Genomic DNA, 62,958 nt, shown 5'->3' on the forward strand with positions numbered 1-62,958 from the left:
TAGGCCAGCAGAAAAGGTCTTGAAGGCCCTGACGGCCCGCCACTGGTTTTGGGGCATATGCAGGTTACTTCCTGTCCGTTTTGGGGAATTTGCGGGTTACTTCCTGTAAATATTGGGTCATTTCCTACTGGTTTCTGGGATACGTCGTGTTCATTGGTCGCTTTCTGTTGACTTTTGGGCATTTGCAGGTCACTTCCTGTACGTTTTGTGCTATTTTGACTTGTTAACCTCTTTTTTGGCACTACACGGTCCTCCATTGGGTTTGACTTAGGGGTCTGAGAAGGGAATTGCGAGGTGGCAGACGAATGACTGGACGAGTTTTTTGGAGCTTTTCTCTGGGCGGGGGGGACGTGACCCCATCTTGTCCTCGGCGGGGCCTTTCGGGGACGTTTGTTGTTTTAGCAATTAGCCCGAAGCTGCGGGCTAATCCAGACGGCCAGTCGCTCCTCGGGGAGCGACTGGCCGTCAACGCGTGCACGTGAAGCGTGTTTTTCTCCCCATTTTTTCCCAGCCGCCATCCGTCGGCTGGAACGGCGACAACCGTGGAAAGTTTTTTTACGCCTTTCGTCTTGTTTTTTTGTTGTTGTTGGTTTTTTTCCCCCCTTCAGTCCCTCCTGCTATTTTGTAGACCATTTTTACTCGTTTCAAGTCTTAAAGTCTTAATAGATTCCCAATTCGGACACAAGGGGGCAGCCATTTTATTCTATTTGGGGGGGTTATGGACCCTATTTTCTATGAAAGAAGGTTTGGGACACTGAAGAAAAAAAACTTGAATTTTTTCACAAATTTTTCGTATTTAATTTTATTTATTAACGTATTTTAGTGATTTATTATGACTTATTTATTGATTAATTATTTGTATTATTTATTGACTAATTATCTGTTTGTTGTTCTTTGTGCACTTATTTATGTTGTGGACTACTTATTTATTTATTATTTTTTATGTTGACTAGTTATTAATTTATTACTTATTCACTAGGTATTGTTATTGTAGATTATTTATCAGCTCATTTAATTGATGTTATTTGTGCACTTTCCAACTTATTTATGTTGTTGACCACTTATGTTGACAACTAATTTATTTATTACGTATTTACAAGTTGTTATGATTTATTGATTATGTATTAGTTTGTTGTTGTTATTTGTACACTTTCCTGTTTATTTATGTTGATGACTACTTATTACTTATTTACAAGTTGTTATGATTTATTGATATTTGTCTGTTTGTTGTTTGTGCACTTTTCTACTTATGTTGTAGACTACTTATTTATTATTATTACTTATGTTGAATACTTATTTATGTATTACTTATTTACTAGTTATTGCTATTGATTATTTATATGTTTGTTTGTTTGTTGTTATTTGTGCACTTTCCAACTTATTTATGTTGTTGACTACTTATCATCTTGATTACTTATTTACTACTTATTATTGATTTACTAGTTAATGTTATTAATCATTGATTATTTATTTGTCTGTTTGTTCTTGTTTTTACACTGTTCTACTTATTTATGTTGTTGAGGACTTATTTATTACTTATGATTCATTTACTAGTTATTGTTATTAATTATTTATTTGTCAGTTTGTACACTTTCCTACTGATTTGTCGTCAACTACTTATTTATTATGAAGTTACTAGTTATTGTCATGATTGCTTGTTTATGTATCCGTTTGTTTGTTGTTATTTTTACACTGTTCTTATTTATTACGTATTATTAATTTACCAATTATTGTTATTCATTAAAGATGATTTATTTGTCTGTTTGTTTTAATTTTTTTATCTTTACACTTTTACTTATTTATGACGTATTATTAATTTACCAATTATTGTTATTCATTATTGATGATTTATTTGTCTGTTTGTTTGTTTTTGTTATTGTTACACTGTTCTACTTATTTATTACATATTATTAATTTACTAATTATTGTTATTCATTATTGATGATTTATGTCTTTGTTTGTTGTTGTTATTTTTAGTTTTACTTATTTATTATGTATTATTAATTTACTAGTTGCCGTTATTCATTATTGATGATTTATTTGTCTGTTTGTTTGTTGTTGTTATTTTTAGTTTTACTTATTTATTATGTATTATTAATTTACTAGTTGCCGTTATTCATTATTGATGATTTATTTGTCTGTTTGTTTGTTGTTGTTATTTTTAGTTTTACTTATTTATTATGTATTATTAATTTACTAGTTGCCATTATTCATTATTGATGATTTATTTGTCTGTTTGTTTGTTGTTGTTATTTTTTACACTGTTCTACTTATTTATTACGTATTATTAATTTACTAATTATTGTTATTCATTATTGATGATTTATTTGTCTGTTTATTTGTTGTTGTTATTTTTACACTGTTCTACTTATTTATTACATATTAATTTACTAGTTGTTGTTATTCATTATTGATGATTTATTTGTGTTTGTTGTTGTTATTTTTACACTGTTCTACATATTTATTACGTATTATTAATTTACTAATTATTGTTCATTATTGATGATTTATTTGTTGTTGTTATTTTACTGTTCTACTTATTTATGTTCTTGACTACTTATTTATTATGAATTTACTCTTTATTGTTATGATTATTTATTTATCTGTTTGTTTGTTGTTGTTATTTTTACACTGTTCTACATATTTATTACGTATTATTAATTTACTAATTATTGTTTTTCATTATTGATGATTTATTTGTTGTTGTTATTTTACACTGTTCTACTTATTTATGTTCTTGACTACTTATTTATTATGACTTTATTATTTATTGTTATGATTGATTATTTATTTATCTGTTTGTTGTTGTTATTTGAGCACTTTGTGGTTAAAACTGCGTGTAACATTAGAGGGAAGTCATACTGTAAATTAAAAAAAAAAAGTTTTCATTCACCTCGTTACGTATTTAGAAAAAGGTATTCTTTATCTTTAAAAGGTCCATCAGAGGTCACCACTCCATCAAAACGTCCAATTGGCTCCAAACTGGTTAGAACTGCTCTAATCAGCATAGATATTGCTTTCACCTGTTGTCGCCTCAGCCCAATCGCTACCTGCCGCGTCACCCACCTGTTCCCGACGTCTCGTTAACCCAAGTAAGTGCTCTTTACTTGGTTATTTTAACTTTTAGCTCTAACTTTTGTCATTTATTTTGATAAAAAGTCTCTTTACTTTAGTCATGTTGCGGAAATTCACCCTCATTTTAGCCGCCACGAGTCGGGTAAAGAAACGTCTGGGCCCCCGAAGCGTGAGGTCAGACGCTGACGCTTTGATCGCTTTATTAAAACCTTGGCTTGGTGAATTTACGGCTCGCGTCGGCATTAAAGCGGAGCCCGGCTTTTTTTGTTGTTTTTGCTCGGGTGATTAACGAGCAACCCGGCAAACGGCGAGCGAGCGGGACGACAGAAATACGACTGGCGGGCCCTTCCCCCCCCCACCCCTTTCGCGCTCTCCCGCCCCTTCGGCTGGCGTGAGAATTTTTTAGCTCGCCCCGGATTTTTCTCACGGAAATTTCCTGGATAAAAAGTTCGGGGGTTTTGCAGACCCGCTTAAATTTGATCAAAAATATGGAAAAATAAGTTTATAAAGCAACGGGCTAAGATTTCCTAAATCATTTTCGGAACTGGTTATCCTCACAAGAGTCACGGGGGGTGCTGGAGTCTATCTCAGGACAGCCGGCCAATCACAAGGCGGAAGGAGGAAAAAAACTATAAATTTGATAGTGTTGAAAATATGAGCAGAAAAATGGATATTTCTGCGTGAATATGTATTTCTTAGAAAATGTTTACCTGGATGGGGGCGGGGCTCCCGTCCCCTCCCCCCGGCCAATCGGTTTAAGGGATCAAGCAAACATGTTATTCACATTGATAATAAAACTTGTTTTGGTGAGCAAATATCTCCAAAATCCAAAATGATGACTCAAATTTCATTCGTTCACGACGCCAGTAGCCACGCCCACCTGCGTCCCGTGTGGGCTAATTGACAGTGTACTAAAATGCAATCCATATTTAATTGATTTTATTTTTTATTAACACATCAGGGAAGTCTCGAATGAGGAAAACATGCAATATACACTTGTATAATCGTCACAAATGAAAGATTAATATTCATGAGTGGACCTAAAAAAATGGAGTTTTTATTTTAGTTTATTTTATTTTTCTCGAATCATGCAAAATTGAGCAGAACAAAAAATAAAAATAAAAAAATCTGTACGCAAATTTTCCTGGTTAATATCGATGGATTTTGGTGAAATAAAATAAAAATAAAGCTTACACAAAATTGGATGACGTCATCTTTGGCCACGCGTGAAGAAAAAGTTAAATAACAAAAGTTAAAAGTGCTGCTATGAGATAAATAATTTTGGGCTTTTCTTGGGGTGCTCATTTTCTTCTCGACTTTGTTCGTTAAATATCCCCCAAAAAGTCGAATAATCTTTGGTTTGCGGTGAGGTGTCCTACCTTTTGTCGTGCGGTTTGGAACAAACCATAGCTGCAGTTAACCTCCACGCCACAGGAGGGCGCTGTTACAAAAGTCATCTCTGCCTTCAAGCTGCTCGTTTACAGATCGATGGGAAATTTTGTGGAATGTTAGTAGTACATTGGTGGAACAACAAGAACAGTTTTTTTTATTAAAAAAAAGATTACGTAGCTTTAGCCGAGAAATTTTGGAGATTTTTGGAGTTGTCAAATTCCAGCATGTAGAACCTGAGGTGAATTTAGGGTGAAATAATGTGGGGAAAAAGTACATGACGTGTTAACATAATGGCAATTTAAGTGTATAGCATGTAACATAGCTTTATAATAAGTACTTGGATAGAAACATTGATATTTCAGGAGCGCTTTGGTGAACTTTGGCATAACATTTCAAACTTTGGTTTTAAGTGAACTTTGGTTTTAAGTTGGTGGAACCATTCAAGAAGGCTGTCTGAAGAACTCGGGGAGTTGGTGGGTTTTTGCAAGGGTTTGTAGTCTGGAAGAGCTTTGGTACAACATTGGCAAGATAAGGTAGAACTTCAATTTTGGTTTAGTAGAACCCTGAAAAAAATGTTTTTTGGTACCGCTTTGAGTTCCTCCAATGAGCAGTGAATGAGTTTCTCCGAGAAAACTGGGTAGTACATCCGGCATGATGGGAGGGGCTTCTAGTCCACTTCGATGGACTCTCCCGCCACCGATGCTTCGCTGTTGGGTTTACATTCGTTGGGTAGTCTCTGGTGACGGCTCAGCTGTGTGGCCTGGGTGAAACTACGATCGCAACGCTCGCATCTAGTCGCCAAAGACACAAAACACAAACACGAGCGTCAGTCGCCAAAATGGCGGAAAACCAAAAACCTAATCAGGATAGCTTCAAAAAATACGACCTGGTTAGAAACTACTTAGAAAGGCATTTGTAAATTAGGATTTTTTTTCCTGAAATGTTTTTAATCGCATTTGTAAGAGGGCAAGGGTGTCAAAGTGGCGGCCCGGGGGCCAAGTCTGGCCCGCCGGATCATTTTGTGCGGTCCGAGAAAGTTCAATGAAGATTATAGATGTAAAATAAATATACAAAAATATTTTCTGTTTTCCACTTTATTATAGAACGCTAAAAAAAGTTCTTTACTTTTAAAATGGAAAAAAAAAAATTAAAAGATGAACGGAATATTTAAGGCGTTTGATCCAGTTTTTTAATCTTTTTTTTTTAAATATCAAAATATTATTTCTAAAATGTTTCCGCTTTCTTTTTTTATTTTTCACTGTAGATAGACAGATTTTTAAAAATGCATTATTTACTCTTTTTCCTTTTTAAATATAATAAACAAAAGGATAGATTTGATTTTTGCGCTCTTTTCTGATAAAAAAAATGTAAATACATTTTAAAAATCCACTACAAGAGAATATTTACTATTAAAAGGTTCAAAGTGAACATTTGTACTAATTTTAATGTCCAAAAATGATCAATTCATTAATCGATTAATTTCGGCAGCCTAGTTGGAAGACATAATTTCCCTTCTGGATTAAATTGAAATTACGATGATGTCCGCCACAAACAAAAATGATTTTGACACCCCTGGTTTTAACGATGTTGGAATTATTTTATATAAGTTATCCTGATTCTGGTATGACTGTCGAAATGTTAGTTAATAGAATAAGAGTGTCTTGGGCCCCTGGGGAGTTTTCACCTTATTCACCAAAGAGGAACTACCCAGGGGGGCGGACGCCTGTCTGTTTGTCTGTTTTGTGAGGGTTGCAAGATATCAGGAATAAGACTATAAAGATGTTATCTTGAAGGGGCATATGGTCATGATCAAAGAACCTTTTGTTACTGGGAGAGAACTATCTCTCCTGTGATCAGCTTGAAACTTCCTGTAACTTGGACACTCCCAAAACACAATAAGAGAATAGGCAGGAGAAGATTTTCTTCAGAGTGTTTTGGAGAGCTGTGAGAGTGACAGTCCCTGAACCTCTCATTTTTTAAATAAAGTTAACTCAAATTCTCTGTGCTTTCCTTCTTCACAGGTTGGTGAAACAAATGTCTGGTGTTTAAACCTAACAAACGATCAAATAAAAAAATAAATGAAAAAAAATTAAATTGAATTAGAAAAGGAACAAATGTGCTCCATTTTGTTTTGTTACAAAATAAAAATGTCAGGTTTAGTCGTATTTTTTTTGCTCGAACAAGACGACGCGATGCTAGCAACAATTTAGCCAGGAAGGCTACGTCCATGAGCCTATAATTTCCTTCTTAAATGTAGGTGCACTTTATAGGCCGGAAATGACGGTACTCTTCAAAATTAGAATTATTAAAACAACAGTAACATCTTGACATACGAGTGTCTCGACATACGAGAAATTTGAGGTAAATTCCGAGCAAATTTTTGCCCTGGTTGGATAATTTTAACAAACTAACTGGGATACGTAGGCATGGAGAAGCGGGAAGTTCCGACTCGAAAGCTGCGGTGGAATATATTAACGTATTTGCCTCAGTTATCGCATAGGAAGGTTTAAATTGAGTGTACCTTGAGATTAAAACTCATTTTTAAGTGTGTGTATATTAATCTAAGTTCATTTAAGTTAAATTTAGCATTTATGTTATGTTACAAAAGCATTGTCGTCCGTAATTTAAACCAATTTTGGGTGTTTTTTCACAGCGTGGGAACGAATTAATTTGTATTTAGTTCAATTCTATGGGAAAAATTGATTTGCGCTACGAGTAAATTGACATACGAGCTCGGTCACGGAACACATTAAGCTCGTATCTCAAGGTATTACTGTATACAGACATACGAGCAATTTGAGATACGAGTAAAATTTCGAGCAAATATTTGTCTTTGAGCGTTGCATTTTTTTCAGTGTTTATTTCTGTTAGTCAGTGCAGAATGGCGGAGCTTGATCGTTAATACGAGAGGAGTATACTACTTCTTGTTGGTAAGTGGTCGTGCGTTATCCTATTGTGAGGACATTTGTGTGCATCATTTTGGGACTATTTTGAAGGGAAGACAAAAGCAAACAGTACTATTAAACACATTTTAGTACTATTAAACCACTAGATATTGGTTACTTTGTTAATAGATGGCGAATTAGAACAAATAAAAATGTTTTTCCAATCCATTATCCTGTTTTTGCTGTTTTTTCAGAGGGTTGGAACAAATTCATTTGTTTTTAGTTCATTTCTATGGGAAACGTTCATTTGAGTTACGAGTAAATCGACATACGAGCTCAGTCCCGGAACGCATTAAGTTCGTATCTCAAGGTATATTACTGCATATAAAAAAATGTCAACTAAATTGCTCCAATACACGCACACACACACATGGGTGAAGAGTGTGTTGTCAGGTTTAATGCACCTAGACAGTGCAAAGTGTGTGTGAGGTCAACTGAGCCGTCAGCTGGAATTGCTGCTGTGATCTTCGCTCACACTCACGCGCTGGCGCTCGTCAATAATCTATCAAGCCAGCTGCTGAGGGGAATTCCCATCATGTCACGGCCAATCGAGGAAGCCTTTTAAGTGCGACACGTGTGTGTGTGTGTGTGTGTGTGTGTGTGTGGATATTATTGATTGCTGAAACAAAAGTCATACGTTAGATACATGAAATTGTTTTTTTTTACTTTATCCTGACCAAGGCGGATCAAAGAAAAAATAACAGGTGTCATAAAAAGGTGATCAAAAGCGATACATTTTCATTTATTTTTTAAATAAACAAACAAGCTTGGGGAAGAAAATAAAGCTGCTTTTATGTTCTTATTGACTGATTAAATTGATCGATATCATTCGATGAATTGAGTTTTAACTTTATTGTAATTGCAATTCACATTGGTCGCAATTTCTGGACTATAAAGTGCACCTGACTAGAAAAAAATATATATTTAAGACGCACCTGACTATATGCCACGCCCTATTATGAGTGATTGCTATCGAAAAGATGTTACAATGATGAAAAATATCATTATTAACCTAAAGAAACAGTCTTTAACACACAGCCTCTCTGTTCGTATGCAGCAACCTGCCACAAGGGGGAGCCAGATACCACCATTCCCACTTATGTTCTCTGAGGCAGTCAGAAACCTTTAAAGAAAACACCTAAATTTAAACAAAAAACGTCACTACACGTAGCTAATACTCAGAGCTAACAACTAATAGCACTAGCATTAGCCTAGCAGCTTTGATGGGGCAGAGTGTAGCAATCGATCATCTTTAAATCACTCTTCTTTAATACAGATATACCTCGTTTAATATTATTTGGAATTTTAAAACCATTTTTGTGCCCGTTATTTAACTCCGAAGGTAGGCAGTGCCCTCTAGTGGCCGGTAGAATGCTCTAAAATAGTTTTGTGCCTTTTGTACCCCCCATTGTATTTATTTTAAATAATATAAGTTTTTATTTTCGTCAATACCCTTTATCACAACCCGATCCCACCCAAAAATACCATACTGTCTCGCATACAAGCTCCCCCTGCTCTATAAGCCCCCCCTGCGTATAAGGCGCACCCTTAAAATTGTTGAAATTTACAAATTCTCACGTATGAGCCGAATCAAAAGCTCATGATTAGGATCAATATCATAACCAGTAATGGTTGTTTTCTTACCGCAAAACAGAAAATAACCAACAAATAGTAAATGTTACTTTGCCGACATCTACTGGTGAAAAAGAGTATAGCAAAGCTGTAAGTCTTGTGCGCATATAAGCACAAATTTAAACATATAATTTAACCATTTGATTCTAATTCATGCTATTTCTTGTCTATAATAATCATTATAAAGTGTGATTTATGGGTGTGTGAGTGTGTATGTTAAAATTCTCTCGCTACATTTGTCCAAACCGTGCAACGTAGAGAGTTGATTTTTTTTATGCTTGCCAGAAACAGCTGTCGGATCCTAATAGACGAGTGATTGAATTTCTTCACCTGTGTAAACTCAATCTTTTATTTGTCAAACACCCATTTTTCAAAAGATATTTTTTTAATGGCGCAACAATGGTCTTTTGGCTTGTATTACATAATTAAATTGGATTAATTTCATCCCTCATCTCTTTTATTTGACATTCCCTTTTTTATTCAGGACAGCTGCTGTCGCTCGTAATTCATGTCACAGACGCCGATTGACTGACGGCGTCTAACGTGGCGCAACAGCTCGTTAACGCGGGACCGTTGCCCTCGCCGTGACCTGGAAGGGCGCCGTTTATAATTGCGTCTGAGACGCCGCGCCACAGAACCCCGTCCGTAAGCGGGCACGCTAACGGCGCCATTAGCGCGGTGCTAACTTGAATTTGACGCGAGAAGCGTGCGGCGGATGCTAACGAGCCGGCTGGCCCAACAAAGGCAACAGGACGTTGCGTTAAATTAATTTACAAGGATGCGACTTATCGCCGTGGGCGTAATCTCACCACACATGCGCGTTTACAGTGTGGCGTGTTAGCATTGCTATGTTGAATTAACCACTTTAGCTTGCTAAGCAATAACGGTCGTCTTCTCCAAAACGCAGTGACACTTCAAAGATAAAATCTGTAAACAATGCAAAACTTAAAAAGTTTACTACTTTATTATGTACAGCGTGTAAAGTTTATAGTTAGCTGCACACCCGCAAATCCATTGAACATTTCAAAATAAGAGCACGTCAAGATGACAACTTATTTCAAATCAAATCAATGCCTTTGATAAGCGGAAAAAAATGACAGTATAGCTTTCACATATGTCATATTTAAAGCTAAACTAGCTTTCAAATGACATGTTATGCATTGCTTAAAAATATGTTAATATAGTTTGTGTTTTATTGAAGAAAGACCATTTGTTGCATTTGAATGGGTGGTTTATTAGAGTATGCGGTTACTTTAGCGGGTAATAAAAATTGACAATATTATCGCATGTCGGCTATGTATGTATGTATATATATATTTCAGCAACACGCTTATTTATTTATATATTTATATATATTTATTAATGTATTTATATATATATATATATTTATTTTTTAATACATATTATTTTTTTGTCAAATTTATATATATATATATATTAATTTGTATATTTATTTATTTATTGTTAATTTTTTTATATACATTTTTTTTTTAATGTATTTATATATTTATGTTTATTTATTAGTGTATTTATATATTTATATATTAACTATTTATATTTAAAATGTCTTTTTCTGTGTCTGTATTCTCACCCTCTTGCTACTTTAACAGTGTAATTTCCCGAATACAGGATGAATAAAGTTATCTAATCTACAGTTGATGAGACGAAATGTCGCACGCTAAAATTAGATATCTCGACAGGCCTAATAAAAGTAGGGTTTCAAGCCACGGGCTCTGGTTTTAGACTGAAATTTTTGTTTAAATATGTTGGGAAAAATGAGTTTTTTACAGGCAAGCCACAGCAACTGGCAACAAAATGATGCGTGCGTACTCACGGTTACTTACTTGAAGGGCTTCTCCCCGGTGTGCGTACGTATGTGGTTGTTGAGCGTGGTGGCGCCGGCGAAGGCGCGACCGCAGTAGCCGCACTTGAAGGGCCTGTCGCTGGAATGCGTGACCACGTGGTTGCGTAGCTCGGACGGCTGCGAGAAAGACAGCGAGCAGTGGCCACACTGGTACGGCCTTAGGAAACAAAATTTGTGGAAGAGCAAGTCAAAAAGATGGAGTCTTTGTGATCTGGCAACCCGGAAGAGCAGCGCGCCATCATTGGCTGGTGATATCTCCGTAGCATTGAAGGCACCTCGCGTGGAAAATGTTAATACAGCGTTCCCTTGCCATTTTGTGTCGCAAATTTTCTCAATGAATAGGTCATTACAGTACCGTAATACCTTGAGATATGAGCTTAACGCGTTCCGGGACCGGGCTTGTATGTCAATTTACTCGCATCTCAAATCAATTTTTCCCCATTTGAAATAACTAAATAACTTAAACACATTTGAACCGACATTTAAAAAGACAGACGTACAAAAACACCAGGTCGAAAAGTGAACATCTTCACTTGCAGTTTTTAACACAGAAGTCTGTATTGGTGCTCATTTATCAGGTGGTGTTGAATAAGTGCTGGCGTGTGTATTATTTATTAATTTACGCTTTTCTACGAGGCCACGATCGATCCAGAATACTTCCAGTGATCAATGGAAGGAACTTTTTGATTTATTTATTCAAGCACGGCGCCGAGATTAACGGCCGTTTATTGTTTATTACACACTAGTGTGTGGGTGTTTGTGTTTTTTCTTTCAGTGGGTGTTGAGTGGGAATATTAGCCTCATAAACGCACACAGATGCCGTGAAACTTTTGACTAACAAAATGTACGCTAATGTTAGCGACGATTGTGAACAGAGTTGGAACATATTTTTGTTTGTTTTTGTTTGGTCAATGGTAGACAACATGGTTAATTCTGACTCTTGTTACGGGGATCTGGCAACCTGGACCAAGACAAAAAATCTGGTGTAATTGGCTTTTGTGGAGGGTGAGACATTTGTTGTAAATATAGAATCAAAACAATAACAATTAAAACGGGCTGAGTACCGACTTAAAATTGGAAAATCTCAGTTCAAACATGTGAAGTGTATCTAGTGTATTTATGTATGCAAAGTGTGTTTTGCTACGATGACACGCTAATAAATCAGCTCTCACACTTCATCAATACCCAATCAATCATTTCAACACACACACACATACACAACTGTTTTATCTTCCCGCCATCATCTTACATTGATGAAAACACAACGTAGTCACAGGACAAGCTTAGTAGTCCTACTTTGGGTAAATCCTGGAACCAATCACCATCAGCGTTTTAGCCCGCAACTCAATTTAAGGTCCCGAAACGTAAAGTCGTTACTACGTGAACGACTTTCCAAGTAAATGTGTCCAATATTTGTTTTTCTGCGGTTCTGCTGTTGGAGCCAAAATGTTCCTATTGACATTTTGCACATCAGCAGACACTTTTTCATTTGGCCCCGCCCACCCGTCACCGTGACAACCACAATTTCTCCACCACCGACACTGATTTATGCACACCCGATTCACGAAGAGAAGTAAAAAAAAAATCTCCGACAGTTCATCACACGGTTATAAAAATGCGTACCATATTTTCTCGCATATAAGCCGTGTTTTTAAATCAATAAAATGATGACCGAATCAACGGTACGGCTTATATGCGCACAAGACTTACGGCGTTGCTATACTCTTTCACCAGTAGATGTCGGCAAATTAAAATGTACTATTTGTTGGTTGTATTCTGTTTTGCAGTAAGAAAACAACCATTACTGGATGAATTAATTCCTTATAATATTGAGCCTAATAATGTGTTTTTGATTCATAAAGTATCTCAGAAATATCACGTGCGATGATTTCAAAGTGACACATTTGTACTCCCTATTATAACCCTGAACATGGAGGTGAAAATTGTGAATCAGAGGGAGGCTTATACGCGAGAAATGGTCAAAATTTATGATTTTAAGGCAATTTTACGGGTATGGCTTATATGCAGGGGGCGGCTTATACGCGAGATATGATCAAATTCAACGATTTTAAGGCAATTTTACGGGTATGGCTTATATGCGGGGGCGTCTTATATGCGAGAAAATACGGCGTGTGTGTATTCGTGACTACTAAAGCGCAATCATCAGTAGTTGTGGTCTGTTATCTAGTAACAGGGTTGGTTAACTGACCTGTCAGGGTTCTGTGGGCAGACGTGCATCTGAAGCAAAATCCTTTGCGTGAAGGTCTTGAAGCATTGTCCGCACTTCCACAAATGCCAGTCGCTGAACTCGCTGTTAAGCTGGCTGGTGGACGTGGGACTAGCCAGAACTCTTTGATTCTTAGAGGACAGCTGTCCGAAGGACGACTCGGACGAGGAGAACGGCGACACGCTCTTGTCAAGCGTGGAGAAACCTCTGCCGCACACTGCCTGAGGAAACACCATGGAGCGCACGGACGCCGACAGGGACGCCGCCATGGAACACGCTTTGCCGCTCTTGCCGAAGGATTGTTGTTGTTGTTGTTGTTGTAAGGAATCCTGACGAGACATCACCTCCGACACGGATGTGGGGACGTTCACTGTGCAAGGACAGAAACGGTATCTTCGTTTGAACCAAATTCTAGCGGATCTTCATAGGAGCTTTACGTTCTGTATCTAGTCCCGGCGAGGACTTCGACGCCAGCCGAAACCTTCAACGTGAGTCGTGGCTGGTTCGCTAACTTTAAAAAACGAACTGGGGATACACTCGTTTGTGAGGCACGGAGAAGCTGCTAGTTCCGACTCGAAAGCGACGGCGGAATTCTTTAACACCTTTGCCTTGGTTATAGCACAACAAGGTTACATCCATTTTTAAGTGTGTATGGTAAGCAAAGTTCAGTGTAGTTAAATTTATGTTGAAATTTTCAACACTGGCCTGGAGCGCCCTCTTGCAGTTTAGTGTGAAATAATGTTAATAATTTCACACCCGGGCTCTGAAAAACCATGATAAATTAATTCGTTCCGGGACTGAGCTCGTATGTCGATTTACTCTTAACTCAAATGAATGTTTCCCATAGGAATGAACTAAAAACAAATTAATTTGTTCCAACCATCTGAAAAAAACAACAAAAACAGGATATTGGAATGGAAAAACGTTTTTATTTGTTCTAATTCGCCATTTATTAACAAAGTAACAAATAACTAGTGGTTTAATAGTACTAAAATGTGTTTAATAGTACTAAAATTAGACAGATACATTGCACGGCAACGCGCTCGTAACATAAGCAAATTTAAACGAACTTGGATTACGATGCAGACACACACAAAAATAAATTTAATCTGACTTTACACTAATCTTAATTCTAATTTTGTTTTAAATTTTGATACCTTTCTTCTCCCGGGTTGGCTCTATTTGCCCCGCCTCCACCCTGACTTTCAGATGCAACCTATTGAGGGTTGTTTGCTTTTGTCTTCCCTTACAAAATATTCCCAAAATGTCCTCACAATAGGATTACGCACGACTACTTGCCAACGAGAAGTAGTATACTCCTCTCGTATTAGCGAACAAGCTCCGCCATTCGCACTGATTTACGGGAAAAAACAGAAAAAAATGCAACGCTCCGCCCAGTGCTCGTAGAGATTATTACACGAGGGAGTTGCGAGCAGAGAGACAGTGGCCATGACGTTTTTTTGAGTAGCCTCTCGCGTCGGCTGTATGCTTGTATATAAAAATATGTCTCCTATGTCAAGATAAATATTTGCTCAAAATTTTACTCGTATCTCAAATTCCTCGTATGTCGAGGTATTACTGTAAACCCTTTCCAAATGATACATAAACACAGCAAAATAACTCACAGTTTTCATCCTGAGCGACACACTGCAGCGGAATTCCGAAGAAGGATGTGTACGAGTCGTTGTACCACACCAGAAGCTCGCTTCCGCGTGGGATGTCCAGGCACGCCCGGTAGAAGATGCTCGACCTAAAACACACATGAAAACATTGAAGACCATTACTTGTTAATTTGTGTCTGGTGACGATTATTGCAGAGTTCATTTAAATCGATTTTGCATTAGTTCAGTCATGCTTCCACCTAGCCTAGCCAAGTTTAGCTCGCAAGTGACAAACAATTGCATTTTTTTGGGGGTCACTTAAGTGGAAAAGGGTCTTATGAGTAAACGTCCCCAAATTATTGAGTCATGTAAGTACAGTAATCCCTCGATTATCGCGGTTTATGTAGATTTATGTCTAAAATGTCTTTTCCTGTGTCTGTATTCTCACCCTCTTGCTACTGTGACAATGAAATTTCCCGAATACGGGACGAATAAGGTTATCTAATCTATTCTAATTTTTATGAACTTTTATAAAAAAAAAAAAAAAAATCTGCGATGTAGTTGATAGTTCAAACCGCGATTTTCGAGGGATTACTGTAATGCATACAATCCAAGACTGTGGGAGACCCCGCCCCTTCTACAAGGCAAGGGGTGTCTCTTTTTTCATACCTGACCGCCAGATGAAAGGCTTTGATATGCGCGACACCACTGGCCTGTCTCGATTAAGCCCTCCCCCGCCAATTTCCCTCTGGTTTTCTTTTGGTGTTATCTGGAGTGAGGTCATGGCTGTGTCTGATTTAAGGGTCGGCGTCTCCTGACCGAATTCTCCTGTTGGCTCCGCCCCCTCCCCGCAAATCAAAGACCTTGACACGGTTTGAGGGTGCTTGTACCTGTACTGAACGACCATCATGTTCTGCTCTCCGCAGTGTCGAGCGCATCGGATGTATCTCATCCAGCTGGACTTAACCGGATCGTTGCCATCAAGAAAGTGACACAACGTTCCCTCCGAGTCGTAGATCTGAAACACATCGATAGCGTTCAAAATGGTTGCCTTCAAAGCTCGTGTGTTCATATCATTTTAAAAAAAATCATTTTTACACTTCTGACTACACATCAAGTTGCTAGTGTAGCCATTACCTGCTTGACACTTGTTTGAACCCGGTTCACACTAAACTAGAAAAGCACATCGGATTAAGACATAGTAGTAGTAGTGGGTTGTGTTATAGAGTCACTAGATGAAGCTGTAGTAGTAGTAATAGTAGAAGTGATTAGGGGCTGTGTTATGTACATTAACTAGATAGAGCTGTAGTAGGAGTAGTAGTAGTGATAGTAGTAGTGGTTATGGGGGTGTTGTACATCCACGAGATGAAGTGTGTGATATATCAACTAGATGGACCTGTAGTAGGAGTAGTAATAGTAGTAGTGGTTAGGGGTTGGGTTAAACATCAACTATATGGAGCTGTAGTAGTAGTAATAGTAGTTGGTTTTGGTGGAGGGGGTGTTATACAGCCACTAAATGAAGCTGTAGTAGTAACAGTAGTAGTGGTTAGGGGTTGTGTGATATATCAACTAGATGAACCTGTAGTAGGAGTAGTAATAGTAGGAGTGGTTAGGGGTTGGGTTATACATCAACTATATGGAGCTGTAGTAGTAGTAATAGTAGTTGGATTTGGTGGAGGGGGTGTTATACAGCCACTAAATAAAGCCATAGTAGTAACAGTAGCAGTGGTTAGGGGTTGTGTTATACATCAACTATATGGAGCTGTAGTACTACTAGTAATAATAGTAGTTGGTTTTGGTGGAGGGGGTGTTATACAGCCACTAAATGAAGCCGTGGTAGTAACAGTAGTAGTGGTTAGGGGTTGTGTGATATAGCAACTAGATGGAGCTGTAGTAGGAGTAGTAACAGTAGCAGTTAGGGGTTAGGGGTTGTGTTATACATCAACTATATGGAGCTGTAGTAGTAGTAGTAGTAGTAATAGTGTAGTTGATGTTGGGGGGTGTCATATAGTGACTAAATTAAGCCGTAATAGTAACAGTAGTAGTGGTTAGGGGTTGGCTGATATATCAACTAGATGGAGCTGTAGGAGTAGTAGTAGTAGGTGTTAGGGGGTGTTATACAGCCACTAGATGAAGCCATAGTAGTAGCAGTGGTTAGGGGGGTTTGTTATACAGAGACTATATGGAGCTGTTGATTCTGGTTCTGGTTCTCATTCTAATGGTGGTTCCTGGTGTGAAACAATGTGTCCAAGACTGTTTTTTCAAAACAAGAAAGCCTTGAATTTCATTACACACGTGAGGTGTTTCAAAGGGCGGCCACACACCAAGCAATGGCGGTAGGTTTTTATGACTACTGATAAAAATGATTTGTTTTCACCAGTCTGGTGTCTTGAAAATGTTATCAGTTGATGAGAGCCAGGTTTTGCTTGTTTCAGGAAAACATTTAATGTTTAAAATGCCATTGCTGGATCAGTTGGAGCAAAAAATTTCCACACTTTGTGGGACCGTTTACAGTAGTAGTAGATGCGGGGTGGTATACAGCGACTAAACGAAGCCGCAGTAGTAACAGTAGTAGTGGTTAGGGGTTGTGTGATATATCAACTAGATGGAGCTGTAGTAGTAGTAATAGTAGCAGTGGTCAGGGAGGAGTTATACATCAAGTAGATGAAGTTGTACTAGTAATAGTAGTAATGGCTAGGGGGGTGTTATACATTCGTAGATGCTGTAATAGTAGTAGCGGTTAGGGGTTGTTTGATAGATCAATAAGATGGAGCTTTAGTAGGAGTAGTAATAATGATAGTAGTTGTTGTTGTTTTTTATACATCCAGTAGATGAAGCTGTAGTAGTAAGAGTAGTAGTGGTTAGGGCTGGGGTGGGTAAACTGGTCCTTGATGTAGTTCTCAACTGCACCCTGTTTTGGAAGTGTTCTTCCACACGTGCACACACAAAACTTTAGAATGACTTCCCCGAGTCAGTTAGGATGCAAACAAGTGCATTCCATGTTTTCAACACTCTCTTGGACTCACTACATTATCCTTGTTTGACTTCAAAGACCTCACACACGCGCCATTAACAAGCTCTTAAGGTGACAGTATCGGTCCACGCACGAGTGGACGTTAAGTGCGTTTATCGTTAGGCGTCAGTCTGACAAAAGCTACTAACGCAGTCATGGCTATTCAAATACCACGTGCACACTTACTGTATCCACTTTGCGATAAACACACGTCACACAATCGTTGATAAAACCACTTGGCGCTTACATGCCAGGGCCTCAAAGATATCTAACACTTTTTTATCTCTCGAAGGCTAGCACCACCTAACGTCGCATAGCACCGGGGTGACGGTGCAGTGCTGCTGCTGTTGTTGTTCTTGTCGAGTCCAAATGGTGTAAAAGTGTTTGTGAGAGAAGATCAATGATCCCACGCTTGGGTTGTACACAAAATCAATCAAAGGCACTAATTCTGCCGTTATCTGCTCTCTTCATCACAACTCCTCTACATCACACCACTCATCCGCCCTTCGTGGCTTTCCAGATCACTTCTGGTGACACTTCGTCATCTCCCACTCCAGGAAATCTGCATTTCAATCTGATTCACACCATCTGGCGGGCCAGCATATTTGTATCCAAAGTCACATTGTGTTTACCGTATTTTCTCGCATATAGACCGCCTCCACGTGTAAGCCGTACCCTTAAATTACATAAAAATGGTGGATTTTTACAATTTCTCGCGTATAAGCCGCCCTCTGATTTAAAATGTTCACCTCCATAATCATGGTTTTAAAAGGGAGTACAAATGTGTTACTTTGAAGGGAAAATCTTGAGAAAAATCATCGCACGTAGTATTTCTGAGATAATGTATGAATTGAAAGGATCGTCTGCGGGATAGCACCTGATTTTAATCAACCGCTAACACAAATGTCCATATCTGGTTGACATATTCAAACTGGTTTCACACCACATATGACAAGACTGTGTAAACGGTCCCACAAAGTGTTGAAAATTTTTGCTCCAACTGATCCAGCATGGACAGTTTAACAATTTTTTCTGACACAAATAGCACCTGATCTTAATCAACCGTGAACACAAATGTCCATATTTGTTTGACAATGTGTTCAAACTGATTTCACACCTGGACCACAATTGACAAGACTGTGTAAACGGTCCCACAAAGTGTTGAAAATATTTGCTCCAACTGATCCAGCATGGACAGTTTAACCATTTTTTCTGACACAAATAGCACCTGATCTTAATCAACCGTGAACACAAATGTCCATATTTGTTTGACAATGTGCTCAAACTGATTTCACACCTGGACCACAATTGACAACACTGTGTAAACGGTCCTACAAAGTGTTACGAACTTTTGTTCCAACTGATCCAGCATGGACAGTTTAACCATTTTTTCTGACACAAATAGCACCTGATCTTAATCAACCGCGAACAAAAATGTCCATATTTATTTGACAATGTGTTCGAACTGATTTCACACCTGGACCACAATTGACAAGACTGTGTAAACGGTCCTACAAAGTGTTAAGAGCTTTTGTTCCAACTGATCCAGCATGGACAGTTTAACCATTTTTTTCTGACACAAAAAGCACCTGATCTTAATCAACCGCAAACAAAAATGTCCATATTTGGTTGACAATGTGTTCAAACTGATTTCACACCTGGACCACAATTGACAAGACTGTGTAAACGGTCCTACAAAGTGTTAAGAGCTTTTGTTCCAACTGATCCAGCATGGACAGTTTAACCATTTTTTTCTGACACAAATAGCACCTGATCTTAATCAACCGCTAACACAAATGTCCATATTTGTTTGACAATGTGTTCAAACTGATTTCACATCTGGACAACAATTGACAAGACTGTGTAAACGGTCCTACAAAGTGTTAAGAACTTTTGTTCCAACTGATCCAGCATGGACAGTTTAACCATTTTTTTCTGACACAAATAGCACCTGATCTTAATCAACCGCTAACACAAATGTCCATATCTGGTTGACAACATGTCCAAACTGGTTTCACACCACATCTGACAAGACTGTGTAAACGGTCCCACAAAGTGTGGAAATTTTTTGCTCCAACTGATCCAGCAATGACATTTTAAACATTAAATGTTTTCCTGAAACAAGCAACACCTGACTCTCATCAACTGATAACATTTTCAAGACACCAGACTGGTGAAAAAAAAATAATTTCATCGGTAGTCATAAAAACCTGCCGCCATTGCTTGGTGTGTGGCCGGCCTTTGAAACACCTCACATGTGTAATGAAATTCAAAAGGCTTTCTTGTTTTGAAAAAACACTCTTGGACACATTGTTTCACACCAGGAACCACCGTTAGAATGAGAACCAGAACCAGAATCAACATCTAGACCGGGAAGCCACTGCTGCTGTAACGCTCTCAGCCAGCCGCCTCATCCATCAGCTCATTGGACGTCCAAAAATATTTGCACAAGCGCTCGCCATACCTTCACACACTACGAGTGCAAGGGTCCAGCATCAGGGAACCAATCAGCTACCACCACGTATGCACACACACACGCATCTACAGACAACCACACAATACACACACACACACACACACACACGCACACACATTTTAACAAACAGAATTTCAGAACGCAAAAAAACTAGTCACACACCTACCCAAACACACTTTAAGGCTACACAATATAGAACTTATTTCAGGGGTGTCAAGAGGAAAATCAAGAGGTTTTTAAAGTACAGTACTTTTCTGACTATAAGTCGCACTCGAGCAGAAGTCACACTAACAAAAGGGAAAAACTGAAAGGGGAAAAAATATATAAGTAATATTTTATCTGAAACTAAGAACAAATATGTGAAAGTAATAGTAAAATAGGGAACATAAGACAAAATAGGCACGTTTTTGCAACATTATTAACCGTATAGGCAAAAGATGACATACGCTGTTGGGAGTCTTAGTAACAAAAAATATTAAATGAAATATGAAAAAAAATGATATCTATAGTCCGCAAAATACGGTACATATTGCATTTTTACATATGTATTTTTGGGTAAAATTTCATCGGCTGACATTGGTTATAAATAACACAGATTTGATGTTTATGGCACTTTATGAATTAAAGGCTAGTAGCAATAAAATAATCCTGAGGTGTAAGAATATTGTAATATAAATATAAACATTTTGGCATTTAAAAAATTATATATATATATAGTACTTATATTCTACAATGATCGGAAATCACGACGAGGCACTGTTGCCATCTAGTGTTAAATCAAAGAACTGCAACAGAATGTAGACTAAATTTCAGTTTTTTTCTGGGGCCCTTTTTAATCATATTTTCATTATTTGCTGCTTGTACCAGACAGTAGGTGGCGCACGGGCCATAGTTTGGAAAGCCTTTAATTATGGCTAATAATACTTGAGCCTCAATCGTAATTAAATAGATGAGAATTCAAATAACCTGCCTATTTTCACCCATTCTATAACAATTAAACGATCTAAACACACACAAAACAGGACGACAGTGAAGGAACATTTGGCACAATGCTAGCTTAGCATCAGCATTGTTTTATGAACAAGAGTCCCTAAAAAACAAGTTTTAATCTTACATTACCCAAAATTTAAAGCTTCTTGTGCGATAACCGAGGCAAAGATGTTAATATATTCCACCGCGGCTTTCGAGTCGGAACTTCCTGCTTCTCCATGCCTCAGAACCGAACGTATCCCAGTTCGTTTTTTAAAATGCGTACCATATTGGCCCGAATACAAGACGACCTTGATTATAAGACGACGCCCTCTTTTTTCCAAGACTGACGTTTGAAAAAATGCGATTTTTATATAGAAAATAATGACGTATGGTTCTAACAATATATTCGACAGAAAAAGTATGTTATTCAAATCATGCCAAAACTGTCTATCACATTAATATCTGAACAATTAAATCTGTAAACTAAAGTGCAATCACATTTGTACCGTATTTATCCGAGTACAACGCGCACCCATAATTTGTGACTATGAATATAATTCTCAAAATGGAATTTACATTTTTAAATCCTTAAAGTCTAATTCATCATCATTATATTTAAAATTTTTCAAAGCCTGATTCATTATCCCCAGACAATTGATTCCACGTGCGCACCGGCCAATAGAAACGGACTCTGGCGCTCCATCTGGTGGACAAAGGCAGGTTGTACATCTATTTTTTGCTTCAGTTTTTTGGTCCTAAATTCTGCGCGTTTTACTCGAATAAATACGGTAAATGAATGGCTTCTGGTTTTTAAAATGTCAATTAACCAATCTATTGCAATACCGCATTAACCCTCAATATTGTTCAGCATTGGCTTCCAAGATATTTGGCGCCATCTAGCATTGTTACTGGGTATAATGTCGAGACCCCGACACTTTTTCAGTCCTACCGGAGTTACTCGTATATAAGCCGCCCGTGCATATAAACCGCACCCTGAAAGTTGCCTTGAAATTTTAGAATTTTACAATTTCTCGCGTATAAGCCGCCCCTCTGATTCCCAATTTTCATCTCCATATTAATGGTTTTAATAGGGAGTACAAATGTGTTACTTTGAAGGGAAAATCTTAAGAAAAATCATCGCACGTGGTATTTCTTAGATACTGTAGTAAGTTAATATGCAAAATATCAAATTATTCGATTTGAAAGAAGAATAAATCTATCTTGATGAGAACCTGATGCTTTCTAATTACAGAAATTACAATTTTCTTACCAGAAGTTAAAGATATTGTGGCAGCCATATTGCTTCTAATGTCAAAATATCTCAAGGCTATCGATTTTTCACATTAATCCAATAGTTGTGACTTTTGAACAAGAAATAAAACGAAAATAAATCAAGGTGGAATTTGTTTGACTTCAAAATCAAGGCTACTCGTGTCTGGCGAAAAAAATGTAGACGTAGCGCCCTGACCTCACTAAGATGGCCACGCCCTGACCTTGCTAAGATGGACGTGCCCCGAGCGAGCAGTGACGGGAACGTTTCGTGTTTTATGCAAGATACGTTTTTTTTTCATGAATTTCATTCATAGACGTCAAAATTAATTAAGTTTATCGTTTTATCTGTTTATCTTTTCTCTATTTTGAAATAAATGACCGCATTCGCTTGCAATGACGTCGTGACGTCACGGCGCCATTTTGTCGTGACGTCATCGTGCCGTGGCGGCGTCAACATGCAGTTTCGTGCATGTTGTATTTTTACGCGCATATTAGCCGTTCCCTTATTATGTGCTTTTGATTCATAGAGTATCTTAGTAATACCACCTGCGATAATTTTTCTTAAGATTTCAAAGTAACATATTTGTACTCCCTATTAAATCATGAATACGGAGGTGAAAATTGGGAATCGGGGCGGCTTATACGCGAGAAATTGTCAAATTCAACGATTTTAAGGCAATTTTAAGGGGCCGGTTTATACACGGGGTGGCTTATATGCGAGAAAATACGGTAGGCTGTACCCTTAAAATTGCCTTAAATGGTTAAATGTTACAATTTCTCTCGTATAAGCCGCCCCAGATTGACAATTCTTTTTTTTTGTCCGACAAAAGCGTCTTATATACGAGTACATACGGTATTTCAATGCGAAAAACTATAATGGGCCAATACGGTACTTGTTGGGTACCCCTACGACTACTAAAAAGATCTTTACCTCCCACAAGTGCCGTGTGTTCCTGGCAGCTCCGCAGCGGACCTTGTCCAGCATGAGGGGGGTGCCTTGGAAGGGTCCGATCCAGGTGCCTTGGGGGATTCTCTGGGCGGCACAGATTCCGTAGCCGAGGCCGGGAAGCGTGCTGGTGCACAGACACACCTAAACAAGCGAGCGGTTAACGAGTTTCCAGTGGGTCAAGTCATAAAACTCGGGGGTGCTCACCTCTCGGGGAAGATCTCTAAGCCAATCGGGAACATCGGGGAGGGTGACGGGTGCCGGGGTGGCGCTGCTGGTGCCCACCAACCTGCGCAGGGAGTGAAGCGGTCCGTGCATCGGACACTCGCCATTGCGGTTGTCCGCACACATGTCGCAGCCTGGAAGGGAACGTTTCAAATTAGCGAAAATAGCTTCTGGGTTAGCGTCGTCCTTTCGAATAAAGCGTGTTTGTTTCCCTTGGCTGAATTGAAATCATTCCCGCGCCACGGGGTGAGAAGTGTCGGTCGCCGCGCCGTAGTGTGATGAAGTGTGACACTAATTGAGGTCAATCATTGACGCGCCGATGATTATCTTGACTCCGAAATTCCCAGCAGGAAGTCTCGCTTGTTTTGGCTGGCGTTTTTTTACTTCCAAAATTGAAATAATCGGCAGCGCGGGAAGAGTGACGCCCGCTGACGGATGAAGTCGTGAAGTGCGTGGCGGCCGACTTCTTAATGCTCCGCTAAACGGGAAGAATGTCAAACAAACATTCCCACTTTGGGAAAGTTGACGCATTCCGAATGGGATCTCACGATCATGAGAAGCTTGTTCCGCCTAGCAACAACATCGGTTTCTACGACATGATGACAAATAAAAATATTGAACACATTGATGACGCACTGTGGTCATTTTAGTTCTTAAGAAAATTATGGAAGAAATATTATTTGAATGCTAATCAAGATATTTGTTTTACAATGATTAAAAAGTCATTTTATTGAAGATTTTTTTTCTTAATGAGTAAGTGACATTTATACATTGAAAGTGATTTATATGTATTTCATAAATTACATTTGACCTTTCCTGATGCGTTTTTATTAAACTATTTTAATTGGTGATAGTTAAATTACATTGATGTGTTAAAAAGAAAGTACGTTTGATCTTTAATGAATCTTAATTTTTGCTTCATAAAAACAATTTAATGACAATAAAATACATGATTATTTTTTAAAGATCAGTACATTTGTTGTTAAAAACAACATTTCCTAGTGTAGTGTTATCATTTTAATAACAAAAGAACAAAAATGTTTCATTATTTGAGATGCTATGTTCAATTTAATAACATGAACGTGTTCATTTTTTACTATAAAAACTATTTGGATTAATTTCAAAACAGAATTTGTAGTTCCAATCAAGAATTAGATTTGCTCTTTAATTACTGTAAATTTTAAACTATAAGCCACACCCACTTTAATTGTTCATGTATATATAAGCCGCACTGGACTACAAGATGTGAGTATTCACATTGCATTCTGGGATATTTACATCAAAAGAAAAAGGAGCTGTAAATATCCATAAATAATATGCACTTAATTATGAATCTACCTCTATTTTTTTTCCAAGAATGGGTTACATTTGTTGATAATATAAAACAACGAGTAAACAATTTAATTTGAAAATAAAACTTTGGTTGATGAATAAACAATAATCATGAAAACAATTGATATAAAAACACTGATGCCAAACTTGTGTTTTTAACTGTAAATTCAATATTATTTTGAAAATCAAATATATTTTTTAAAAAATCTGTTAATGAGGACAAGCTAATGTTATGAACAATTGAGAAAAATGCAAAAACTAAAAAGTTAAACTGGTATCGGGTAAAAATATTCATATCTATAAAACACACAAACAAATAACAAAAAAATTGTATAGAATAAAACTATAAAAATACAAAATGTCAGCCCATGTGCTCAATTACTAATTGGCCAATGCAGCAAAGAAAAAAAAATACGGTATAAATAAAAATAGTCAACAAAACACAGCAAATTTGATTGACTTAAAAAAAACAGTTGTTCTCAATTGAATGAAATAATTTAAATATTTTACAGCATTACATTTCCCCCAGCATAACTATTTGTAATCAATATCGATAATATATAAACCTACCATTTAAAAAGACGTTCCATTTATTCTCTACCTCCTTTTATGCTATTTATTTCCGTAAAAGTATCAATTCCGAACATACAGCCTTAAGTCATGTGACCTCACCGTTCTACTTCAAACCCGTGTGTATGCGAGCGACTGCTTTATTTACACACTAAACACTTGATTCTCCCTTACACACAAACGCACACACTTCCGCGTGCCCCCCCGGGGACCTCCATATGGTTGTGTTGGGATGATAAATAGCGTTCCGCTGGATCGATCGGCGGCCCCCCTTTTCCACATACACACACTTTCCGTCCCCCTTCCTCAACCTACAAGCCCCCCCCCCGCCAACCCCAAACGCAAAACTATATGCAGCAATTAATTCCCGCTTGTCCCGCCATCCCTCATCGGGCCTGCCGGCGCATATCGACGCAGATTACTGCTGATGAACCGTTTTATCACATACGCACACACACACTAACACACGTCTTCATCACGTCACTTTCGCGACAGCTTGTGAAGACAAGATAAACATGACGAAGAATATATGTTCCCGTGAAATAATGAATTTACGTGGAAAATGTCGCCGGAAAAATGCGGGTGTGTGCTGTACTTTTTTGTATTTTTTTTCATATCGCAATATAATATGAAGTGTATTCAAATGTTATTATTTTTTTTTTATGAATAACGAAGCAGTGGTCACGTTCAACGACGCATTAAATGCAGATTATTCATTTTGCCGATCGATAATTTGAAAGTGAAATCTGAGTGATAATCAATCACAGCTTGAGGGTTGCTGACCTCCGATGTCACACGTTGGGAAATAGATCAACATTATTTAAGAAATATGTATTTTTTTTTCCTGTCGGTGAAGATCATTTTGGCTGCTAATTGTAGATGTAGTAATTACATACCTTGTTTATGATTAATATTATGAAATAAATCAAACTCACTATTTTTCCTGTATTTTTAATGCTAAACTATTTTGACAATAATGGATACTCATAAAAACTCAGCTCAGAAATACTAGGAATTGTGGGTATTTTAAATTTGGACCGTGAAAAAAAAAAATGGGATTATTCTAAATTAAAATTGAAAAGCCTAGGATTTAATGAATAAAATCATTAGCAAGCAAAACACAACTAAAATGAAGAATGTGTGTGTGTGTGTGTGTGTGTGTGTTCATACGGTTGTTGACGTCGGCGTTGTGGCTGTTGATGGGTATGATCTCCATCCTCTGTTGTCCGTACAGGAAGTAGTCCAACTCCTCGGCGGTCAGCTTCATCCTGCCCCCCGCCTGGGCTGCCCTGGCGCCCTTCCCGCCGTCCTCGCCGCCGCCGCTCTTAACGCTGGACGACGACACCACCCCGACGCCCCCGCAGCTCTGCTCCTTCACCTGCGGGAGGCGTCCCGCCGCGGGGTTGTCGACGGGGGCGACCGTCGCCCCCGCCGCGTCCCCCGCGGGGCCCGCCAGGGCCTGCCCGTAGAGCGCCGCGTGTTGGCCGAGCTGGGCCGCCACGGCGGGCGCCAGGACGGCGACCCCCGTGGAGGAGGTGCAAAGCGGGGGGCCCGAAGGCGACGGGAGGGGGGGTTTGAGCGGCGTGTGGGGGAAAAGCTGCGTCCAATGATGCAGGTAGGACGACGCGTCCACTTTGAGGAAGGCCGACGCGGCCGCCGCCGCCGCCGCCGATGCCTCGCCCGGCTTCAGCATGGCGCCGCGTCGTCTGCACGGGGGACGTGGCAGCTGTCAATCATCTGCGTCACACAGACATATTCACTTAATCCAGGATTTCAAATATATTTGACGAAACTGAAATTTACGACAGTCCATTGAATGTGGCGTTTTGAATTTGACGTCATATTTTGCGTAAAAATATTTACGATTTAAAATAACGGTGAGATAAGAGTTCATACGCATGTACGGATATACACTGGAAAATAGATATGTTTTACACGAAAGAAATGGGAGTATAAAAAGGAAAGAAAAATGAAATATTTACATTAGAATGGTATAAATGTGGCATTGTGATTCTATTAAGCATAACAAACGACGTGACGTGTATTCAATGTGATTAAATAGAATTATTAATGTCAACATTGTGGAAATATACATTACATTATATATCAATTTAACAGCAAACAATGTGGAGTGAGCCCATCAAAAAACCTTTCAAAAACCCAAACAATACCATGGCAATTTACCCAAATGTATAAAATAAAATAAAAAGTAGAGAACTTGAAATTGTTGCATTCAAAGACCAACTTTTTTTCCGTCAACGCGCGAACGCACTTAACACACTTAAAGTGTATCGAGATATTTTGAAAAACGACATCGCTCACACACTTGCAAAGTTCACACAAAAAAAAAGGAAACGCATGATTGGGCGCCACTTTTAAATAAAAATAAAAATCTAAGTGTGTCAAAGGTGTCCTAATAAGAAGGAAAAAGATAATGAACTTACTGGCGCGGTGAGGCTGCGGGTGTGTGTCCGGCCGAGGAGCGCTGACGTCCCAACTCGATTCCTCTTCATGGAGAAACACGCGTCCGCTCACTCGCTCGCTAGCTCGTCCGCTCGCTCTCTTTCTCCCGCTCGCCGACCCCCGAAGAAGAGGAAGAGGAGGAGGAAGATGATGATGATGTGTCGCGGGCATCTCTGCGGCCCCCCTAAAAAAAAACAGCACGTGACCGAGTGCCCGCCCTTCCTAAGACCTCCGACACCCCCGTGTGAACTTTGAACTTTACTCCATAGCGTCAGCCCGCAAAAACAAATTACCGTATTTTCTCGCATATAAGCCGTATTTGTAACTTTAAAAAATGATGACTGAATCAAGGGTACGGCTTATATGCGCACAAGACTTAAAGCGTTGCTATACTCTTTTTCACCAGGAGATGTCGACAAATTAACATTTACTTATTGTTGGTTATTTTCTGTTTTGCAGTAAGAAAACAACCATTATTGGATGAATTAATAACTTCTTTATGATATTGACCCTAATTATGTGCTTTTGATTCATAGAGTATCTTAGTAATACCACCTGCGATAATTTTTCTTAAGATTTCAAAGTAACATATTTGTACTCCCTATTAAAATCATGAATATGGAGGTGAAAATTGGGAATCGGGGCGGCTTATACGCGAGAAATTGTCAAATTCAACGATTTTAAGGCAATTTTAAGGGGCCGGTTTATACACGGGGTGGCTTATATGCGAGAAAATACGGTAGGCCGTACCCTTAAAATTGCCTTAAATGGTTAAATGTTACAATTTCTCTCGTATAAGCCGCCCCAGATTGACAATTTGCACCTCCATATTCATGATTTTAATATTATATAATTTTTTTAGCGACAAATACGGCATATATGCGAGAAAATACACTAAGTGTCATGTTTTATGATGACGTTCAAATTAAGATGATTGATATATGTAGAGAATAAGTTTGTGCATAAAGGCATAATGAATAAAATAATAATAATATAATATTTAGTTTTTTTCCAATTATGTTTTTTTTAAATCAAAACTGTTGTTTTTTAAATATAAACGAAAATAAATAAATAAAATGGAAGGTTTACTCTTTTCCACCTATTTTTGTTTAAGTAACAAAAAAATTATAACATGTTAATTAAACTAAATTTTCTGTCTTTCCTTTTTTTAATGAAAACAAAGAATCAAAAAGATAAAAAGGGAAATATTGATTCATTTTAAAATAAAAAAGCTGAATAATTATGGGTTTCCAGTATTGTTTTAATCCAACAATGTTTTTAAAAGTCAAACATTTAGTAAAATAAATAGCACTGGGGATGATTACTCTTCTGATTTTATTCTTTAATAAAAAATAAAAGAAATACTTTTATTAATCAAAATATAAAAAGAAATATTTTGTGTTTGTAAATGTCTTTTTTTAAATCTAAAACACAGAATATTTAACATTTGTTTTTTCGTACGATCATCAGCCAATGTGTGACGAGTAGGAGAGAGAATCCGATATACTCGCACTTGATTGGCTAAATTAGTCCCTGAAATGTCTGACTCCATCTTTTTGGAAAACTTCCCACAAATATTGGCTTTTATTGATGTTTTTCTCCTCTATTAAAACATAAAAAAATGAAATTCAGGGTTTTTAAAAAAGTGTTAAACAAGATTCTTTCTGCTGGGATGTGCACTTAATCAAAAGCTTGTCTTGCACTTCAATAATCGCTCAGGTGCGCAAAAATAACACCTGTTTTCAATAGTGTTTAACGTGCCTTTTTCCCTTCTTAATAGAAATTGAATTGTCTATTTTAAATCTATACAAAAAAGAACCAATAAATATGATTGTAAATGTCAATAAACAGTTGTCTTGTATAAAATAATCATATAATTGAACGTTGAGAACAAAATGACCAAAATCATCATAGTAAATCTCCCTTAAAAGTCAAACTAAGAATTAAAAACATGTTTGTCACATAAAATGTCGAAAGATGAACTTTTACTTGATCTATTCCACACATTCCTACAAAAAAATAGAAATATTTTGTAATGACTAACGACACACACACAAATGTATGTTGCTGTATTTGGCAGCTGTTTTTGGTATGGTAAGAACGACTTAAAAAAACAAACAATTAAAAACAAGGAAAGCCATCCAATGTGTTTCTGTCCAATCATTTCCAACAGGCAATTAGCGTATTTACTCGCATATAAGCCACCTCCGCGTATAAGCTGCACCCTTAAAAGTGCCTTAAAATTTTAGAATTTTACAATTTCTCGCGTATAAGCCGCCCCCTGATTCCCAATTTTCACCTCCATATTCATGGTTTTAATTGGGAGTGCAAATGTGTTAATTTGAAGGGAAAACCTTAATAAAAATCATCTTATGTCATATTTCTGAGACACTGTATGAATCAAAAGCACATGATTAGGGTCAATATCATAAGGAAGTTAATACAAAACATCATATTATTAAGTTTGAAAAATGAAATATGTCTACCTTGATGAGAAGCTGATCCTTTTTAATGACAAATAAAAATTTCACAATGTTATAAATTTCCTATGTTTTCTGTTGTGTTTAATTAAAGGCAGGTTCTTTTCCTTCAGGCACATAAGTGGGCAGCTTAGGGTCCTTACTGTCAACCTCTTGGAATTCATAAAGGGAGTTGATGAATTACTCTCTGACCAGAGTATCAGTGTAGATGAGGTGCCCCAGCGCTATCAACGAACACCGCTAAGCTAATTCGCTAATAGTTTTATCTGATAATCTTTTCTCTCCTTTGAAATAAATGCGTAATGGCGTGTCGTCTTTGTCACCTTGCAGTTTCGCGCATCTCGTCTTTTTATGCGCATATAAGCCATACCCTCGATTCAGTCATCTTTTTTTTGTCCGACAAATGCGGCTTATATGCGAGTAAATACGGTAAATGCAACAATTTGTGAAACACATTGACTTATAAAACACACTATCACCCTCTAGAGGCCCCGGGAGACATGACATGTGTTTTCCCCCCTGAATTCTTCCTTTTTGACGCACTGTGTTTGACATCAAGATTATTACTATTATTACTTAGTGATTGGTATTATTAGCATGACTGGCTTGGACTTCCTTAGTAACGTGTGTGTGTGTGCGTGTGTGTGCGTATGTGTGTGCACTGTGCAGACAAGACAGATTACAGCTGAGCTCATTGTGTTTTTGGGTCGGCCTTGTTATCCGCGACCCGTAGCTTGCTAGCCGTCGGTTACACACACAAACACACATTCGCCGCACATCCGTCAGCGAGCGCGAGCACGGATAAGGACGCGGGCTAAACGGCGGAACACGTATAAACGCGCGCGTTGTTATGACTAGTGTCGGCGTGACAGCCGCCATCCGTCATCCTGGCGAGCGGTTCTGGATTGATAAGGAACAAAAACACAAACACGCCAGCGTCTCGGCGTGAACTCTCGCCGGCCCAAAAAAACACTTTTTCACTTTTTGTAGAAGAATGCGGGCTAGCCGCCCACGGGGGGGGGGAGGGGTGGGGGGTTTAGTGGCTCCCATGCTAACGGGCTAGCTTTTAAATCGACAAATGTGATCCGATTGCGACATGTGGGAGAGTTGATTGTTTTGAATGCTAACAAAGAAGTACATTATAATATAATAAAATGGATGAGTGGTCTCGGAATGGTACCCCGTTGGTCAAATCAGAGGAAAGGGTTGAAAAACAGAAGAGACTCACCCATTCGTCACGTCGCGTAGTTGTTTTTTGACGACAATCCTGCACGGAAGAAAAAAATGCAACTTTTTAGTCATTTTTTTATTGCATTATTCGTCAATCGTGTCTTGATTTTCATGTTACAAAATTAATTGGTTCCAGAATTGGTTTTGTAACTTGAATTTTTCCCACATAGAAGCTTATTTTATATTGAATTACTATAATAGTAAGAAGTTCTTAAGTTGTGTTTATGTATGTTTTCTCAGCTGCCACTCGCAATTTCGCAATGAATTGTTAAATATGCTTCTACTTACGAATAATCCAAGTAACGAAACCACGAACAAAATCACATATCACAATTAGTACTTCAATAATTAGCCATTTCAATAAAAAATGAAACTTCCAATTAGTCATGTGGACTAAAAAAAATAATTAGAGATAGTACCTAAGACGAATTAATGAATAACATTTTTAAATTCTGTAAATTAATGTCACAAAAAAACAAATCTAGTTTAAAAATGATTTTTCCTGAATGAACATTCATGAGAAACAAATCTATTATTGTCCTTTTAGACTTCATTACAATGTAATCTTGTATATAATTTTTTTTCTAAATATTTTGTAAATGTTTTAAAAAGTGTAGAGTCACAGTAAATGATCTAATAACCAAAAAATGCTTAAAAATCAAAGTGGCCGGAATGGGGGAGGGGCGGGGTCACTTTTTCTGGAGCAATATGAAGTGTGTACGGGGTGTGTGTTGTGTTGTTTTTGTGTTGTTTTTGTGTTGTCTCAGAAGAAGCGGCGGGAGGAGAATTAGCTTTTTTCACGCATTGATTAATGACTTTTCCACAGCCCAGCGCATCGACCGATCGATGAATTAACTGCCCAAATTCATCATTTTCTACAAGGAAAGCTAATTATTTGCACACAAAAACAACTTATTAACAAGCAAAAACACACATACACACGCAACGCGCTAATCAACAACATCAACTGGAAATGAACAATGATATCTTAAGAATAAAATCACACAAAACATAAAACCAAAAAGTGGACTTGAGCTCCACAAGTGAAAAGCAATACATTCAGAACAACAACTTAGCATAACTACGTAATAAAAGGTAACAAAAGACAAATATTACACATCTACGGTCACATATTTAATAACCAAAAGTAACAAGACGTACAAAACAAACAAAGCAACACAACGGATTTAACCAACCCAGCACCAAAAACGAATCGATAAATATTTAACATAAACGTTACGCTACAAGTAATTTAGCATTATTGATGACATCATTTTACAAGTTAAAAAAACCAAGGTGAAAACATGAGAACATTTGCTAAAATAGAGTAAATACCGCGACATTCCAAATGCATAAAAACAAGAAAAACGGGGAAAAACTTGCATTTAAACGCGTAACATCAACAATGTAGCATTACAAGCTAACAGATAATTAGCAACACAACCCAAATTAAGTAGAGTAACTCAACTAAAATAACCTAACAACTACCGTATTTTCTCGTATATACGCCGTATTTGTCACTAAAAAAAATGACTGAATCGAGGGTACAGCTTATATGCGCATAAATTAGATTTGAAAATTATGACAGGGGCGGCTTATACGAGAGAATTTGTAAAATTCAACCATTTTAAGGCTACGGCTTATCCGCGGAGGCGGCTAATATGCGGGAAAATACCTTAAGTAATATAACCAGGGTTGTCCCAATCATATCTTTTTTATGAAGATCTGCTAATACTGATCCGACACTTCCGGCTAACATTAGCGACCCATAAAAGCTAGCATAACATTTTACTAGCGTGTGATTATTTCAGCATCAACTCTTACCGGATTAAGTGTAACATAGCATAATCCAGCGCAATTTTTCTTGTTTCTTTGGATGATATTCATGTAGATATTTATTATTTTGTCGCTTTGCAACCCTTAAAAAATACATTATAAACTCTACACGGAGGACATTTACTACAATTAACCGCGGTAACAAAAACCAATCAATTAGTGTAATACAACTTATCTAACGGCAAACAAGCCTGAAAAGTCTATTGTTTTTGTGCGTGTCCGTGTGTGTGTGTGTGTGTGTGTGTGGTTAAGGCCCTGTTTGACATTCAATTAAAACATTTACATTCCTGGTTAATTAATTCAGCAGACGGCAGTGAGAAAAGACGAATGGACGGGTCGCTTTGACAGGAGACCGATAAAAGTACACACTCGCCCATATTGTGGGTGCGCGCGAGGGTGTGTGTGTTAAGGTCACCGCAGGCTTACTATTATAATTCATGTGCTTTGACAGATATTCATCGGGGACTTTTACTCTCTTTTGCAGCTTTGCTTCACTTTAATGCACTAAAAAAACTCCATTAAAGCTTCAACACACACAACTGATCCCCTTTAAACAGCATTAACTCCTTGATTCCCCCCCAAAATAAATGCACCATTCAAAAAAAGCAGATTTTGACACACTAATTAAACAATAGAATCTTGTCAAAGAGTATTAAAAAAAATAAACAAAAAAATCAGACAGACCCATAACTAATGGGATGGTACAAAAATATTTATGTAACGTTGTGGATCAGTGTTCTTAAAAAACGATGACGTGTTGGGAAAACAATAGCCGACAGGGGGCGTATGACTCAATGGAAAAAAATGTAGACGAATACTCAGTGTTTATCAATGTTAGAATATGTAATTTGAAACTGGGTCAGGGGAGGAAGTAATTACCATATTTTCTCGCATATTAGCCGCCTCCGCGTATAAGCCGCACCCTTAAAATGGTTGAATTTTACAATTTCTCTCGTATAAGCCGCCCCCTGATTGACAATTTTCACCTCCATATTCATGGTTTTAATAGGGAGTACAAATGTGTTACTTTGAAGGGAAAATCTTAAGAAAAATCATCACACGTTGACAAATTAAAAAAGGAAGTCAAGTGAGCATTACAACCAGAAAGTGTGTCCATAGCGATCTCGTTTGTCATCCCTAGCTAAGATGGCGGCGACCTTTTTCACGTTTTATGCAAGATACGGTTTATTTTCCTAGACGTCAAAATATATTTGATTAAGCGTTTTATCTGTTTATCTTTTCTCTATTTTGGAATAGGCCGCATTGTCTTGCGTTATGGCGTTTCGTAATTATTTGTGCGAACATAAGCCAAACCCTCGATTCAGTCATTATTTTTTTGCGACAAATACGGCATGTATATGCGAGAAAATGCGGTACTTAAGAACATGGAATTTTACCGCACAGGTTCAAACCATAGGCTGATGCCAACAACGCTAGCTAAAGCCCCATCGTTTTGGTTCCCATGTTATTATTAGCCCCCGCAAGCTATCCATCTCTCTATCTTACTGCAGTTAAACCCAAAAAGCAACACAATTCATTGGCCACTTGTCATTTAACACTTGGTCAAAGTAGTCTTTTGTAACATGTAATAATCAAAACAACAAAATAAGCTACTTACTGGCTACTCCAATTCTTTTTATATCCTCAATTCACTTAGCTGACCAAAAAATGTACTCCCCATTTTCCGATAAAATGGTTGAATTTTTTGTGGGGGGGAAAAATAGCATAGAAAAAGAATGAAAAAAATCCTAGATATTTGTATTTTTTTACATTATTTATTTTAATCTTTTTGCCTAAAGAACAAACATATTTCCTTTATGTACATTTCATTAAAAATATATTTTTAGAAATACATTACATTTTGGAAAACAATTGTGGAAAACAGGAAATATGATTATTTATTTATGTATTAGATTTTTAAAAATAAATAACTGGAACAATTTGATTTTAAGGCTCCAGCACCCCCGTGACCCTCGTGAGCATAAGCAAACGGAAAAAGAAATGAATTTTTACATTTTTTCGAGAATTTCAAAATATACTTCGAAGAAAAAAAGATAACTATTCTCTATATGTATCCATATTATTTTAATTTTAGCATGAAATAACGTTGACATACATAATTTACTTTTGCTGGCCGCACACCTGTAGTGTAGTTAGTGATATTTAAAATATATAGTATATAAAAAATGTAAAGCCTCGTTAAATTACATTAATGTTTTAACAATTCGAATGTTTTTTTGTAATATATTTTAAAAAAATGTGATTTGAATTGAATTACGTTATATTTAACAGCGTGCATGTCAATAAAGGTCTATTTCTCCTCACCTCGTTTCCTTCTCTCTCTCCATTCAATTCTTCTCTTGTGGATGAGGGGCGGGGCGCATCCTGATGACGTGTCCGCCATTGACGCCACGTTCTGCGGCCGTCCTCCCAGCAGAGCCCCGTAGCAGCGATTCCTCCTCCCCGGAACCAAATGGAGCCTCGCTCGGTGCTTCTGCCGCTGCTGCTCCTGTTCCTCCACGCCGCCTTCCTCCACTCGGCGGCGGCGTCGCGGAGCGGTCTAAACGGCCCTAAAGTCACCGAGAAGGTACGCGTTAGCATCTGCGCCTTCGTGTTGTTAGCTTGTGCGTTCCTTAATTGCTCCGGTGTGCGCCCGCAGGGATTCGCGCCATTTCGCAGGCTATGACATTTGATTATCGCGATGCAAAACGAGATTTTAATTCCTATTTTACATTTACAGCTGCGACATTCGCTTATGTGGCCGCCTGGTGGTCACGTGGTTCGTGTAGGCCCGAATAGTTGTTGTTTATCTGTGCGACTGCCAATTGCAATCATTTAAAAAATAATAATAATGATAATAATAATAATAATAATAAAAACCATGGCTGTTTTATTTTTTATTTATTTTTGGGGTTGTAAAAATAAAAAACTGAGTTTTCAAAAATAATTAATTAAAAAAAAATTGAAAAACGTAGACTTAAAAAAACAACAACAACACTCGAAAATAAATTAATTCGAAAAACGGCTTTTTAAAAATAATTCAATATAAATTAATTTGAAAAACAGATTTAAAGAACATAACACTGGCAACAGAAATTAAAGTAATTTGAAAAAGCAAAGAAAAGAAAATTCAAGAAGCAACCCAAGAAAATAGATTCATTTGAAAAACTGAAATTTCAAAAAATATTTTAAAAACAACAACCCCCAAAATAACGTTTTTAAAAACAATTGATTCAAAAACAAGCTCTAAAATAAATTAATTGTAAAAATGAATAATAAAAAAAAACTACAAAAATAAATTAAATTGAAAAATGAAGGGGGAAAAAAATAAAAACAACCCCTAAAAAATACATTTGAAAAATGAAAATAAAAAAACAACAACACTAAAAATAGAAAATTCATCTGAAAAACAGAAAAAAATTCAAGAAACAATACTAAAAAGTTTTCAAAAATAATTTAAAAAAAACACCTCAAAATATAAATTAATTAACAAAACAGATTTTAAAAAAACAACAACAACACTAGAAATAGAAAATAATTTTGTAAAACAAAAGAAAATTCAAGAAACAACCCCCAAAAATAAAAAATGGAGTGTTCAAATAATAATTTAAAAAAAATCAAAAATTAATTAATTTGAAAAATAACCACGGCTTTTTTATTTTTAAGGTGAATGCAATAAGCTTCCGTGAAATTGCGACATTTGATGGATAAAAATTGATAAAATCACATATCCAAGTACTTGTTTGGTTATCAGTGGCAACCAATTGGCTGAAAAAAAAAACTTATTTCTACACAGTAATCAAATGACACACTTTAGTAGAGTCAGCAAAAAAGTGACCTTTTATGAGAATGTCAACTAACTTTTGGTGACTCTGATTGATCGGCAGCAATGATGTGTGTGCGTGCAGGTGTTTTTTGACATCACAGTGGCGGGTCACGAGGTGGGCCGCATCGTCATTGGCCTCTTTGGGGAGGTGGTCCCGCTCACTGTCAACAATTTTGTCACCCTGGCTACCGGAGAGGTAAGGCGGCAAAACCTGGGTGTTCCTTTTAAACAAGGTCCAAGTGTGTCTACCATATTTTCTGGACTATAAATCGTGTTTTTTTTTTAGAAATGTATATATTTTTTTGTAACTTGGATTTTTTTCGTAAGTAGAGGCATATTTTCAATTAGCCTAATTCATTCCTCAATCCTTAATACTGATCATTATAAACCCTTTAAAAATGATAGAAGTATGCCAATTTTTGCCGATTTTTAACCTGAAAAATTCAGATGTTGAACCATTTGTAAGTAGAGGTACCATTGCATATTTTTTTGCCTAACTTTGTGCCGTGTTTGGCGTCTGCGTACAGTGGTACCTCGACATACGAGCAATTCGAGATACGAGCAATTTGAGATAAGAGTAAAATTTCGAGCATATAATTATCTCTAGATACGAGACAAATTTCGAGATACGAGAAAGCCAGGTGCCGCATCTCTTTCGTGTATAACAGATATCTACGAGCACTGGGCGAAGCGTTGCATTTTTTCAGTGTTTTTTCTCCATTAGACAGTCAAGAATGGCGGAGCGATCGCTAATACGAGAGGAGTATATACTACTTCTCGTTAGCAAGTGGTCGTGCGTTATCCTATTGTGAGGACATTTGTGTGCATCATTTTGGGAATATCTTGAAGGCAAGACAAAAGCAAACAACCCTCGATAGGTTGCATCTGAAAGTCAGGGTGGAGGCGGGGCAAATAAAGCCATCCCGGGAGAAGAAAGGTATCAAATTTAAAACAAAATTTGAATTAAGTTTAGTGTTTGGTTAGTTAAGTGTTACTTTGCTAATAGATGGCGAATTAGAAGAAACTAAAATGTTTTTCCAATCCATTATCCTGTTTTGGGTGTTTATTCAGAGGGTGGGAACGAATTCATTTGTTTTTAGTTCATTTCAATGGGAAACGTTCGTTCGAGTTACAAATAAATCAACATACAAGCTCAGTCCCGGAACGAATTAAACTCGTATCTCGAGGTACCACTGTATTGTTATAATCATACTGTCATTATTTTCTGTATAAAAATTGAATTTGGTGCTCTAAAAGTCTTTTTTCAAACTTCAGTCTTGAAAAAGACGAGGTCGTCTTATAATCAGGATCGTCTCAGATTCGGGTCCATACGCTAGTTAAACAAAACTAAAATCTATTAAGATTGTCAGTATTGAAATAAGCCAAAAAACGTCTTTTTTGCCGCATCTCTTTCGTGTATAACAGATATCTACGAGCACTGGGCGGAGCGTTGCATTTTTTTCAGTGTTTTTTTTCCCCGTCACTCGAATGGTGGAGCGATCGCTAATACGAGGAGTATAGATTACTTCTCGTTAGCAAGTGGTCGTGCGTTATCCTATTGTGAGGACATTTGTGTGCATCATTTTTGGATTATTTTTAAGGGAATACAAAAGCAAACAGCCCATCAATAGCGAACGTGAGGTCTTTCTCTCCCCCTTCGAAATCCGTATAATTTTAGTACTATTAAACACATTTTAGTATACTATTAAACCACTAGTTATTTGATACTTTGTTAATTTTTAGAAATTAGAAGAAATACAAAAAAAATTCCAATGCGATATCTTGTTTTTGGTGTTTTTTTACAGAGGGTTGGAAACGAATTAATTTGTTTTTAGTTCATTTCAATGGGAAACGTTCGTTCGAGTTACGAGAATATCGACATACGAGCTCAGTCCCGGAATGAATTAAGCTCGTATCTCGAGGTACCACTGTATTCTATTCGGGTGCGACTTATAGTCCAAAAAATACGGTATTTGTGTGTTTGTGTGTAGAAAGGATACGGCTACAAAGGCACAAAATTCCACAGAGTTATCAAAGATTTTATGATCCAAGGAGGAGACTTCACCGCAGGAGACGGAACTGGAGGTACAACTCCTGTTTATACCGATTGTGTTGATTGGAGTAAGGTATATACTGTTTTTCAGGTCACAGTATCTACGGGACGACGTTCCCCGATGAAAACTTTCGGCTAAAACACAGCTCTGCTGGATGGGTATGTCGTTTTAGTACTGTTTTCTGAAACTAACATAACAGAAAGAATATTTCCGAGAATTAAAAAAAAATTTTTTTAGGTCAGTATGGCCAATGCTGGCGCAGACACCAACGGCTCGCAGTTCTTCATTCTGGCCACTAGAGCACCGTGGCTGGATGGGAAACATGTGGTTTTTGGGAAAGTTTTGGACGGCATGGTGCGTCAAAACATGTTATTGTACAGGAATACCTTGGCATATGAGAAATTTTGTGGTACGAAGAATATTGCGAGGACATTTTTCGTTGGATAACTTTAAAAAACGAACTTGTTTGTGAGGCACGGAGAAGCTGCTAGTTCCGACTCGAAAACCGCGGCGGAATACTTTAATACCTTTGCTTTGGTTATAGCACAACAAAGTTACCTCCATTGTGAAGTGTGTGTATAGGAAGCGAAGTAAATTTAAGCTAAGCTAAATTAATTAATTTGAAAAACAACACTGGAAACAGAAAATGAAGTCACTTGAAAAAACAAAGAAAATTCAAGAAACAACCCAAGAAAATAGATTCATTTAAAAAAGAGTTTTCAAAAATATTTTAAAAATCAACCCCAAGAATAAATTAGTTTGAAAAATTGAGTTTCAAAAAAATAATTAAAAAAACAACCCCATAATTAAATTCATTTGAAAAACGAAGTTTTCCATAATAAATGATTAAAAAAACAACCTAAAAAAATAAATTAATTAAGGGAAAAAAATAAAAACACCAGGAAATAAATCTGAAAGAGTTTTCAAACATAATTTAAAAAAACAACCTGGGAAATAAATTAATTTGAAAAACAGTTTTCAAAATCATTAATTCAAAAAAACAACCTGAAAAATAAATTAATTTGAAAAAGTTTTCAAAATCATTAATTAAAAAAAACAACCTAAAACATATTAATAAATTAAGGGGAAAAATAAAAACACCCCAGAAAATAAATCTGAAAGAGTTTTCAAACATAATTTAAAAAAATAATAATAATTTGAAAAACAGTTTTCAAAATCATTAATTCAAAAAAAACAACCCGAAAAATAAATTAATTTGAAAAAAGTTTTCAAAATCATTAATTAAAAAAAAAAACCTGAAAAATAACTTAATTTAAAAAGCAGTTTTCAAAATAATTAATTTAAAAAAAAAACCTAAAAAAAAAATTAAGGGGAAAAAATAAAAACACCCCAGAAAATTCATCTGAAAGAGTTTTCAAACATAATTAAAAAAAAAACAACAACCCGAAAAATAAACTAATTTGTAAAACAGTTTTCAAAATCATTAATTCAAAAAAACAACCCCTTAAAATAAAGTTCATTTTGGTTAAATTTAATGTTTGTTATGTTGCGTAGTGTCACAAAAGTAGCGAAAATGTGTCAAGTCTCCGCTACCGTCTGTCTCGAAGCTAAGAACTCCATACAATACTTTACACAATAACGTAATGTTTTATTGCAGATCATAGCCAACCGGGCCAGGAGAAGAAAGGTATCAAAATTGAAAACAAAATTAGAATTAAGTTTTCGTGTAAGGTTAGATTAAATTTATTTTTGAGTGTGTCTGCATCGTAATCCAAGTTCATTTAAATTTATTTATGTTATGTTACGAGCGCGTTGCCGTGCAAAAAGTCTCTCCGTCTAATTTTAGTACAGTGGTACCTCGACATACGATCTTAATCCGTTCCGGGACTGAGATCGTATGTCGAGCTTTTCGTAACTCGAGCGCATGTTTCCCATTGAAATGAACTAAAAACAAATGAATTCGTTCCAACCCTCTGAAAAAACACCAAAAACCGGATATTGGATTGGAAAAAAATGTTTTATTTCTTCTAATTCGCCATCTATTAACAAAGTAACACATAACTAGTGGTTTAATAGTAATAAAATGTGTTTAATAGAACTAAAATTAGACGGATTTCGCGGAGGGTACAGAGAGGGACATAGAGGGTGGGGGGGAGGACTTTCCACGGCAACGCACTCGTAACCGAACAAACAAATTTAAATTAACTTGGATTAATATATACAGACACACTCAAACATATGTTTAATGTAACTTTACACAAAACTGAATTCTAATTTTGTTTTATTTTTTTTAGTACCTTTGTTCTCCGGTTTAGCTGTTTTCCACGCCTCTACCCTCACGTTCGCTATCGATGGGCTGTTTGCTGTTGTATTCCCTTCAAAATATTCCCAAAATGATGCACACAAATGTCCTCACAATAGGATAACGCACGACCACTTGCCAACGAAAAGTAGTCTTGAATGATCGATCGCAGGAGCTAACAGGCTAAGGAAGGAAAAGCAGGAAATGCAACAGCTGAGCTTACCCACGTATTGATTGTGGGTAATGAAGTTTGATTCTGAGAAAGGGTGCCATTGCCTATCGGTGTTGTGTGCACGAGTATACTTCATTACCCAGAAAGCCCTCTTTTTGCCCGCGCATGCGCGTTGTCTGGTCCATGTGTAGGCGAAAGAAACCATTCAGTGCTCATAGATATCTGTTATACAGGAAAGAGATGCGGCAAAAAAAGACAGTGCACTACAATGATAAACAGCCTCTCATGTCATGGTCACCTGGCTTGGTCGCATCTCGAAATTTTGATCGTATCTAGGGCGAATTATTCGATCATAATTTTCATCGTACCTCGAGCATGTCGTAGGTCGAGGTACCACTGTACTATTAAACACATTTTAGTACTATTAAACCACTAGTTATTTGTTACTTTGTTAATAGATGGCAAATTGGAACAAATAAAAAAAAAAATCCAATCCAATAGTATCTTGTTTTTGGGTGTTTTTTCAGAGGGCTGGAACGAATTAATTTGTTTTTAGTTCATTTCTATGGGAAACGTTCGTTTGAGTTACGAGTAAATTGACATACAAGCTCGGTCCCGGAACGCATTATACTCGTATCTTAAGGTATTCCTGTATTTCGTATTAATGGTCATAATAACATAAGTGCCAATGTTATTTTTTTTTAGTCTGTAGTGCACACTATCGAACTTCAGGACACCAACGAAAGAAACCTGCCATACGCCGAGTGCGTCGTGGTCAACAGCGGACACATCGCAGTCAAAGAACCATTTATTGTTGACGTAGACGGATGGTAGACCAGCAAAATAATCATTACTTCTGGGAAAGAAAGAAAAAAAATCTCAAAAAGTGCCAAACTGAGGCATTTGTTAATTCTTTCGGGAAAAAGCATGCAACTGTTTTTGTCTTCTAAACCCCTCATAAAGATATTTTAAGTATTTATGTTGCAATATATTGGGGAAATATTTTTTACATGAAATGAAAAGTGCCATATTTATCATATTTATTCATTTGTTGAAATTAGCACGGATGCACAAAATGTTTAAATGTGAATGGAGACATCTTTGTTATGCATTTACAATATTTAGGAAAAAGAAGGGAAATGTTCTGGAAATATATGCAAACTGTAGCAACACTTTTTTAAAGAAACATATCATATTGAGTCTTTACTTGAAATGATGCTAACTAGCATGTTAGCATCTTATATCACTGTTCCTTTTTTAACCACTAAAAATTCACATGTCACTAATAATAGTATTATTGTTATTTCCAATAAATGTGAATCCTCAATAAACAATCTGCTTCCTTGTTTGCCTATTTTATTTTGGAAATGATTTAAAATGTTTCGATACACATTTTATTGCATAATAAAATGCAAACTATTCAGTTTTTTAAAAATTAGCCTAATATTGACTGCCTCAGTGTATACCGTTTTTACTCGCATATAAGCCGCCCCCATGTATAAGCCTCACCCTTAAAATCGTTGAATTTTCCAATTTCTCAAGTATAAGTCGCCCCCTGATTCAAAATTTTCACCGTGTTTTAACAGGGAGTACAAATGTGTTACTTTGAAGGGAAAATCTTAAGAAAAACAACCAGGAAGTGTGTCCGTAGCAGTCTAGTTTTCAGTCTTGGTGCAATGATAGCATGAGATACACATTACGTGCGTATAAAGGCTGATATATTATTGGTTGACCGCAAGACCGTCGATCAAACTTATACGTTTTTCCCGTATTTTATACGTTTTTTTCTATCATTTCAAATTGTGTACGCCGTTGTTCGGGATTTTTTAAAGTACGTTTTTTTTGTAAATCCGATCTCGTTTTACCCATTTCGGCTCTAATCCGGATTGTTGATTAGTCACCCCGTCCACTTTGGAGAATTTTTTTTAAGTATGCCCTACGCGAGTAAATATATGCCGCGTTGCATTTGTACATTTAAAAAATATATATGTTTTATTTATTTATTTTATATTTTTTATTTATTTTATATTTCTTATTTATTTATTTTATATTTTTTATTTATTTTATATTTCTTATTTATTTATTTTATATTTTTTATGTATTTATTTTATATTTTTATGTATTTATTTTATATTTTTATGTATTTATTTTATATTTTTTATGTATTTATTTTATATTTTGTATTTATTTATTTCATTTGTTTTTTTAAATCGTTTAATAAGGGGAATTGTAATTATTAATAAGAGGAGCAATTGGGTAAGATGGGCACCTTGCATTTTCGTGCATGTCAAGTCAAATTTATGCACATATAAGCCGTACCCTTGATTCAGTCATTTTTTATCAGTTACAAATACGGCTTATAAGCGAGAAAATACGGTAAATATCCCATATTAAGCTCTGGGACATTTAAAAATACAAAGCAAAAACTCAAAAAGTAGCAGTTGGTAGCCTGCAAATGATGAATCTAGCTAAATTAATTCCTAAATATTTGTCCTACAAAATATTTTTTTATGAAAAGTAATAGTCATGTTTGTGTGGAATTAAATGACATAATTGACAGATTTTTTTTTGAGGCAACAAAAAGCTTCTGCCCCTAATTGACAGCTGGTTTTAGCGGTGAACGCTAAACGTGCTAATGACCGAAGGGGCGTAAAGGTTTTGCCGTGGTGGTGGTGGGGAGGGCTTTGGGTTTCTGACAGGCGGCGTGACACCGCAAGGCGCTAATGAGCACATTTGTTTTGGCGGCGGACAGACAAGACGTTAGCCCGCTACTGCACGCAAAACAAAGACAAAAGGTCAAGAAAACAAACGGAAAAGCTCAGGAGAAAACATGAAAATACATCAGCGCAACTCAAATGTCAACAAGAAGCCAGAAAATAGCAACAGCTTCAGCAACAAACAACCGCTAATCACATTCGTTAGCATCACAATGCCACTTTTTTGCCGGTGGTTCATTAGCAGTTTAGCTATTAGCAGTAGCACTCAAAGGCGGGGCATAAAACATTTAAGCATTTTCTCCCAAAGTGACATTTTAAGCAAAAAATGCACACCAGACCCAGAAACAATGAATTATAATATGGTTCCCTATCACAGAGCTAACATTAGCAGCTTAGCATTAGCTCTCGAGTTAGCGATCATGTTTTATTATTTTCATGCTACGGGCTGTTCGCTCCTTTTTTGACAGCTTCCTGCTTTGTATTTAGCCTCTAGTGTTAGCGCTCTGCGGGTTAAGCGCCTAGCATTTGGTCGCAATGCATCGTGGGTAGTGAAATGTGTTGTTGCTGACCTTTGGAAAACGTTGTCCCAGTTGGCAGACACACAAAGGTAATGAGGGCTGTCATGCTTCCTCAGATTCTCGGGTTTGTTTCTTCTTTCTCTTCGCAGCCATTGATCCTGGCGAGGAGAAAAGGGGCGGGGTTAGGGTTTTTCTTACCCTCATCACGAAGCATCTCCAACGCGTTTAAATAGCTTTGTAGCACGTTTCATGTCCTCTTTAACCCCCTAATGGTCTAGATATAAACATCGGAGCAGTTCATAATTGGTTCAAAATGTTGCTAACATCTGTTAGCGCATAGATCCGTCTCATAAAAACGAGCATTGTACGTTTTTGAGCTTCCCGCGCAGTTTTAGCAGCTACGCTAGCAAGAGCTGTCCTCATTAGCCACTCGTCTGTTTGTATTAGTGAGCGCGTGGCGCCGCGTGGCGTTTTAACGTGGCCTTAATGACGTGCCATTAGCTTGCTAATGGCCGCCTGTTTGCCGCGCCGGGAGCTCGTTTTTCTACATTTTGAGCTAGTAAAGTTAACAAATAGGATTGTGGACAACTTGGGGTCATTCTGGAAAATAGTGCAAAAAGGTTAGCAAGGTTAGCTACCGTATTTTCACGACTATAAGGCGCACATAAGTATTAAATTTTCTCCAAAATAGACAGGGCGCCTTATAATCCAGTGCGCCTCATATATGGACCAATACTAAAATTGTTATCACGATAAAATAAAATAAATCAGTCGATAGGGTACACCATCCTCTACAGCTCTCACAACTACGGCAAGCAGCCCCCGACTCTACTATTTTCCCCGTAGAAAAAGTACTGCGCAGTGACTGCTGGGATATGTAGTTCTTTTGTCAATATACCCAATGGATTGTGGCCTGTACACATCGACATCAACACAGCTTTATGAAGCATGGAAGACAGCGTTGGAATAGTTACGCTAGCTACTAACTAGCTACTATTTGCGAATGGATTGTGGCCGCCTGGATGAACGTATAAAACTCAGAAAATGAGGACTGATGGATTTGTGGGTGATGATGACATGAGTACATTGTAAAATGGCTAAATAAAGTACAACTGAACTCAGTTTTGCTTCCGTTGCCTTTTTAAAAACGTGTTTTTAGCGTGTGGATGTAGCGTGTATGTTTAAACTGGTGTATGTTTTGCCATGCCTGGCTGCGTCTATAAAAACGGTGCGTCCTTTGTGTGTGTAAAATACAGAAATAGCATTAGTTATAGACACTGCGGCTAAAAATACGATGCGCCGTATAGTCGTGAAAATACGCTCAGCGACAATTGATCACTTTGATGGTTGTTAGCAAGAAAATTAGCGCACGGGGGAATGACAAAGTAAAGTAAACGCAGCTTTTTTCCGTCAGGGAACCGAACACAAGTTTTCTGGTCGCATTTTTCTTGAAATGACCAACCGTGACAACGGCTGATAGCATTTAACGCTAACAGCCGACGCGGCAGTCGCTCCAACCCTTATCGAGGCCTCGAAACCGTAGCTAGCCACGATGGCACGCGACGCCAGTCCCCGTCCTCCCCGTAGCGTCTCGACTAGCGGCTAATGTGCTAATTGCGCGGGTGTCCATTCGCGTTTGCGCGCGCATCCCTCACGCCGCCGCACGTTTAGCGCCGTCTTAACGAGGCGCCATTAGCCCGCTAATTCTCTTGCCGAGGACTAATTTTTCTACATTTTGCGCCACCGGTCGGGGTCTGGTGGGCAGCGTGGCGGGGGGTGCAAGGGCGGCGTGGTGTGGGGGTGCGCCAGGGAAATCGTTAGCGCTCCTTCTCTTTAAATTGGGGAGGTGGACGGCAGGTGAACATCGCATTGATCGGCCTCTCAAGGCCTCTTCCCCCCCATCCCTCACCGACAATTGCCTGCCCTTTACGCACACACGCGCCCCTCCACCCCAAACGCTTTCCCGCCAATTGGCGAGGCAGTCGGTGGGTGCGCGGAACTAGACCCCTCCTCCGCGCATTTACAAGCGCGAGCATCGTAGCTGTCCATCATGCTAACAACCAGCATCATGCAGCACAAAACACAAATATTGGTGAAAAGACGAGGTGGGGGTGGAGTTGGGGGGTCACGGTTGGCTTTTGGGACAGACAAGTGGGTGGCGCAGGGGGGGTTCGCACAAAGGGGGGGCGTGGAGTAAACATGCTGATGATTTCCCAGGAGTTTCCGCGGAGAGACGCGGGGAGTAACAGAGAGAGAGCAGATGCCGTCCTGTCACCGCCGGCAACCGTAACCGCGGTGACGCCTCCTCACAACAACATCGAGCGGGATGCGAGAGAAGATGGGAAGGATGACACACACACACACATGTTCTCGGACGACTCTCATAGCCCAATTAGAGTCCTCGAGGAGACGACAGCGTTCCCTGTCTCGCTGGGCGTCCAATTGTTTGCACTTTTTCATCCCGTTGATCCCGAAGGAGGCCAAAAATGTCCGTCGGTCCGCCTGTGACTTTTCAGACTTTACAAATACATATTTCGGTTTAACCTCACTTGCTACTTTCTTCAAATTTTCTTTGGGAGAATTATATGAATTATAAGACAACGCTAGGGAAAAAAATAGAATCCTGACAACCCATGAATTTTCACATTATCAGAATCACATTCACTAATAAAAAAAAAATATATATATATATATATAAATATATATATATATATAGAGAGAGAGAGAGATATGTATATATATATGTATATACACATGTATATGTATATATATGTATATACACACATGTATATGTATGTATATATATATATATATATATATATATATATATATATGTATGTATGTATGTATATATATATATATATTTATTTATTTATTTATAATTTGTTTATATATATATATTTATTTATAATTTATATATATATATATGTATATGTATATACACACATGTATATATATATATTTTTTTTTATTAGTGAATGTGATGATGATAATGTGAAAATTCATGGGTTGTCAGGATTCTATTTTTTCCCTAGCGTTGTCTTATAATTCATATAATTCTCCCATTTTTTTAAAATATATTTTTATATTTATATATATATATGTATACACACGTGTATATATATATATATATATATATATATTTATTTTTTATTTTTTATTAGTGAATGTGATGATGATAATGTGAAAATTCATGGGTTGTCAGGATTCTATTTTTTCCCTAGCGTTGTCTTATAATTCATATAATTCTAATATATATATATATTGTCTTATAGTTGCATCATGGTCCAATTAGCCTCTCAAGTGCTCAATTTTTAATATAAATTTTAATTAATACTTTTTAAATTAGTAGCTTAAAAAGCAAAAATTGAAAAAAAAAATCAGATTTTCCCCATAAGACTGAATACATTTTTACTAAAAATGTGGCCTCTTAGCATAGCGCTATCATTAGCATTCAAGCTGTTTCGGCTAGCTATCGTTAGTGCGGCCTGTGTTTGCTAATCGGCATTAAAACTATCACATTTACCGTGAATGAGTTGAATTAGAAGACTCGCAATGCTAACTTATGATGCTAATATGATCGTTGGAGTTCAATTGCATCATGGTCTAATTAGCCTCTCAAATTCTCAATAAAAAATAATTTTAGGAAATAGTTTTCAAATTAGCTTAAAAAGTCAAAAATTGGAAAGATTTTGCCTTCGAACTCAGTACTTTAGCGTAGCGCTATCATTAGCATTCAAGCTGTATTGGCTAGCTATCGTTAGCACGGCCGTGTTTGCTAATAAGCATTATAATGATCATCATTCCTATTGCATTTACCGTGAATGAGTTGAATTGGAAGACCTGCGATGCTAACTGATGATGCTAACATGATCGCAGAGCATCGTTGGGGTTTTCCTGCAAATTCCTCTCATTCCCGCCCCTCGGCTTGTCTTCGACGTCCCTCAGAAACTAATTATAGGCAAGAAGAAGAACAAAAAAGATCCGTGTTAGACGTTTTCAGGCCGGGTCGGTCAACCTCCTTCCTTCAAAAAATAAAAAAATAAAAAATCTTACTTCCTGTCACGTTTATTTCGTTATTTTTCGACGACGCCGTCACCTCATCATTTTTCTTTCACATTTTTTTTATAGGATTGAGCATAAGAAATTCAAGTAAAGTCATATTATGAATCAAATTATAACAAGAAAAAGTGGAAATATTACGAAAATAAAAATATTGGTCGTAATATTGCGAGTAAAAACTGGAATATTAGCAGGAAAAATCAATAATATGGGATTAAGGATTCAAATTAGGAGTGGAAAAGAGTAATTTGACATGATTCAAATCATAAATGAGGAAAATGTATCTATTATAATGAAGAAAAATGTTGCTTTATTGCTCAATTTTACGTGATATGTGAAAAAAATAGTTATTGGACAAGATTAAAATTATAACTAATTTATTATCGCGAGAAAAAAAATCATTTAATCATTACCAGATTAAAATCTTCTAATTAATCTCATAACAAAACAACTTTAATCTCATAATATCTCAACTTTAATGTCCTAATATTACAATTTTGATTTCACATTTCACCTATTTCTCGTAATATTGCAAATTTCTTCTCGGAAATATTAAATATTAAAACAAAAAAATCATTGAATGACATTCTAACATAAAAAGTCAATTGAAACATCCAATTTCATGACATAAATATGAATATTTCAACGTGTTTTGTCCTGCTTTGTGTTGCTGTCAATCAGCTAATGATGAAGGTCAAGCACACATTCACTTCTTTTCTTCTTTTCTATTTTTTATGTCCCAGAATCCCCCCATTCTGTCTCCGGCACCCCCACCCATTCGCTTATGTCGGCGTGCGTGAGTGACTTTTGGGGGTTTGCTTGTGTTTGATGTTTAAAATGCTGGCAAATCGATACGTTCACACATGACAGGACGAGCGAGACACCAAACTAATGAACACACAAACACACACACACACACACACACACACACACACACACACACACTCACACACACACTAAGCGAGAAAGTGACAACCAAGGTTTTTCCCCCCCTTGTCCGTTTTTTTTACATTATCCGAAAAACCAGGCCTAGATTTCACCCTTTGAGGCTCTTCAATGGTTACATTTAGTATTGTTAATTTTTGTGGAACTTTATCCTCCAATCAGAAATAAGATAAAAACACACAGATACACATACACACATACATATGTCATCTCATCTCATTTTCTGAACCGCTTTATCCTCACTAGGGTCGCGGGGGGTGCTGGAGCCTATCCCAGCTGACTTTGGATCAGAGACTGAGGACACCCTAAATTGGTGGCCAGTCAATCGCAGAGCACGAGGAGACAAACAACCATTCACGCTCACACTCATGCCTAGGGGGCAATTTAGAGTGCCCAATTAGCCTACCAAAAAAAGTCTTTGGAATGTGGGAGAAAACCCACGCAGGCCGGGGAGAACATGCAAACCAATCCTGGATTTGAACCCAGGACCCCAGAACTGTGAGGCTGATGTGCTAACCACTCGTGCCACCAGACCACCCCATACACACACGTATATACACACTTATACACACATTCACACATATACACACACGTGTATCTATATACACACACATACACACATCAAAAAAACATTCATACATATACACACATGCACACATTCGTGTATCTATAGACACATATACACACACATGCACACATACACACACACATATGCACATACACATACACACACATACGTGTATATATACATATACACATGCACACACACATACACACACATATGCACATACACATACACACACATACGTGTATATATACATATACACATGCACACACACATACACACACCTACACACACATACACACACATACACACACATACATATACACACATGCACACATTTGTGTATCTATACACACATATACACACATGCACACATTTGTGTATCTATACACATATACACACATACACACACTACACACATGCACACATTCGTGTATCTATACACACATATACACACACACATATACACATACATATATACACACAACACACCGACTACACACACATGCACACATTCGTGTTTCTATACACACACACATATATACACACACGTGTATATTTACATATACACACACACATTTACACAAAAACACACATTTACACACATCTGTGTATATATACATATACACATGCATATACACACACATACACAAAAACACACATACACACACATATACACACATACACACACGTGTGTATATACATATACACACACGTGTGTGTATATACATATACACACATATACACAAAAACACACACACACATGCACACATTCGTGTATCTATACACACGTACACACACATACATATATACACAACACACATACTACACACACATGCGCACATTCGTGTATCTATACTCACATACACACATATACACACGTGTATATATACATATACACACACGCAAAAACACATACATATACACACATGCACACATTCGTGTATCTCTAAACACATTCCCACACATATACACACACATACTACACACACATGCACACATTCGTGTATTTATACACACATACACACACACATACACAAAAACACATACATATACACACATGCACACATTTGTGTATCTATAAACACATTCCCACACACACACACACACATACTACACACACATGCACACATTCGTGTATTTATACACACACACACATACATATATACACACATATACACACACGTATACACACACATATACACATTTATACACGTGTATCTATACACATACATATACACATTTACACACACACAGGTGTTTGTATACACATACATTCATATACACATACACAGACACACGTGTATATACACACACAAATATACATATAGACACACACGTGTACTCATATATACACATACATATACATATATGGCTAATGAGCAACTGTTTTTGATGATGATTACAGTTAGAAATGAATCAATCAATCCATAAATGCCAATCCTATTCATCAAAAAAGTATGCGTGTAAAACTTTTAACAGCCCTTACTCGCGCTTTTGTTTCATGATTACGACTCATAAACCTGTTTTTTCCATCTGTAAATCAGAAAAAAAAATACTTTTATTTACCTCATTTTTTCTGACCGTGACATTTCCAAGATTGTGTGTGTTTGTATGTGTATGTGTGTGTCTCATTTTAGCTTGCACTAAATGTCGCTGACAAATGACAGCAGCCGGAATCGTGTCCGTGTCTGTACGCGCGTGGGACAAAAAGATTCGCCGCCGTGGCTTTTAATTTGGCGGGGAGGGAGGAACGAAGATACAGAGATGACAAATAGAACAGGAAGTGATGAACTCCTTGACAAATGAACCCAATCAGCTGAATCTATCACACACACATGCGCCGTGAGAAATAACTAGCTTGCGCTAATAAAGCCAACTAGCATGAGCGTGTCATAGGCCACACGCACATGCATCCATCTTACCGGGGTAGGGGGCGGGGCTAGGTGCACATGGTCCGTTAGTCGTGATTTGTTCGCGGTCAATCGAGCTCAAACGAGCGAAACCAAAATGCAAAAAACGCACAACTTAAACCATCATTTTTTTTGAAAGGGGGCGGGGTCAATAACATTTCTGCAAATATTGACTTCAAGTTTATTTATTTCTTTTTAATTACATCCGATTATCACTATATGACACTACCAAAAATGTCAACTCTCCCAAATTTATTTATTTTTGTCATCATTAATATTAATTAAATATGGACTTATTGTTGCCTGTAGGTTTCAAGCTAGCCTGCAGGGGGAGCCGGTGGGTATAGTTTGAGTAATAAAACAGTTTAATTGTAATATTTAAGCATTCTTAGATTTATATCAATGAATATGCACTATGATAATGATAATATAGTCATTTCTCTACTTACAAATGCCTCTAGTTACAAAATTTTCAGGTTATGGTTAGATTTTGTATGCTTGTTTTTCCTTTTAAGACATTAATAAATCATTTTGTTATCATTTTTTTGTGTTTTTCACATCTTTCATACAAAATTGGGACAGTTTGACCAATTTTAAAGGGTTTAGTTGGTAGTTTTGTGAGGACTGAGGAACGAATTTGAGAATTTACATATAAAGTACACCTCTACTTACGAAATTTTCAAGGTCCAAAAAAACCTCTGGAACCAATTCATTTCGTAAGTAGAGGTACGTATGTACTGTAGAATATACGCTAATTGTACCCTTTTTAAAGCTAGCTTGACATTTAATTCTTTACCATTTAAGTCACTTCTAATTTAACCTTTCAAAATAAAGTTTTTGGGGAGCAAGAAAAACAACAACACATTTTTATGACTGAATTGTTTTTTCAAGACGACATTTTGCGACCCATCTGATCAATATTTACCAATCATTTTATCACAGACGATTTACAACAAATAGTAAATGGAATCCTGCGTCAAGGATTTATTTTAAACAATAAAAGAACAAATTAAAAATGACAATCATCGCCGCTAAAAATCCTTGTTGTGTTGTTCGGTGGCGTAACGAGAACATCCATCACTCCAGCCGCTCGGCTAATGTTAGCAATCTGCTGCTAACACGCGCTCGCCACACAAGGTCAATTAGTCTGACCTGCCTAATTAGGCCAAGGCTACACACAAACACACACACACAAACACACACTTGTGTAAATGAAGAGAAATGTGTAGTCAGGTTCAATGTACTTCCCCCAATCAGAAAATGACAAATAAAAAGGGGGTGTGGCTCAAAGTGGGAACATGTTTTTTTTTTCCAAGCAAAAAAACAAGCAATTTTTTGTTCATATTTTGTCTATGGGTTGTTTTTGTTTCTGTTGGAGTAATCATTATTATAAATGTGTTTACAATGAATATAAAGCCTTATAATATACATGCTTACTATATTAATCAATATATTTGCTTATTAGGAATAGTAATGCTCATCCTAAATGTTGTATTTTTTCTAAGTGGCAGTATTAACCGTATTTTATTTTGAAATTCCGATGCTTTGTCAATGGTAAAATAGTAAATTACAACGATGTTTTATTTTTTAGGCTTTTGTTTGTACAAAAATCCTTCATAAAATGGTTAACTATTTGCATCTGAAGTCTTTTGAAAAGTAAATGAATGTATTGTATAAGAAACAAAACATGATTTAATGAAAGTATTTATTTTTCCACCTAAAAAAATCCACTTTTTTTAAGCAATTTCGGAATTTTTCAACAATTGCATGAAAAAATGAAAACTACAGGATGCCCTTAAATGAGGTTAAAATTGTTTAAAACCTCGGGATTTCCTAGCAAAACATTTTGATGAAATATTGTCAAAATGTAAGAATGTCTTTGAACATCAAAGATTTATAGATGTGCTGTACACACCACAAAAAACAAACACACACACAAAAACACACACACGGAGAAGAAGAGGAATCAAATGAAGTGGAGCAGATAAAGCTCTCCACACGCCGTGATGGATTCCAGTTATTAGCCAATCAAAAAGATGGATGGTGCGGCCCAGTGGCAAATCAGCATCAAAATCTAGATGCAGTTAGCAGATAGCGCCCGGCCCGCTAATACACTTATTAAAGACGCTGAGGGTCCCGGGCGGCGAAAGCGAGCTGGGAAACAGGCTAATATGCTAGCTTAGCATAGGGTAGCATAAAGGATAGTCATTAATAAGGGTGTTTAAAAAAATACGTCTTATACGAGAGAAATTGTCAAATTCAACAAGGCAATTTTAAGGGTGCGGCTTATACGCGAGTAAATACGGTATAATAACTTCATTAAGTGATTCTCATCATAGTTTTATCAAACAGGAATCATTAAAACAAAAAAGATATCTAGAGTCGTAACGCGACTTACGAAATTAATTGGTTCCAAGACTTTTTTGGTAACTTGAAAATTTCGTAAGTAGAGGTGTACTTTATATGTAAATTCTCTCATTCGTTCCACGGTCCTCACACAACTACTAACTAAACCCTTTAAAATTGGTCAAACTATCCCAATTTTGTATGAAAAATGTGAGGAAACGCACAAACTGAGAGAAAATTATAAGGAAATGATTTATTAATGTCTTAAAAGAAATATGAAAATATATCCTGCGCCGCTGAAACATCTCTCTGCGCAGGGGTTATAGATGTAGTACCCCTGTTTGTCCCACAGATGGCAGCAAGAGCCCTTTCTACCAGGGCCGAAAGCCGTCCACTTTGTAATCCATTTTAGACTTTTACGTGTGCCCTGTGTGTGTGTGTGTTAGTGTGTGTGTGTTAGTGTATGTGTGTGTTAATGTGTGTGTGTTAGTGTGTGTGTTAGTGTGTGTGTTAGTGTGTGTGTGTTAGTGTGTATGTATGTGTTAGTGTGTGTGTGTGTTAGTGTGTATGTATGTGTTAGTGTGTGTGTGTTAGTGTGTGTGTGTTAGTGTGTGTGTGTTAGTGTGTGTGTGTTAGTGTGTGTGTGTTAGTGTGTGTGTGTGTTAGTGTGTGTGTGTTAGTGTGTGTGTGTTAGTGTGTGTGTGTTAGTGTGTGTGTGTTAGTGTGTGTGTGTTAGTGTGTGTGTTAGTGTGTGTGTGTGTTAGTGTGTCTGTTAGTGTGTGTGTGTGTTAGTGTGTGTGTGTTAGTGTGTGTGTGTTAGTGTGTGTGTGTTAGTGTATGTGTGTGTTAGTGTGTGTGTTAGTGTGTGTATTAGTGTGTGTTTGTGTTAGTGTGTGTGTTAGTGTGTGTGTTAGCATGTGTGTGTTAGCATGTGTGTGTTAGCATGTGTGTGTCAGCGTGTGTGTGTTAGTGTGTGTGTGTTAGTGTGTGTGTTAGTATGTGTGTTAGTTAGTGTGTGTTAGCGTGTGTGTTAGCATGTGTGTGTTAGCATGTGTGTGTTAGCATGTGTGTGTTAGTGTGTGTGTTAGTATGTGTGTTAGTATTTGTGTTAGTGTGTGTGTTAGTGTGTGTGTGTTAGTTAGTGTGTGTAAGTATGTGTTAGTGTGTGTGTTAGTATGTGTGTTAGTGTGTGTGTTAGTGTGTGTGTGTTAGTTAGTGTGTGTGTTAGTGTGTGTGTGTAAATATGTGCCACGTTGCATTTGTAGTTCTCGCTTAATAAGGGAATTCAAAATAAATTAATGGATAAGGAAATGCATTTACTTTTTGGGGGATTTTGTAACTTGGATCGTTTTCGTATCTCGAGTCCCTCATTTGCATATAAAACATTTCGTAACCTGAAACTTTCTTACTTAGAGGCATTCGTAAGTAGAGGTATGACTGTATATTTCATTTTTCACACCGAGCTTACATCGCCAAAAGTTGAACCCCAACAACTTCCGAAAAAAATGAAATGATAGTTTCATAATTTCACATTTGTACCCGCGTAATGTGTATCTCATGCTTTTATTGCACCCAGCGATTTGGGGAACACTATACCGCTACGGACACACTTCCTGGTTCTGCTTACGTTACGTTACACAATGAAATCAAGTCGGGACGTACTCCATACGTTACGATCTACGAAAAATGAAATTGTGAATGGTCCCACCTGTGTCTCGTCTTGATGATGTCACACGGCAGGAAGTGTGGCGGATGTCTGGAACTTTGACGCAGGTGACGAGCAGCCTCGGTGGGAAAATAGCTGTCACTTCACACCGTGTGTGTTGGGGGGTCGTGACCCCTGGGCTGTGATCAATAATAAAAGTGACAGATGGAAAAGCTTGAGAGGGAATTTCTACCACTTCCTGACTTTGATTGACAGCCCAGAGAAAAGGAGAACATACACAATAATTGTCAATATTCGTTTTCATGTGACTATATTATCGTTGCAGCAAGATTGAAAGAATGAATTTATTTTTATTTAAATTACAAAAATATTGTTCAAACAAGAATAACAATGCTTTATTTTCAATGAAAATGTGATTTTTTTATCCCCATAAAATTGTCTTTTTTTCCTTAAAAACTATTGTAAGCAAGACTGAAACTTTTACTGATAATCTTTCTTCTTGAAATTAATTAATTCTACAAAAATATTCTTTATTCTTGAAAAATCTTAATTTAAGATTTTTAAATTTTAATTTAATATAAAATTTACAATGGCGGCACGGTGGTCGGGGTGGTTGAGGTGAAGGGTTTAATTCCAGGCTACTTATTATTCAACATTTAGTGTTGAATTAACATTTTTACTTTTACGAGACTATAAAAATAAAAAGCTAACAATGATAGTTTGTCATTTTCGTAACTGAAATACTGAAACAGCATTTTAAAAAAAAAAAAAGTATGCTGCATGTAAAATAAATCCTTTAGTGTTAATTCAATACATAATTTAGAACATTTTTTTCTTTTTTAAAGTTTGTAAGTTCGTAAAACATTAAATATAAATTCCTTTATTTTTAATAATGAGTTTTTCACATAAAAAGGAGAGAAAATATATTTTATGATATTAATATATATTATTTTTTTTTTTTAAATTAAACTATCACAAAATCTTAAAATAGGAAAATCATTTTTTAATATTGACATTTTCAAAAATGCTTTTTTTGGATTAAAAATAAACTCGAAAAAAATATTTGGATTTTTGAAATTTGAAATTTTAGCAATTTATTAGAATTTTAGCAATTTATTTGAATTTTAGCATGAAACGTAGTTGACACAAGTTACTTGGGTGGGCTGCACAAAGCCTTGTGATGAGCCACTTTTGATCCCCCCCCACACCCCCACCACGGGGTTTGTGCTCCCAAAGCTCCCCCGGAAAAAGCTAATGACGACCCTCAGTACACTTGGCTAACAGTTCAAAGGTGAAAGGTCAACATAGCAGACAAAGATGAATGCTAGCTAATCACACACACAAGCACGACACCAGCCAGTATGTTAACATGCTATCATGTTAGCATCATTATTTTCATGTCTTCCATCTTTCAATTCTAAAAATAGTTATGCCCGCCCCCTTGACACATCCCCCCCCATCTGAACCCCGATTCCATCCCAGCATGCATCACTGTCACGAAAAATGTGGAATCATCCATTCCAGAAAAAAAGGATTAGCTGTAAAGCTAAATGTTCACACGGCGAGAAAACTGGCGGGAAACGACGACGTAAACGTAAACTTCTGGCATCGTGGCGGAACTTTTTGGGGCGGCGACAAGCTAGGCGCTAAAGGTCGCGTGTTAACACGTTGTTTCTAGCATTTCTTTTTGCTTCGTCAGCCCCCCCCCCCCCCATTTTCATTTAGCGGCAACTTTAAAGTCATTAGCGTGGTTAGCGCGACAGGTGAACTCTGGGTAATTCCCGTCAGCGGCAGCAGCGATCGATACGGCCGGACGCATTTACATTTTGATTCAAGTCATCAGGAGAAAAGGTTAGGCGGCGCCTCTTCCTGTGGAGATGTCACCAAACATCAGGCGCACTTTGCGCCGGACGCCGCGCTGCCGCGAGGTTGACGCGCCGCTAGTTGACGGCTCGTCAATAAATGGATCGGCGCCGGTGCCTCCTCGCTACGCGCAAAAAATGTACTTTTACGTCTGCCCCGCCGTGTGGCGTAATTATGGGTGGCAGATTCCCGCCAGGACAGCTAGCGACGGCCTAAGAGAAAAACCCTCAGAACGAGCCTAGCTTGGAAAACATATCTAAACATTTGACAATCGATAATTAGCTGATAACATGATTAGCCCTGTCAGGAAAAGTGTTTACTCCAGAGGGTCATAAAGTCGGATTTAAGATTGCATAGCGGAAAATGAATGTCAATGTTAGCATGAAAATGCTAACTTTGTTCCTATTCTAAATGTCAATTTAGCATAGATGAAAAGGAAAAATCCAAAGTACGTCACCTATGGAGAAGAAGTCAGGCAATTTTGGCTTTTCCGTGGTCTCCATTGATTAAAGGGGTCTCGATTTTGTTTCAAAACTTAATTCGGTTTTCATTCAGTTTTTGGTTTGTTTTGCTCTTAAGTTCCAGCAAACTTGGTTCTCATTGCCTACAAACGAAAGAACCAATCTGTTGTAAACACAGAATCGAAACTACCATATTTATCCGCATATAAGCCGGCCACCATGAATAAACCGCCTCTTTAAAATGCCTTGAAAATCGTTGAATTTAACAATTTCTCGCGTATAAGCCGCCCCCTAATTCACAATTTTCACTTTTGTAATCATGGTTTTAATAGGGAGTACAAATGTGTTACTTGAAAGGGAAAACCTTAAGAAAAATCATCGCAGGTGGTACTTCTGACATACTGTATGAATCAAAAGCACATTATTCGGGTTAATATCATAAGAAATTAATTCATCTAGTAATGTTTTTTTTTTCTAACAGCAAAACAGAAAATAACCAACAAATAGCAAATGTTACTTTGCCGACATCTACTGGTAAAAAAGGGTACAGCAATTCTTGTGAGCATATAAGCCGTACCCTTGTGATAGATCTGAAAATACAACTTCAGGAGCAGGTCAGGAAAGAGTGAGATTAATGTAATAGGGAATAGCTTTATTACCAGACTGCAGGATGGGGAGAGAGCTCGAACAGCTGTGAACTGCTCACAGTCTGTTGTCCTTGCAACTCTCTCTCCGAATGAACAGTGAGTCAGTCTTTATACAGGCAAACAGGGTATAGTATAGTTTCTATGACAACGACCAAACTCTGGGCAAGTTTCTTATGACATCAATGTTTCTATACTTACAAAAACTGATACATTATGAACAAGCAATTTCCAAGCGACTTTGTCATTTTATCTTACAATCTTATCTTACACCTTGATTCAGTCATTTTTTGAGTAACAAATACGGCTTATATGCGAGAAAATACGGTAACTCTAACGGGCTGAGTAAGTGGGAAAATATAGACTAGGCCACAAAATATTTTTGATACGGCCACGACATAGGACCATTGTTCACAATTTGCTGTTGGCGCAACGCCGAGGGGGGCGGAGCATCGATCGAGGCCGCCGTCGCCATCGTGCTGGTGACTTCATTACTTTGTGACACAACACGTTTGCATCAGCGGGGTCACCGGGATAGGGGAACGGGTGGGGGGGGTCTCCCATCAACGGGGTATTTTATTGGTGGGGTGCAGGTGGGATGGATTACTTATCCGGAATACTAAAACAAAACGCGCACACAAACAGATTTACAGCGACTAAAACGTGGCGTTATCCCTGAAAAGGACTGAAAAATAAGTCTTTGGTGGCTCTGATAAACGTGTCATTTTGACCAATTTTAAAGGGTTTGAAGAATTTGAGAATTTAGATATAAAGTACACCTCTACTTACAAAATGTTCAAGTTCCCAAAAAAACCTTTGGAACCAATTAATTTTGCAAGTGGAGGTACGACTGTATACTATTAATATAACCCCCCAAAATAAATAAAAATATTGATTCAAGTTCAACCTCAAGGGTCGCAGGGGGTGCTGGAGCCTATCCCAGATAACTCCGGGCACCAGGTGGGTGACACCATGGACCAATCGCAGATTTATAGTCCCAAAAATATGTTCAATGATAAACTAACCAACCAAATTCATTCTTAAACAAAACTACTGACTAATACAGAGGTGAAGAGTAAGTCATCTATTGCCGTATTAGCCCGAATTTAAGATGTTTTTTTGCATTGAAATAAGACTGAAATAGTGTTGGTCTAAAATTCGGGGTCTGGACATTATACCCGAATGCTAAACTCTTTGATGGTTAAGGCGGTTATTGCAATTTTGTTGTTTTGTCATAGTGGATTGGTAACATTTTAAAAACCAGAAGCCATTCATTCACAAACGTGATTGCACTTTAGTTGACATATTTAAATGTTCAGAAATTAAGATGTGACAGTTTTTGCTTGATTTGAATGAGGCAAAAAAACATGCTCTCCAATATACAGTGGTACCTCAACATACGAGCACCTCGACATACGAGCAATTCGAGATACGAGTAAAATTTCGAGCAAATAATTATCTCTAGATACGAGAAAAATTTCGAGATACGAGAAAGCTAGGTCTTTTTTGCTGAATCTCTTTCATGTATAACAGATATCTACGAGTACTGGGCGGAGCGTTGCATTTTTTCAGTGTTTTTTTCTCCATTAGACACTCCAGAATGGCGATCGCTAATACGAGAGGAGTATATACTACTTCTGGTTAGCAAGTGGTCGTGCTTTATCCTATTGTGAGGACATTTGTGTGCATCATTTTGGGAATATCTTGAAGAGACTACAAAAGCAAACAACCCTCGATAGGTTGCATCTGAAAGTCAGGGTGGAGGCGGGGCAAATAGAGCCAACCCGGGAGAAGAAAGGTATCACATTTAAAACAAAATTAGAATTAAGTTTAGTGTTTGGTTAGATTAAACTTATTTAAGAGTGTGTCTGCATCGTAATCCAAGTTCATTTCAATTTGTTTATGTTATGTTACGAGCGCGTTGCCATGCAAAAAGCATGTCCATCTCTCTCTCTCCCCCCTTCGAAATCTGTATAATTTTAGTACTATTAAACACATTTTAGTAATATTAAACCACTAATTAAGTGTTACTTCGCTAACAGATGGCGAATTAGAAGAAATAAAACATTTTTTTCTAATCCAATATCCTGTTTAGTGTGTTTTTTCAGAGGGTTGGAACGAATGAATTTGTTTTTAGTTCATTTCAATGGGAAACGTTCGAATATCGACATACGAGCTCAGTCCCGGAACGAATTAAACTCGTATCCCGAGGTACCACTGTATTGTTATAATCATACTGTCATTATTTTTGGTATAAAAATTGAATTTGGTGCTCTAAAAGTCTTTTTCAAACTTGAGTCTTGAGGTCGTCTTATAATCAGGATCGTCTTATATTCGGGTCCATACACTAGTTAAACAAAACTAAAATCTATTAATATTGTCAGTATTGAAATAAGCCAAAAAATGAAGTCGAGGGCGGTCAGGTGTTTTGTTGCTGCAGGCTAACACGGCGCAGAAGGTGGGAAAAAATGTTTTTTTCTTTCCCCCAACCTGCTGTCAGACTTCATGAAAGCTCCATCAGGCGCGACGCCTACCGACCGCACGACTCAGCAGCGCCGCCCCCACTATTGGCACGTGTCAGCGCGGCGCCATGGATTTATGTATGCAAATGCGCACGCTCGATGCCGTCTGACAACGCCGCAGATCTACGAGCGGCGCCAAGGCCAACGAGACGAAGAAGACCAAGACGTCGGAGGACCGAGATCGAGCCCGAAAGACTTCCCGTCCGGGCCGAAAAAAAGTGGATATGAGGGAAAAAATGAGGAGGCGAAAACCGAAAAGAGCACCTGTCAACGGGCCAGCCAATCAGCACGGAGGAGAAGGCAACACCGTTAGCAGAGCCAGCTGGCCTGACTCTTAATTGACTCTAAACGGAATGAATTAAGTGCAAATTGGAGCAAAATTAAAACAATTTGATATTTTGCTTGCTATAATTCTTCTCAGCACGTCTTCTATATTAAATTTTCGTTTTTTTCCAATAATTAAAATATATATATATTCATATTGTTGAAATTTTAGGCTGCGATAAACATTTTTTTTCAAATATATATATTTAAAAAACTTGTTTTTTGCATATAAGCTGTATTTGTAACTATAAAGAATGACAATCAAGGGTACGGCTTATACACGCACAATACTTGCTATACTCTTTCTCACCAGTAGATGTCGGGAAAGTAATATTTACTATTTGTTGGTTATTTTCTGTTTTGCAGTAAGAAAACAACCATTACTGGATGACTTCATTCCTTATAATGATTACCCTAATAATGTGCTTTTGATTCATTCAGTATCTCAGAAATACTAAATTTTTCTTAAGATTTTCCCTGCAAAGTAACACATTTGTACTCTATTAAAACCATAAATATGGAGGTGAAAATTGTGAATCAGGAGTG

General features: G+C 37.4%; 2 protein-coding genes and 1 long non-coding RNA gene across 6 annotated transcripts; 1 reads left to right on the forward strand and 2 right to left on the reverse strand.

The window, feature by feature from the left end:
• Window positions 1-4,019: 4,019 nt before the first annotated feature.
• Window positions 4,020-36,214, reverse strand: prdm6 (PR domain containing 6). 3 transcript variants are annotated; one of them, XM_077589127.1, is made up of 11 exons: window positions 35,877-36,214; window positions 31,714-31,752; window positions 27,987-28,189; window positions 26,713-27,279; window positions 23,623-23,774; window positions 23,401-23,559; window positions 15,627-15,754; window positions 14,761-14,885; window positions 13,118-13,505; window positions 10,889-11,065; window positions 4,020-5,258 (listed from the first exon to the last, which is right to left on the reverse strand). In XM_077589127.1, the coding sequence occupies exons 4-11, from the start codon at window positions 27,233-27,235 to the stop codon at window positions 5,135-5,137; spliced, it is 1,776 nt and encodes a 591-aa protein (XP_077445253.1). In that variant the 5' UTR covers window positions 27,236-27,279; window positions 27,987-28,189; window positions 31,714-31,752; window positions 35,877-36,214; the 3' UTR covers window positions 4,020-5,134. The 3 variants fall into 3 exon arrangements, with proteins under 3 accessions (XP_077445253.1, XP_077445255.1, XP_077445254.1); XM_077589129.1 differs by having other exon boundaries at window positions 10,879-11,065; XM_077589128.1 differs by lacking the exon at window positions 31,714-31,752.
• ppic (peptidylprolyl isomerase C) lies at window positions 35,906-43,211 on the forward strand. Of its 2 annotated transcripts, XM_077589192.1 has the most exons (6): window positions 35,912-36,138; window positions 37,460-37,573; window positions 39,369-39,462; window positions 39,522-39,589; window positions 39,669-39,785; window positions 42,572-43,211. In XM_077589192.1, exons 1-6 carry the CDS (start codon window positions 36,025-36,027, stop codon window positions 42,698-42,700), a joined length of 636 nt encoding a protein of 211 aa, XP_077445318.1. In that variant the 5' UTR covers window positions 35,912-36,024; the 3' UTR covers window positions 42,701-43,211. The 2 variants fall into 2 exon arrangements, with proteins under 2 accessions (XP_077445319.1, XP_077445318.1); XM_077589193.1 differs by lacking the exon at window positions 39,669-39,785 and having other exon boundaries at window positions 35,906-36,138.
• Window positions 43,212-45,031: 1,820 nt separating this feature from the next.
• Window positions 45,032-56,843, reverse strand: LOC144065964 (uncharacterized). The gene is made up of 3 exons (XR_013297364.1): window positions 56,641-56,843; window positions 48,921-49,052; window positions 45,032-45,259 (listed from the first exon to the last, which is right to left on the reverse strand). It is a non-coding gene; the product is annotated as an uncharacterized LOC144065964 (long non-coding RNA).
• Between the last annotated feature and the right edge of the window lie 6,115 nt (window positions 56,844-62,958).

The sequence above is a fragment of the Stigmatopora argus genome, chromosome 20 (genome assembly GCF_051989625.1).
Source record: "Stigmatopora argus isolate UIUO_Sarg chromosome 20, RoL_Sarg_1.0, whole genome shotgun sequence".
Taxonomy (NCBI): domain Eukaryota; kingdom Metazoa; phylum Chordata; class Actinopteri; order Syngnathiformes; family Syngnathidae; genus Stigmatopora; species Stigmatopora argus.

Coding starts and splice junctions, on each gene's coding strand:
- ppic (XM_077589192.1), top strand. CDS start 36,025: ATGGAGCCTCGCTCGGTGCTTCTGCCGCTGCTGCTCCTGTTCCTCCAC. Junction 37,574..39,368: donor TCACCCTGGCTACCGGAGAG/GTAAGGCGGCAA, acceptor GTTTGTGTGTAG/AAAGGATACGGCTACAAAGG. Junction 39,786..42,571: donor GGAAAGTTTTGGACGGCATG/GTGCGTCAAAAC, acceptor ATTTTTTTTTAG/TCTGTAGTGCACACTATCGA.
- prdm6 (XM_077589128.1), bottom strand. CDS start 27,235: ATGCTGAAGCCGGGCGAGGCATCGGCGGCGGCGGCGGCGGCCGCGTCG. Junction 23,560..23,622: donor TTAGAGATCTTCCCCGAGAG/GTGAGCACCCCC, acceptor TCGCTTGTTTAG/GTGTGTCTGTGCACCAGCAC. Junction 5,259..10,888: donor ACCGGGGAGAAGCCCTTCAA/GTAAGTAACCGT, acceptor TTTGGCGACTAG/ATGCGAGCGTTGCGATCGTA.